The 72,089-nt window shown below is 39.4% G+C and overlaps 2 protein-coding genes across 2 annotated transcripts in view; one reads left to right on the top strand and one right to left on the bottom strand.

Moving 5' to 3' along the window:
• The first annotated feature begins 16,106 nt into the window (after positions 1–16,106).
• On the top strand, positions 16,107–48,381 carry LOC139710578 (ubiquitin carboxyl-terminal hydrolase 48-like). Its single transcript, XM_071622502.1, is given in 25 exon segments — positions 16,107–16,319; positions 17,819–17,939; positions 18,752–18,811; positions 19,555–19,642; positions 20,137–20,236; positions 20,560–20,617; positions 21,570–21,694; positions 23,054–23,162; positions 23,787–23,920; positions 24,411–24,493; positions 26,167–26,349; positions 27,594–27,698; positions 34,351–34,545; positions 35,037–35,206; positions 36,964–37,124; positions 38,210–38,418; positions 39,539–39,634; positions 40,377–40,501; positions 41,267–41,383; positions 41,775–41,950; positions 43,139–43,254; positions 44,851–45,047; positions 47,165–47,299; positions 47,940–48,117; positions 48,353–48,381. Coding segments are annotated over 25 exon segments (3,201 nt in total). The 5' UTR covers positions 16,107–16,188.
• An 11,644-nt stretch (positions 48,382–60,025) lies between these two features.
• The window catches only part of LOC139710577 (succinate dehydrogenase [ubiquinone] iron-sulfur subunit, mitochondrial-like), a 17,594-nt gene continuing 5,530 nt past the window's right edge, over positions 60,026–72,089 (bottom strand). Inside the window, exons 2-9 of the mRNA XM_071622501.1 lie at positions 67,718–67,798; positions 66,786–66,844; positions 65,489–65,632; positions 64,728–64,806; positions 64,356–64,472; positions 63,221–63,322; positions 62,380–62,502; positions 60,026–61,497 (exon numbers count right to left, since the gene is read on the bottom strand). Of these exons, the coding sequence (XP_071478602.1) occupies positions 61,408–61,497; positions 62,380–62,502; positions 63,221–63,322; positions 64,356–64,472; positions 64,728–64,806; positions 65,489–65,632; positions 66,786–66,844; positions 67,718–67,798 (795 nt within the window). The 3' untranslated portion in view covers positions 60,026–61,407. The remainder of the gene's footprint in view (positions 61,498–62,379; positions 62,503–63,220; positions 63,323–64,355; positions 64,473–64,727; positions 64,807–65,488; positions 65,633–66,785; positions 66,845–67,717; positions 67,799–72,089) is intronic.

Raw genomic sequence — 72,089 nt, 5'->3', positions numbered from 1 at the left:
AGAGTGTGCCGCACAGGGGGTGGGGGTGCAAGCTAGAGTGTGCCGCACCCAGGGGGTGGGGGTGGCAGAGCTAGAGTGTTATGTTAGTAATGTTATTCATTACCCCTTTCTCATTAATACTTCCTAATACGTTATTTGTTTTTTTTTTAATCTCATTTCTCATTCATTTCGTAATTTCTTTTTTATGTATCCTATATTCATGTTTCATAACTCATCTATCATTTTCATATTTATATTAGTAGAGGTTACTTTGTAATCCCGTGAGTTTTTTTTTGTGACAGAATTGATTTCTTTTTTTTGGGGGGGGGGCTAACTTGTCAATTTGAGGTGCTGAATTCAAAAGAAACTTTGTTTCCATTTTTCTGACCACGTCTTCAGCCGCCATTTTGAATTTCAAAACGGCCGGCATAGAAAACTGTATTTTATCCATATCTCATAGGTGAGCATTGTAAAGCTTCAAATTGGTGCAAATGCATGGTTGTGATGTCAGACACTCTGATATATCTTTTTCTGATATTGTGGATTGTTTTTCATACAATTTGTAAGCTGTCATCTTGAATTTCAAAATGGTCATCATAGCAAACAGTATTTTTGAACCATATCTCATATAGTGAGCATTGTAGAAGCTTCAAATTTGGTGCAAAAATGCGTGGTTGTTATGTCAGACACTCTGATATATCATTCTCCGATATTGTAGATTGTTTTGTTTACAATCTATAGGCTGCCATCTTGAAATTCAAAATGGCTGCCATAGCATTTTTTACCCATATCTCAAGTTTGCAATTACTCTAGGAGCATCAAATTTTCAGTAATGCACATGCTTGTGGTGTCCTTTCCAGCTTTCCAGTACAGCTGTTTTCCTATTGTGGATCATTACATAGGCCACCATCTTGAAATTCAAGATGGTGGCCATAGAAAAGCATGTAATACTATGGTAAACGCCTAAATGAATATGCCAAAATTGTCCTAGTTAAACCGATTTTCAGGTCACGCAGAACGACAACCAAGCAAGAGTACACAGACCCAGGGGGTGGGGATGTAGAGCAAGAGTACACAGACCCAGGGGGTGGGGATGGAGAGCAAGAGTACACAGACCCGGGGGTGGGGATGCAGAGCAAGAGTACACAGAACCAGGGGGGTGGGGGTGCAGAGCAAGAGTACACAGACCAAGGGGGTGGGGATGCAGAGCAAGAGTACACAGACCCAGGGGGTGGGGATGCAGAGCAAGAGTACACAGACTCAGGGGTGGGGATGCAGAGCAAGAGTACACAGACCCAGGGGTGGGGATGCAGAGCAAGAGTACACAGACCCAGGGGGTGGGGGTGCAGAACAAGAGTACACAGACCCAGGGGGTGGGGTGCAGAGCTAGAGTGTGCCGCACCCAGGGGGTGGGGTGCAGAGCTAGAGTGTGCCGCACCCAGGGGGTGGGGTGCAGAGCTAGAGTGTGCCACACCCAGGGGGTGGGGTGCAGAGCTAGAGTGTGCCGCACCCAGGGGGTGGGGTGCAGAGCTAGAGTGTGCCGCACCCAGGGGGTGGGGTGCAGAGCTAGAGTGTGCCGCACCCAGGGGGTGGGGTGCAGAGCTAGAGTGTGCCGCACCCAGGGGGTGGGGTGCAGAGCTAGAGTGTGCCGCACCCAGGGGGTGGGGTGCAGAGCTAGAGTGTGCCGCACCCAGGGGGTGGGGTGCAGAGCTAGAGTGTGCCGCACCCAGGGGGTGGGGTGCAGAGCTAGAGTGTGCCGCACCCAGGGGGTGGGGTGCAGAGCTAGAGTGTGCCGCACCCAGGGGGTGGGGTGCAGAGCTAGAGTGTGCCGCACCCAGGGGGTGGGGTGCAGAGCTAGAGTGTGCCGCACCCAGGGGGTGGGGTGCAGAGCTAGAGTGTGCCGCACCCAGGGGGTGGGGTGCAGAGCTAGAGTGTGCCGCACCCAGGGGGTGGGGTGCAGAGCTAGAGTGTGCGGCACCCAGGGGGTGGGGTGCAGAGCTAGAGTGTGCCGCACCCAGGGGGTGGGGTGCAGAGCTAGAGTGTGCCGCACCCAGGGGGTGGGGTGCAGAGCTAGAGTGTGCCGCACCCAGGGGGTGGGGTGCAGAGCTAGAGTGTGCCGCACCCAGGGGGTGGGGTGCAGAGCTAGAGTGTGCCGCACCCAGGGGGTGGGGTGCAGAGCTAGAGTGTGTCGCACCCAGGGGGTGGGGTGCCCGTGATCGTCGTCGACCTCGTCATCGTGATCGTCGACCTCAATGTCGTTATTGTGATCTTCGTCGACGTTGTCATCGTCATCGTGATTGTCAACGATGGCGTAATCGTGATCGTCATTATCGTCGTCACTGCCACCATTGCCTTCGTGATCGCCAACGACGTCGACATCTTCGTAAGCACTATCCACCTTAACCTTGTTTTCATCTTCATAATCATCGTCGTTATCGACGTCTTCATCGTCATTATTGTCTTCATGGTCATTGACGTCGTTTTCCTGATTATCGACCTTGTCATCGTCATCACTATTATCGCCTTTGTGATCATTATCGTCATCGACATCGTCTTCGTGGTCGGCATCGACATCATCATCTTCGTAATCATCGCCATCGACGTCGTCTTTGTAATCATCATCTTTGTGGTCGACATCGACATCATCATCTTCTTAATCATCATTGTCTTCGTGGTCGACATCGACATCATCATCTTTGTAATCATCATCGTCATCATCGTTGTCTTCATCATCTTTGTGATCTTCGGCATCATCCTCATCATCGTCGTCATCGTCGTCATTGTGATCATCATAATAGATATCATCCTCATTGGCGTCATCGTGATCATCATTGTCGTTATGTCTTATATATTAATGATGGGAGTATACTCTGCATTACCACTTGCCCTCAAACTAGAGAAATTGACTTAAAAGAGTCAGCTACTTCAGATACCATATTATTTAATATATTTCGATGTGCTTTTATATTCTCAATAATTCACAAAAGTCAACCCCGTAGCAAAAATGTTGCCTTCTTTAACACATTGAAATGCACTGTATATTGTGTGAAAGCTAAAATATTGTTATCTCTTCCATTTTGAAAGAGATGATACTACCGTACGTATGATTCTCATTCAATCAATGTGCTTCTCAATCATGAATTCAACCATTCTGCACATATCTTTTCATCTATCTCTCTTTGTATGAATATATGTACTGCTTTATGTTTCTCACTGACAGTTTAACGAGTTATTCTCTTCTTTCTTTCCAGGAAAACTTTAACACAAGAAAAACAACACTCATAAGGACATGACGTTGAGGATGAACTCAGCCGTCTTGCTATAGTTGTTCTGGAGGAGGTTGGCAGTCCAGTGGGACGCCATCATCAGCCAGCTTGGAGCACATCGTTGGCTGGTCTATCGGTCTATATGGACCTGGACCAGATTCCTGGGACACCAGTCTATCACCTCATACCTCTTCGGGTCTCTGTTTCCCCAAATATTAAAAAAAAATACATTTCATGTAACAATTATTAAACAATCACAAAAGTGTGTATACTTTTTCTCTGCCAACTCTTGCATTCGGGGAGCATTTCTTTTTGCTTTGGACTGTGCAAGACGACCAAATTACATCAAAACTGGACTCATATTGTACATTGTTACAAATACAACGACAAAAAAGGTGTACATATATATTTCCTGAGCTACATCTTGAGTTCCTAGGCCCCATTTCTCTTTGAATTGGTCTTTGGAAAGCTGTCATAATGGATATACAAACTCTTTTCCAGGCCACTTATTTACAAAGAGAGCATGGCACATGGTTGATTGTGCTTTTTGCTCTCTCATATGCTTTGATATGCATGAGTCATTCCACTCCTGATTGCACAAGATACAATACAGCTGATACAAATTCTACAAACCAAAAACAGAGAATGTACGACGTACAATGACAGAATACACACTGCCAATAATAAAGATGATAACAAAGCAATTTTTGTGAGTACCCACATCTCCCTTTCTTTCCGAAGTGTCAAACAGAGATAGAGCGGGCTAGAGTGTGCCACCCCCAGGGGGTGGGGCGCAATGCTGGTGCAGAGCTAGATTGTGCCACCCCCAGCTGGTGGGGTGCAGAGCTGGAGCGTGCAATCCCCAGGGGGTGGGGTGCAGAGCTAGAGCATGACACCCCCAGGGGGTGGGGTGCAGAGCTAGAGTGTGCCACCTCCAGGGAATGGGGTGCAGAGCTAGAGTGTGCCACACCCAGGGGGACCCAGGGGGTGGGGTGCAGAGCTAGAGTGTGCTACACCCAGGGGGACACAGGGGTGGGGTGCAAAGCTAGAGTGTGCCACACCCAGGGGGTGGGTGCAGAGCTAGAGTGTGCCACACCCAGGGGGTGCGGTGCACCGATATCACCTCAATGCAACCTATGACGTTGTTTATTTAAATGAGTGAAACTCCTGACATCATTATGAATATCAAGATTAGTAATGTTATTCATTACCCCTTTCTCATTAATACTTCCTAATAAGTTATTTGTTTTTTTTTTAATCTCATTTCTCATTCATTTTCGTAATTTCTTTTTTATGTATCCTATATTCATGTTTCATAACTCATCTATCATTTTCATATTTATATTAGTAGAGGTTACTTTGTAATCCCGTGAGTTTTTTTTTTTTTGTGACAGAATTGATTTCTTTTTTTTTTTTTTGGGGGGGGGGCTAACTTTGTCAATTTTGAGGTGCTGAATTCAAAAGAAACTTTGTTTCCATTTTTCTGACCACGTCTTCAGCCGCCATTTTGAATTTCAAAACGGCCGGCATAGAAAACTGTATTTTTATCCATATCTCATTAGGTGAGCATTGTAAAAGCTTCAAATTTTGGTGCAAAATGCATGGTTGTGATGTCAGACACTCTGATATATCTTTTTCTGATATTGTGGATTGTTTTCATACAATTTGTAAGCTGTCATCTTGAATTTCAAAATGGTCATCATAGCAAACAGTATTTTGAACCATATCGCATATAGTGAGCATTGTAGAAGCTTCAAATTTGGTGCAAAATGCGTGGTTGTTATGTCAGACACTCTGATATATCATTCTCCGATATTGTAGATTGTTTTGTTACAATCTATAGGCTGCCATCTTGAAATTCAAAATGGCTGCCATAGCATTTTTACCCATATCTCAAGTTGCAATTACTCTAGGAGCATCAAATTTTCAGTAATGCACATGCTTGTGGTGTCCTTTCCAGCTTTCCAGTACAGCTGTTTCCTATTGTGGATCATTACATAGGCCACCATCTTGAAATTCAAGATGGTGGCCATAGAAAAGCATGTAATACTATGGTAAACGCCTAAATGAATATGCCAAAATTGTCCTAGTTAAACCGATTTTCAGGTCACGCAGAACGACAACCAAGCAAGAGTACACAGACCCAGGGGGTGGGGATGTAGAGCAAGAGTACACAGACCCAGGGGGTGGGGATGGAGAGCAAGAGTACACAGACCCGGGGGTGGGGATGCAGAGCAAGAGTACACAGAACCAGGGGGTGGGGGTGCAGAGCAAGAGTACACAGACCAAGGGGGTGGGGATGCAGAGCAAGAGTACACAGACCCAGGGGGTGGGGATGCAGAGCAAGAGTACACAGACTCAGGGGTGGGGATGCAGAGCAAGAGTACACAGACCCAGGGGTGGGGATGCAGAGCAAGAGTACACAGACCCAGGGGGTGGGGGTGCAGAACAAGAGTACACAGACCCAGGGGGTGGGGTGCAGAGCTAGAGTGTGCCGCACCCAGGGGGTGGGGTGCAGAGCTAGAGTGTGCCGCACCCAGGGGGTGGGGTGCAGAGCTAGAGTGTGCCGCACCCAGGGGGTGGGGTGCAGAGCTAGAGTGTGCCGCACCCAGGGGGTGGGGTGCAGAGCTAGAGTGTGCCGCACCCAGGGGTGGGGATGCAGAGCAAGAGTACACAGACCCAGGGGGTGGGGATGCAGAGCAAGAGTACACAGACCCAGGGGTGGGGATGCAGAGCAAGAGTACACAGACCCAGGGGGTGGGGGTTCAGAGCAAGAGTACACAGACCAAGGGGGTGGGGATGCAGAGCAAGAGTACACAGACCCAGGGGGTGGGGGTGCAGAACAAGAGTACACAGACCAAGGGGGTGGGGATGCAGAGCAAGAGTACACAGACCCAGGGGGTGGGGATGCAGAGCAAGAGTACACAGACCGAGGGGGTGGGGATGCAAAGCAAGAGTACACAGGCCCAGGGGGTGGGGATGCAGAGCAAGAGTACACAGACCCAAGGGGTGGGGATGCAGAGCAAGAGTACACAGATCCAGGGGGTGGGGAATTCCCGATGCCCAAGACGATTCTCCGATACACTGTATTACCTTAATGGAACCTATGACGTCATTTATGGAAATGAGTGAAGCTCCTGATGACATCATGAATATCAAAACTAGTGATGTCATTCATTTTTTCTTTCTCTCGTCAATACGTCCTATTATGTTATTTGTTTTTATTTCATTCCTTGTTCATATTCATATTTTTATGTATCCTATATTCATGTTTCATAACTTAACTATCACTTTCATATTCATATTCCATATTCTATTGTCCTAAACAATACCCACAAGTTATGACACCCGAGACATGCTAATACAAAATGTACTACTTCCCTTCCCCATCAGCATCATTAAAAGGGATCGATACCCCTGGGATCATTGCTTTAATTGACTGAAATCAAGAATATTAAGAAACACAATATCTACTACATTATACATGGAAATAAAAGAATATCTATTACGTGTATAACAACTACAATAAAGTATTGATACCACAATGGTATTTTAAAAAAGCCAATAACAATAACAACTGAAACTTAAGCCCCGCTTGATAACAGAAAATGTGATGAAAGGATAAGAAACAGAAGGAATAGATTAGACAAGTTGAGATTAGAAGGAAAAGAAGAGGATGAAGAGGGGAGCGGATATCGAACAGAAGGATTTAACATTTCAAACATAACATTGTTGTGATATTTTATTCCTAAATTGTCTCTTAAAAAGCAATGATAGACTTACTAACTGTCGATGTGTCAAATAAGTTGCATATAAATTTGTTTAGTTTTACCTGTTGTTGTGAACAAACATTGATGGAAGTACTAACATACAAAGGCAACTACTGATATAGCTAATGTGATTTTGATTGTTTCGGTACAGTAATTGTCAGTATTTTGTGGGAAACATATTTTACGACCAACTGCGCTCAAGAGTTTACATTTCAGAACCTGTTAATCGAACGACACCTTCCTTTCACGTGTTTGCAGTGCTGTGATTAGTGGAAACTTAAAATTTTACTTCACTCAACAACCCATGTTCTGAGTATCGGAGTCCAATGTCAAGTCATATTTCACGTTATTAATTCAATAATGCAAACAGAGTTGCAAGTAACTTTGAAAATATACAAAATAACTATAATAAAGTAAATGAGAGTGAAATACGATTGATGAAAAGAACAAAAAAATTGTACAGAAATATAATAAATACAGATCTATTGATACACGATACAGGGAACAAAAAAAAAAGAGAGGAAAATATGGCGGGGGGGGGGGAGAAATATAAGGGAGGGGGACAGTGAGAAGGACCCAAAACTGATGGCATGTGCACAGCTGTACAAAATTTAGAATGAAAGAAATACGAGTCGCATAATAACGTAATTGAGAAAAACAACGGGGGGGGGGGGGGACAAAGACGTACGGAAATATATGCATATGATAAGTGAACAAAGAATGAAGGAAAATGGAGATGAGAGCGAGAGGAGGAGAAATGAAAAGAAAGAGGGGAGAGTGAAAAGACACGTTACAGATAAAGAAGTCACGGCCTGGAAAAGGCTTATGCAGTAACTAAGGAAAGGACAATACTCTAGTCATCTAAACATGTGTCATTATAACTACAAAACTTGGTTTAAATAGATTTTTTTTTTTTACAATTTTTCACAATAAATAATTGATCCACCTTCATTGTGGGTATTTCAAGTGATATCTCATTCAGTATTTCTTTCGATGTTCACTAGGAGGGTGTAATGAAAAGGTAATGAAATTCATCACCACTTTTATTGTCATCGTAATGGGAGAAAATCTGTAATTTCTATAGGAATTTGATTCCTAGAAATTAAAGCAAAAATTCTTAGGAAAGTAGTGAATATCTTGAGGGACCCCCACCACCCCTTCATCAATGTTTCTGTTGGTTGAGATCTGGCAAACAACGGCAGTCTGCAAAATGCAAGACAAACCAATATCTGAATTCTTTCATTCCATTTGCAATTAGAGTTAAGATCAAGAATGATATTTTATTGGCAATGGATGATAAAAAGGTATCATTTTTGGTATTGCTCGATCTAAGTGCTGCATTTGATACTATCGATCATGGGATATTAGTGAAAATATTACATTCATCTTTTGGCATGACTGAGTCTGTCCTTGCATGGATTGAGTCTTATCTTTTTAACAGACAGCAAAAGATTATGATAGAAGATGTAATGTCAAAGAATTTTGATGTTCCATACGGGGTGTCTCAGGGGTCACGCCTTGGGCCCCTTCTTTTTACACTTTATACAAGTAATCTGATCAAGGGTATTCAATGTTGTTTCCCGAATATTTCTTGTCATTGTTATGCTGACGATACACAGTTGTATATTTCCTTCAGTCCTGATAGTGAACAACACATTGATAGTATTTCAAACTTAGAATCCTGTATATGTTATGTCCGTTCTTGGATGTCCAAACATAAGTTAATGCTTAATGATGGAAAGACTGAGTTTCTTGTTGTGGGGACACCAAGACAAGTAGCAAAGCTGGATATTAGTAAGATATCAGTTGGAGATTTGGAAGTTAAGCCATCGAGCTCTGTGAAAAACCTGGGTGTATGGCTTGATTCTCGTTTAAACATGGAGAAGCATATATCAACCACATGCAAGTCTGCTTTTTATATGTTGCATAACTTGCGTCACATTCGTAGATATTTGAGCCAGGAAGACGCTGAAACTTTTGTTCACGTATTCATTAGCAATAGGCTTGATTATTGTAATGGGCTATTGTTTGGTTTACCAGATTCACAGATAACCAAGCTTCAGCGTGTACAGAATGCATGTGCGAGACTTGTGTTCAGTTCGTCAAAATTTTCACATATTACACCTGTTTTGAAGAAGTTACATTGGTTGCCAGTAAGACAGAGAATTGTATTTAAAATTTTGATACTCGTTTATAAAGTATTGTATGGTCAAGCACCTGGTTATCTATCAGAATTGATATCAATGAAATCACACTCATATTCTCATAATTTACGAAGTACACAGGATAAGTTGCTTCTAAAGCAATCTCACTTAAAAACGAAAGTAACTTTAGGGGACTGTGCCTTCAGCTGTGCTGCTCCAAAACTTTGGAATAAATTACCTGAGAAACTGAGGAAGGCATCATCACTTGTTGTCTTCAAATCTTTATTGAAGACTTATCTTTTTTCAGAAGCCTTTGATTAATTTGTTATTCATTTTCGTGTGTCTAATCAGTGACAGGAGCTCTGTTACATCACAGCGCAGTAGAGTATATTTAAATAGTAGCTGCGCTATACAAATTTGTCTAATTATTAATTAATTATTATTAGACTTTTCAATAGTACCCGTTAACTCATTAGTAGCTGAACTACCCGAGGCCGCCCGTGAGGTTGCCCCCTTTAATGGGCTACCAGAGGCCTGCCCGTCCGTTATCTGATAATTTTGTGTTTAACTGTTTCCACTGTTTTCACGTGGAATACTACTGTCATTGAGTAATTTGAGGGAGATTGGGGGTCAGCAGGAGTGTGTCGGAATTTTTTTCTGTGATGAGCGGGTCTTTTGGTGGAGTCTTATGGGCTTTCAAATGGACGAATTGTGATAGATAGGGGACAAATTTGCGGTGATTCATGGTTTGGAATGTCAGGTTGGGGCGGTATTGTAAAACAGTGAAACTGCACTGAAGATCCCATGTTTGCTTGTTTTTAATCACCATCATTATCATCTCAACGACAACATTATCGCCACCTTCATTATCAGCTTCACCATCATAATCATTGTAATTTTTACAGTCATTGCCACAGACGGGTCATTATCATCATCACCTGGGATCACCATCTTGGGATTTTACATACAGTTTTTGGATTTATGATGTAGGCTGATGATGTTTGATATAGATTATGTTATTTATGAGTAGCTGTTATACCTCCGCTTTCTTTTCCATTCTTATTTTTCTTTCTTTTCTCTACCGTTAATCCTCCCTTTATAATTTTTTTCGGGCAAATTGACGTATAATTACAATATATTTGTTATCTTGTATATTTCAGTTGTAAAGTGATTATGTGCAATACACTAGTGGCAGGTAAACAGAAATGTAGATGATGATATAATCACTGATACTGTTTTCGTATGTGTTAATTTGCTTGTTGTGTTGTATTTTAAGGCGAGTTGGTTTGAGTTGTTTCAGTTTATCGCGGGCTGACATGGGGGGGGGGGGGGGTGAGACTGGGAACGTAGCAACAGGGAATGTTTCTTGAGTTTTTAACATCATGCCAATTGAGTCGCTTTTTATGCCACGTTTTTATATGATTGTTCTTTTCAGTTTGACTTTGCATGCATCTTCAGTTATTTATTATTTGTACTATTTCGTGTTCTCTCTCTCCCTCTCTCTCTCTCTCTCTCTCTCTCTATATATATATATATATATATAGATAGATAGATAGATAGATAGATAAATAGACACACATACATATTATACATATATATAGTATTTGTTATGCTTCGTATTTACTATGTTAAAATCCTGCACTGAATTTCCTGTATTTTTTTATTATTATTGAACGATTAAAATGAATTGAAGTGAAGTGAAGTGAATTCATTATATCTTCCAAAAACAGTTGGGATTTGTGATTAGCACAACGGAATACGGAATATGCATGAAAATTTTAGTTGCGAAACATTCAAGTGCTTGAGGTATTTCTTAAAATGAAGCTCCTGCTTGAAAATTCGATAGTGCAAACATTGGAGATTAAAATTTCTTCTACATCTATGCGCCACTCTTCCTTATAAATGTAATTTAATCTGCCGCTAACTAAACTTTTGCTTTTGCTAGAGTGAGATTTGATGCTTGATTGTTCCAACTCTCCATGCAGGGGCGTCACCAGCTTTTTTTCAAGGGGGGTGCGTTTTGACACTAAATGTAACCAAGGAGGTACTACCTCCTTGATGTAACGAGATTTTTTGGACAGACATTTGGAACATAGGAAGCTCTCAATCCCTAGACTTTTACGGTTTTTTTGAGGGAAGCCAAGCAGGGAAAGGGCACCTGCGTATCTAGGATTTCATCTTGGGGGGGGGGGGGGGGGGTGTTAGTATGCGAGGGAGCGAGCAAGGGGGGGGGGGGGGTGGGTGTGGAAGTGCATGTTAAAGCAACATGCCCTTCCACACCTCCCCCCCCCCTTGCTCGCTCCCTCGCATACTAGCACCCCCCCCCTCCCACGGTGAGAACTTTTTTTGCATTTCGATGTTGTAAATGGTGTAATTTGATGAAGGCTTTTTGCGTGTTTTCATCGACTTGAAACAGTCCCACTTGTTTAAGGTAGCAGTATATTTTGATGGAAATTGTTGTTGAACAATGTGCCTATAAACTATATAATTTCATTAAACTTCTTGTATTGATTCTTACACTGATGTCATGAACGCGACCGAGCCCGAGCAAGCGGAGCGAGCGAGGGGGGAGGGTGTGGGAGGGGGCCAACCCCCTCCCACGGTTAGAACTGAAATTGCATTTTGATGTTGTAAATGGTGCAATTTGATGCATGTTTTGCTTGTTTTATCGACTTGAAACAGTCCCACTTGTTTGAGGTAGCACTATATTTTGATGAAGATTATTATTGAACAATTTGCCTCTAAAATAGTATCATCCAAATAAACTTCCTGTTTTAATATTTACACTGAATGTCATGAACGCGGCCAAGCAAGAGCGAGAGGAGTGAGCAAGGGGGAGGATGTGGAAGGGAGTGTCCCCCTCCCACGGTGAGCACTTTTTGCATTTTGATGTTGTAAATAGTGCAATTTGATGCAAATTTTTTGCGTGTTTTATCGACTTGAAACAGTCCCACTTGTTTAAGGTATCAGTACATTTTGAAGTAAATTGTTATTGAACAATTTGCCTACTATATAAATGGTATAATCTAAATAAACTTATAGTAATAATTCTTACACTGATGTCATGAACGCGACCGAGCCCGAGCAAGCGGAACGAGCAAGGGGGGGGGGGGGGGGGGGGAGGTTGTGGGAGGGAGTTGTCCACAATGGATTATGGAATGACGGTGTGAAACGACAAATTACTGGCAGCAATATCAGGAGAATGGCGTAACGACTACATGCGAGCGAGCGGAGCGAGCGAGCTTGAAAATTTTGACATTTTACAGTCCAAAAATGCCGTTTGTAGCCATATTTTTTCGATTTGGAAATTAGGGGGGGGGGGGAGGCGCACCGGGCGCAACTACTGACAATTACAGGCAGCAACATCAGGCGAATGGCATAACAATTAAATGCGAGCGAGCGAAGAGAGCGAGCTCGAAAATTGTGACATTTTACAGTCCTAAAACTGCCATTTGGAGCTATATTTTGCGCAACTGCCGGCAATTACTGGCAGCAACATCAGGAGAATTGCATAACAATTAAATGCGAGCGAGCGGAGCGAGCGAGCTTGAAAATTTTGACATTTTACAGTAAAAAAAAAACTGCCGTCTGTAGCTATACTTTTTCGCTTTGGAATTTAAGGGGGGGGGACACATCGGGCGCAACTGTTGGCAATTACTGGCAGCAATATCAGGAGAGCATAACGATTACATGCGAGCGAGCGGAACGAGCGAGCTCAAAAATTTTACATTTTACAGTCCAAAAACTGCCGTTCTTAGCCATATTTTTTCGCTTTGGAAATTAAGGGGGGGGGGAACACCGGGCGGAACTGCTGGCAATTACTAACAGCAACATCAGGTGAATTGCATAACGATTAAATGCGAGCGAGCGAAGAGAGCGAGCTTGAAAATTTTACATTTTACAGTCCAAAAACTGCCGTTCTTAGCCATATTTTTTCGCTTTGGAAATCAAGGGGGGGGGGGGGTGGGGCGCACCGGGCGCAACTGCTGGCAATTATTGGCAGCAACATCAGGTGAACTGCATAACGATTAAATGCGAGCGAGCGAAGAGAGCGAGCTTGAAACTTTTACATTTTACAGTCCAAAAACTGCCGTTCTTAGCCATATTTTTTCGCTTTGGAAATCAAGGGGGCGCACCGGACGCAACTGCTGGCAATTATTGGCAGCAACATCAGGTGAACTGCATAACGATTAAATGCGAGCGAGCGAAGAGAGCGAGCTTGAAAATTTTACATTTTACAGTCCAAAAACTGCCATTCTTAGCTATAATTTTTCGCTTTGGAAATCAAGGGGGGGGGGGGCGCACCGGGCGCAACTGCTGGCAATTACTGGCAGCAACATCAGGTGAACTGCATAACGATTCAATGCGAGCGAAGAGAGCGAGCTTGAAAATTCTGACATTTTACAGTAAAAAGTTATTGTAGCTATATTTCGCTTTGGAAATTAAGGGGGGGGGGGGCGCACCGGGCGCAACTGCTGACAATTACTGGCAGTAACATCAAAAGAATTGCATAAAGATTAAATGCGAGCGAGCTTGAAAATTTTGAAAAACTGCCGTTTGAAGCTATATCTGGTTTTTTTTTTTTTTTTTTTTTTTTTTTTTTTTTTGCTTTAGAAATTAAGGGGGACGCATCGGGCGCAACTGTTGGCAATTACTGGCAGCAATATAAAGAGAATTTAAATGCGAGCGAGCTTGAAAATTTTGACATTTTACAGTCCCCAAACTGCCGTTTGTAGGTATATTTTTCGCTTTGGAAATTAAGGGGGGGGCGCACCGGGCGCAACTGCCGGCAATTATTGGCAGCAACTTCAGGAGAATGGCATTACGACCAAATGCGAGCGAGCGAGCTTAAAAATTTTGACATTTTACATTCCAAGAACTGCCGTTTGAAGCTATATTTTTTCGCTTTGGAAATTAAGAGGAGGGGGGGGGGGGAGGGGACGCCCGATGCGCCCCTCCCCCTGGATCCGCCACTGGTAGTCAAGGGTGTCGGTTTATGTCCATGACTTGGGGAGGTATGACCAGCGAGGTGGCGTCGAAGTGACCAAGCGGGGGAAGGATGTCTAAAATCTGCACTTTAGAGCATCCCCTGCTCCGTATCGTACGGATGTACAGTACGGTCGATAAAATAGAATACTAGTAGATATGTATAAAATCATTGCTGCCAGAACCAGGGGTGCGAATTGTTTTTGCCCACGAATTTTTTATTTCTTTTTTTAGTCCCTGGTGCAAACTGTAAAAAAAAAAAAAAAAAAAAAAAAAAAAAAAAAAAAAAAAAAAAAAAAAACATAGAAAAGAATACTTATTTAGCGTCCGGCGTTGAGGTCGCTCACTGACTGATTTTTTTTTTTTTTTTTTTTTTTTTTTTTTAAGGATCTGAAAGGGGGTGCGTTCGCACCCAACGCACCCCCCCTGGTGACGCCCATGCCATGAGACCTAGGTTGTCAATAATCTACATTTGTTTTATTATATTTTGGGGTGTTATTGTCTGATATTTGTAATCGAATTAGGTTGTTTTTACATAGGGTAACGTTGTGCCTTTGACTTTGCACTAATTAAGATTTCGGGGTGTCATTTTCCGATATTTGTAATAGATTTAGGTCAGTTTCACATAGGATAACGTTGGGTCTTGGAGTTTGCATTAATTACGCTAGTATTTCGGGGTGTCATTTTTCTGGGTGTCATTTTCCGAAATTTAGAATCGATTTATGCGGTTTTCTCATAGGATAGCGCTGTGTCTTGCAGTTTGCGTTGAGTTTGCATTAATTAGTATTTCGGGGTGTCATTTTCCGATATTTGTAATCGATATTACTTGGTATTCACATAGGATAGACCCTAGGATAGCGTTGTGTCTTGGAGCAGGGAGAGCTATGGGTGAGACCTTCCTGCTTGGAGTTTGCGTTGAGTTTGCATTATTTAGTAGTTTGGCCATCAATGATCCATTACAGTCCGTATTTCTGCGCTTCATTCTGTTCTACATTTTCTGAATTTTGAAAGCAAACTAAAATCTAAACGACATCTGTTTGGTCCAAAAATATACATTTGATGATTTTTTTTTTCGAGTTATTGTTGACTGTTGAGGTGAGATGTTTGATATACTCAGTGAAGTAAAGGTGACGTTAGTCATTCTTCGATAGGATGGATTTACTTCATCGATATCTGTTTTGGGCTAGAGCGGCCTGGGAAGAGCCAGGTCCAGGTGCTGTAATTCACCCTAATTTTCACCGCTAGCGGTTTGTATTACTAGTAGTTTGCATTAATTAGTAATTTGCGTTAGTTTGCATTAATTAGTAGTTAGCATTGAGTTTGCATTGAGGTTGCATTAATTTGCGTCAGTTTGCATCAGTTTGCATCAGTTTGCATTAGTTTGCATTAGTTTGCATTCATAGTTTGCGTCAATTAGTAGGACTGTTTTATTCATTATTGTTCCAACATCCCGGGAAAAAAAAAAAGTGGGTGAAGCAACCTGTCGAGTGCGTCTGATTGTGCGTCCTATCTGGGCCCTGTTGCATAAAACCCTTACCGCTGGACTTACCGCTCCTTTCTAGCGGTAAGTCTGCAAATTAGCGGTAAATTTTATAATCCTTGATGCTGATTGGCTGTGACACCTAATTTTGACGGTAGTTACCATTGAAATTCAATGGTAAGTTTTATGCAACGGGGTGCTGATTTTATTGAACTTGAAGACAGTCTGATTCCGGATTGTTACTGGTGTACGGCCCTCAACGTTCCCCATGAACCATTCCTCTGCTCATCTTATCCATCGAAATTTCTCGCGCGAAGAACCAATGCAATGCAAGTGGGCTATGGTTATGGATGGACGATTGTACACTACGTACTGGGGTACTGCAGAGTGCAGAACAGTATCGTACCTGCAGTGTACACACACAACGCAACTGCACCACTGCTGCTGCACTTGCGAATGCGACTTCGCTTGCGAATGCACACGACACAAGAGTTGAGTGGTGGTCCATCTGTGAATACCGGGACATTTTTGTTCGCTGGAATACTGTTAACACCATCTCAGAAATGCCCAGCAAGCCAACTCTTGATAAAGAAATTTGGAGATGGACGGAGACGACGGCTCCTGAAGATGTAAATGATGGACACGTCAAGACGGTTTATCGTATTAATCTTCCTTCATGTTCCTCGTCATGCAGGTAAACAGTTGCAGTCATGACAGTCATCGACATTATGGTCGAAATAAATCGAATTGAAGCTTGCACAACATAACCAACTGCACTTGCCATGCCCTTTAAATTTAATTTACAAAGGCTGTATCACCATATACCTCCGCCAAGGAGATTACGTTTTCTGCATTTGTTTTTTTCGCTCGTTTGTTGTTTAGATAACCGATTTAGTTTGCACGGTTTGAAAGCGAGATATTCAGAGTGGAAGGTGCGAGTTTCTCAATTTTTCTCTCTCTCAGACTACAATTACAAATGACTAATAATGAGATGTAAACTTAAAGTTTTTAACTTGGTTTATAGATGACAGATTCGCCAATACTGTTACTAGAAATAGTCCCTCTGGTTCCTTTTTTCCCGACATGTTTGTTAATTTACAGATCAGCAGTTGCGATCTTAACAAATTTTATTAGTAGGCCTAACTAACAGTTAGGCCTAACTGTTGTAGAGGGAGACAAATTGAAACTCCGTACACCTAACAGTAACACAACAGTTAGATCTAGTTTATTTGTAAAATTATTGATGAGCAGAAAAAAGTGATTTTGGTGGTGATCCAGATCCAAATGACCAAGGAAGCAAGGATCCAGCCCGAATGACAAGTTGTCATAGAGGTGACAAGCTACTGTACTGAAATCCTTGCATCTGATTGGCTGAGAGCTAATTTGTCATAGAAATGTGGCAGTTGTCACTGATGACAAGTTTTATGAAAAGGGCCCGAACTTGGACTTAGCTACCAACAGTGCACTCCCATTATCACTAACGGTTAACTTGGTTATAGTGAAATTCTTGTGACAACGAAATTAGAATTCAGGTCCCCAAATGATCATCTTTGTATCTGTGTGTACTCTACTGTTATAGCGAAAGAAAAATCACTGGTCCCGACGACTTCGCTATAACACTATAACAGGAGTACCAGTATAGTATTAGTAAGTCTACTCTCATCGACTACTACAGTAGGTCCTACCTATTTCTAGATCGACCACCCTCGCGCAATGGATTTCTTGCACATAAAATCAAAGCAGATGTGGGACGGGGTGCATTACGCTGGAACATTCAAACATCACAAATCAAGAGAAATTAGGGAGATGCAGGTAAATAACCTGAGGAAACAGGAGGAAGAAGAATTAAAGAAAATCCTCTTGGGTAATTAACATAATTATTGTTAACACATATTTGCCCATTCATTGGATTTACATACTTTTCAATGGGAAAACGGGCCGTTGATTAAAATGGTGAGCTTGCGTCGGTGTACAGTAAAAAATGTGAATTGTGTTTGTCTTCTCAAGTGAAATGAAATTAAGGTGAAACTGAGGGATATTTTCTAGATACAAGGTATTTAATCAAGAAATAGATGATGAATAGTAGGTCCAACTATATACTTAAAAGGGATGTTCCATAAGGATGTCACTGTCAGTTTGTTCTGGTAGACATCTACTCAAACTGAACTTTTCTCTCTCTTACTGATTTACCAGGCGAAACTGTCGAGGCAACCCAAACTGCCTCGTGAACCTCGGAGAGAAAGATTGGCTGAAGGAGATCAGTGATGACCACTGGCATCAAATCGATGACCCCGAAGAGGAGAAGAGAAAGGAGGTAAGCACTGATTCTACCTCCCATAAACAAAGATATCAGAATTATTACCTTGATTTTTACATATTACAATTGTATATGCAAAAGCTCCTATTGCTTTGTGAAAATTAGAATACAAATTACAATTTTGTATAATTTCGGCACTTATAATTGATATGCTGCAACACATGTAGGTCAGAAGTCGGTTAGAGGTCTTATTAAGGTGGTAATACCTAGTATTCCAGTGCAACGTCAAGGTTTCTGCATAGTATTATGTGTTTATGGTGCTGAACATGAATGCTTCTCAGCTGTATCATAAAGGGTGTATGAGAAACCTACTATTAGCACATGTACAACCATTATGGCCAATTTCTGGATGCTGAATCATTGAGAAATGTTATGCTCTAGTAGTCATTTTTCATCTTTTCTCTCCTAATAGATGAGCACCTTGTGATATGATGATCGTGATGTTAGTTACTGATTCACTGATTCAGAATGTGTACCATTAAGTTAGCCAAGAGTACCTTTTCTGTTGCTTGCTTATTCTAGTGACATCACTGTAAAAGTGTATGTTGAGTGCAAAATTCAGTGACCTCAATACTTTATACAAGGTGCCAAAGGATAATGCAGGGCAATAGTCATTTCATATATTTGTTTTAGATACACAAATCTGAAAATTACAATGAATCCAATGTGATATTTGATTCACTCTGTTTTCTGTCAATTCTTGACATTTTCTCTCATCCTGTTTGATATGATGAACATATTCATGATGGTGTGAGATGATCCATACAACTACTCCTTTTTGTCTGTGTGTATTTTTGAATGGCATACAGGATGAGTTGGTTGGCCTGAAAAACCTTGGTGCGACATGCTATGTCAACACTTTCCTTCAGGTAAGTCTTTAATGTTGAATATTAAATCAATGTGTCACCATTTACTGTAAAACCATCTTAACCAAATATTTGCAAGAGGAAATTTTCGCAAATTGGAGCTGACTGCCTTCTGAATGTAATTAAATTTTCTCAAATTGCTAATGGCAGTCAGTGCATATAGTATATAAGCAAGAACTTTTGCTTGCATTTTAATTTCCCGAATCTTGGCTCTAGCGAAATCAATATGCATGCAAAAAAAGAGCAAGTTGTCTCATTTGTGCAAGTTTTGATAAAATTTTCACAGGCTTTTTGCTTTATGTCAGTGCAGTGAAGTTATTCTCTTTTGAGAAGGAAAACAAAAATCACATGAGGTCTCTTTTTCTTTTATGATAATTGAACCATTCACATGACCCTTTAAGTGCTGTAAATTAATTATTTGTCGATTGAGAAAAAAAGAAAATGGATCAGTCTTTCACTTCATTGTGATGATTTTGTGCGTTTCTTTTTTTTGCCTCTGCCACAATATTTTTAGAAATGAATAATGTAATCCTTAATTTGGCAACTAGAGTTGAGGCAAAAGGCATTGGTGGATGGGCATTACATGGTAGAAAATGGAGCATTTATATTTGTGTTGCAAACTGAGAGCAGTTGGGTACACATTTTGGAATCAGTGTGGTCCATATGATGTGCTGATTAAATGTTATGATTCAAATGTCATGTTCAGTCAAGGAGTGTCTGTGTAATGTGTTGCTGCTTTCCTACAGGTTTGGTTTCACAATCAGAGATTCAGGGAAGCGCTGTACCAGTGGAGACCCTTGGATAGAGAATGGGCCAGGGATGAGTCAGCTGATGGTGAGATACTTTGATAGATACTAGTCCCAGTCTAGAGTCTTCTTGCCTGCTTGGGAAATATTTCATCAAAACATTCCACAGCTAGTGTACAAAATCATTCTGGTCATTTTGTCTGGCCTCATCGGGAGAAGGAGAACAAAAAGTTACAAACGCAGGAGAATAGTGCTGATATGCACTGTGTGTAAACAGTGAAGAGTCTGATTATTATCTTGATGTACAGTTAGTGTAAGGCTAAAGTCTGACTGTCTGCCTGATGGGAGACTCATGTAAATTATTCGCAGAGCACATTAAAATCAAACCTAGAATTGATAGTGTAAACTTAAAAAATCTTGAGATGATTGAAAAATGAAAATCTATTTTTCTGATGTTTTGTAGCAGTATGTGCTATTTGTCTTCCTACAGCATGTAGTGGTAAGCATTCTCAGTAGAGGGTGAGTGAAGGAGCTGATGACCGCTGTATTGTCTATGTGTTTGACCGTTTTGTGCATGTCCAGAGAGGACGGTAGCTGCCCTGCCAGAGGCTGAGCTCCAGCCGTCCACAATCTGTGGTCACCTTCAGCTGCTCTTTGCCCTCCTCCAGTTCAGTAGGAGAAGGTAAGATGCGCATCAGAAAGCGAGTGATGCATTCGTCATCAGGGGATGTCCCTTTCATTGTACAAAATATATCTACAATCCCTTTTGAAAATGTGCCGACACCTTGCGCAGATGTGTTCATGTGTCAATTTTCTCCAGCTCCTAGTGTCACGAAGGTCAACAAGATTATAATTTTTTTTTTCTCTGTAAATTCACAGCTTGATAATTTTTCATTGTAAAATCAATAATTGAATGTTTGGTGTGAATTCTTTCATGCTATTCACTACTATTTAAACATTACTCTATTTTGAAAATGCATTTGTGTCTTGATTGATTTATATTAGGTACATAGATCCAGCAAATTTCATCAACTGCTTGGGACTGGATGCAGCTCTGCAACAGGCAAGTTTTGGCAGCAGTTGAAAAAAATGCAACAAAATATTGTATGGGATAGACAAAATACTGTATAAGCTGTTATTTTTGCATACAGATATTTTCGCAAACGATGAGGTCACAGACATTTTCACAAAATGTTTTTGCGAATTGACACTGGGGCTTTCGCAATTGTACTATCCGCCTAGCGCATGGTGACATTTTTGTGTGTCGTTTAATTCACAGTCCAGCAGTGATTCACAAAAATTAAACCCTTGCGAATATAACAGCTTACAAAGTACCAGTCACAGTGCCATGATAGGAGTCATATTTTGACTCTCAGAAAGTCATCGCAAGTGGATAGATGCTAAATTTTCAGATCTAATTTTATGATGGTAGTGATCCTGAATTGACCATTTATATATGTATGATGAAACACATAGCTAGAGTCCTGGTGATGAAAATGAAAAGAGAACATGTGGTTGTAATTGCATTTCTACTGATTTATGGTACATGGACCTACTGATGTAATCCTGCAAGGAAGAAAGAAGAAGAACAGTTTAACTTAAGTAGTTTTGATTTCCTATCAGTTTCTAAGAGATTACATTATACTGGGGCACGTTTTTACATTTGCCAAGTTAGAGAAACTCATCTCCCACAACTAAAACCGGAGCTAAAGTAGTCACATTTCCTTGGCATTTAACTGTCTGAGCTCAGCATGTGGCAAATGCAGAGATGATAGTTATGGTGCCATTTTACTATGGCAAAAACTTGGTGAAATTTTTTTTTTTAGAAGAAATAACTTTTTCTTGTAATCATTTGAGATGGAGAGGAGAGGACTACAAAAATCCTTAATTCAAAAGCTATGTAAGATCTGTTTTTTTATATGAGTTATGTTTTTTTGTAAAGATATTTCGTCTGATTGAGATTTGGCATGCTGTAATGATCCATGCCTTTTGTGCCCTTTGACCCCTAATCTCAGGATGCCCAAGAATTTAGCAAACTCTTCATTTCCCTGCTGGAGAGCACACTACGGGAGCAGCCCAACCCACTCGTTGGCAATGTCATTGAGCAGCAGTTCAGTGGGCAGTACTCATACGTGACAAGGTAGGATCCTCCACTCTGTACTTGGCTTGGACTTGATCGAAAACAGTATAGCCATGCAAACAGAGCCGTAAGAATTTTACCAAATTCCTAATCACGGATTGTATAATGTGTTGTCATGTATATCAAGAGTAGGCAGTGATGTCATGTCCCACATACTGTATATGCCATATATTTCACAGGATTTAATTTTTGTAAATTTTTTAGTCTGGTGCTATTTGCGAATATAACCACACTCAAAAATATTAATTCTGATGCTGACATTATAGTGATGCACACATGAACATTTCTCCTTCCTTTACTGTCTTCCAGGAGTGAGGAAGTTCCGATTTGTGAAAAATTTGACCCAGTTACTTAAATTTGCCTATACACTAACTCTCCCGTTTAAGTAGTATCATTACATCATTCATTTTGTCAGTTACTTAGCACCAACACCCAAGCAACTCTCCCCTGTGCAAAGTGATTAATTTGCTACCTTTGTAGAATGATTTGATATGAGGGATACACTTTCTTTGTGTGACATCATGGTGTAAAAGATAATGTAGTGAAATGTCTTTCGTGCAAGCAAATTGGATTTTGTATGGTCACGACATCATCACAGTATCGTATTTTTATGTGTGACTCTCGCAGGTATCACTGGTCAGGGAAAATGTGTGAAAGTGTGAAATTCCATCACAGTTTTTCTTCGATTTGCCTAAAACTCTCACTGCTCTGCTTTTGTTTAGATCACTTTAGACTGTTTACTGAAGTTGTCTTGAGCATGAATGGAATTTGTAAATCTGTGGTACAAAATATCCAGACTATTAGAGCATGGGAGAATGACAGGGCAGATATTTGTCACCTTTGTTAACATTCAGAGAAATTTTGAATTAAACTGTGAGATTTCACAACTGTCCCATAGGACAGTATGAACAAGTCTGGTAATCAATTTCCTCAATGCAAAAATTATGTGAAGACACAGGGCTGAAGATAATCCACTGTTTTATACTCATTAGTGCGATTAGGCATGATTTGAGAAGATGTGAAGCCATTTGTGTGTGTTCTGTCCATGTTTGCTGAAAGTACTGCTGATGTTGATGGCCCACTATATGAGTGTGAAATCCCTGTTTTTCATCTATGACCAAGAATACTCTCACATGATTTCTTTTCCTGTTTGTTCCTATCCTGGTTTTGTAAATGTGTTAGTCTGCTGCCAGACACTGTCTGTTTCATATAACTCTGGGATCAACTGCATGGTAGCCGTTGGCTCATATTTTAGAGCATTTCAGCTGGACACAAAGTTATCACTGTCAACAAGGAAGGTCATTCTTACATTATGAAATCACAGGGCATTTGTACCATTTGTGTGTTTTGAACTCCCAGGTGTAACAGCTGCGGCAACAGCTCCGAGAGACCGTCACAGTTCTATGAACTTGACCTCAACATCAAAGGTCATAAGCATTTAGAAGACAGTCTAACAGAGTTTCTGAAGGTAAGAAATCAAATAAACAAAACACTGATTACAAGACTATATCTGCCTCTGTTTAAAGGTCTTTCGTCACTGGAAATTGATTGTAGCAATACAGGTTTTAGGACCTGTAGTATTCAAGAGTCCTATCCTGTTTTTTTAAAGAGATAGGCGATCTATCATTTCATGACGGTATGAAATGGATGAAGAGCATTGTGACCTCAGCACTGAATGCCTGAGAATTAAATATAGCATGTGAACTTGTCCAACTACTGTTAGCAATGATATGACTTGGTGTGTGGATTAGCTTGACTCAGAAGTCTGCTATCAATATGATGACTTAAATTCAGTACTCTTTGCATTGTTGAAAATGTAGTGGCAGGTAGTTTATTCTCAAGTAATCAGTAGATTTTTATTTTTTCATGTAATGGAGATTGTGTCACGCTTTGTATCACAAGGAATTTATCACCCTCACGGTATGCACTGTGTATGCACTGTGTATGCAATGACACTGCAAAGTCACAGGAGAAAGCAATATTGGAACAAGAGAGAGTCATTCTTTATTAATGTGCTGTTTCTCTAGGCATCAAGTAATGTCACAATTTTTGTTTGTTTGTTTTTTCTCTCTTCAAAACATATCCTTTGCAGGAAGAAAAACTTGAGGGCGCTAATCAGTACTTGTGCGAGAGGTGTAACTGCAAACGAAACGCCACACGCTGCATCAAGCTAAAGACGCTACCACCTGTGCTGAATATCCAACTCCTTAGATTTGTGTTTGACAGGTTAGCGTCTGTGAAACTTGTTTTCATATATTCTCATCCAATGTTTCATGTGACAAAATCGTGAAGGTCATGTTTATTATAAAAGACGGCTTATCAGAGTTAACTCAAGCAATATAGAGACACAGAGGAATTTTTTGATGTATCTTGCCTCATTGTATGTATAACATGCCTTATATACCGGTACGTACCATAGTAAAGTGTTGCAATTGATGTGATGATATGATCCTAAACCTGTTCCATGAAACTTGTTGTACAGGTTTGAAAAAGGTACACCTAGTGATGTCACATTGCTGAATGTACTCTTCAGTAATAAGGCACCTAAACAGAATAAAGTATTAAATGACAAAAATGGCAACATTTGTAGCTGTATTACATGCAAGGTCTTGAGAGGAAACACCCAAAATTCAAGGTGAAGAATGATTGTAGCGATACTATTCCTGTTTTCTGATGTGATCCTTGGTATTGCATGTTCTTTGATTGGTCATGGCAGGCACAGTGGGACCAAGAAGAAACTCAACAACTTCCTCCAATTCCCTGAGGAGCTGGACATGTCCAAACATCTGCCCAGAAGAGGTATCAGTCAAGACCACTTTCTTTCTGGAGATCTATATCTTTAAACTTATCTCTCATGAGAGTTATGTGACAAGAGAATTGGACTAGGTTATGAGAATTTTTATGGACAATTTTACAGTGGCCGAAGTAGGGTACAGAGTACTCATTGAAATCCATGCCATGTTCCCTAATATTTCAATTTTTAAAATCATACATCCTGCAACATCATATTGCATCTACTTCATTTTCCTCTGTAACTGATCAGTGTGTCTTTCGTCAGAGAAATACATTTTTATGCCTCCGCCACGAAGTGGTGCCGGAGGCATTATGTTTTCGGGTTGTCCGTCCGTCCGTCCGTCCGTCCGTCCTTCCGTCCGTCCGTCCTTCCGTCCGTCCGTCCTTCCGTCCGTCCGTCCGTCCGTAATGAATTTTGTGGACAGGATAACTACCAAAACCTTTTGAGGTATCCTAATGAAACTTGGCATGTATGTGTATTAGGGGGTGAAGTTGTGCCTATCAACTTTTGGGTGCACATGCTCAAGGTCAAAGGTCAAAAGGTCAAGGTCAAATGCTTAAGATTTCACTATTTCCCCCATATCTATGCAATGCCTGAAGATATTTTCTTGAAACTTAGTGTAAACATGTATTACCCAATCAAGATTCTCTGGTGAAAGTTTGGGGTCATGAGGTCAAAAGGTCAAAGGTCAAAAGGTCAAGTACACTGTTAAAATTTCACTTTTTTCTCTGTATCTTGGAAATTGTTCAAGGTATCTTCATGGAACATAGTATATATGCATGTACTGACTGGCAGTGGTTATCTAGGGAATTTAGGGTTCATGGGGTCAAAGGTCAGGGGTCAAAGGTCAAGGGAAATACTTCAAAATTTTACTATTTTCCTTATATTTATGCAATGCCAGCAGGATTATTTTTTTTAAACTTGATGTTTGCATGTATAACCCAATAGAGATTCTCTGGGATTTTTTTTTTTTTTGCCAAGAAGGTTAAAGGTCAAAAGGTCAAAGATCAAGTGAAAGTGCTGAACTTACTTCTTTCTCCATATCTCGGAAGTGGCTCAAGTTATCTTGAAACTTAGTACACATTTATGTATATTCTGCCTGACAGTGATTCTCTTATAAATCAAAGACCAGATGAAAATGATAACAATTTACTGTTCAATACAGAAATTGCACTTTTTCTCCATACCTTGAAAATTACTCAGTGCATAAACTTATGAAAGGGTCAAAGTCAAGTTAAAGTTCTTAAATCCCCAAATACATGCTCTCCTTTTCATCCAATTAAACATAGGTCAAGGAAAGTAAACATTCAATACATTTGTGACAAACATGTCATTTTAATATTTTGCCAATTTTGTGAAAATGTAATCACACATTGTCCACATGTACTATAGACCTATTAGGAGAATCATGCATTATGGCGGAGGCATACCAGTCGCCATAGCGACATTTCTAGTTCATATTTGCCTTGTTTAGGAGCTGGCATTTCTATGTGTTTGATTATCATATGTCTTGCCAATATAGCACTCCTTCTCTTGAACAACATTTTTATTTTACCTCTTTTTAAAGTGAAGATTGAAAGTCAGGCTAGTATTTGATGAAAAGTTAAGTCTCTGATGGATGTATCCTTTAGCAGAAAACCAAATATAAAGCCACCGACACATTGCTTAACATTCTCAGAGAAGCAGACAGTCTATGACCTGCAGGCCGTGTTAATACACCGAGGCCCCACTGCGTACTCTGGACACTACATCGCCCACATCCGTAGCCATGGCGACAGTGGGGCGTGGTTCAAGTTTAATGATGAGGAGATCCAGAAGATGGAGGGAAAGAATCTGAAGCTTGGCTCAGAGGATGAGCTTGGTGAGTTGTCAGGAATGAAAGAAGTAGTTCTTGTATTTCCATGCTTACCAGGCAGGATTTGGTGTATTGCTTTGGAGTAGTCAGTATGGAGTAGTCTACGATTTTAAAAACTCACTACAAAGAGACAAAACAATTTTCAAGAATCTCTGTAAATTGGCATTCACTGCCCAGAGCTCCAGGAAATGTAACTTCAAATATATCACTGCATATTGTGGAAATGTTAAAGGTAGGGGATGCCTTTTACAGACCTCCCAAAATGCAGCAAAACATTAAATATGAACCTCAGGGGACTTGTTTAGGCCACTGCTTAGAAATTTGGAAGTCAACAGTTATCTGAAATTTGAATAATGCACAAAACTCAACTACTCAGTAGTTCTGTGTGTCAGCCACACTTAAGCCTTTTTGTTGCATTCTTCTGTATTTGTGATCTAGAAACACAAATCTAAAAGTACAAGAGCTGATGTAATAACATATAGAGTGTGTGGTAAGAATGTATATAGAAATGTTTGTAAGTGTTGATGAACTTTCTTCACAAAATATACATGATGGACACACATGTAGTACATGGGTCTGCAAAGGTAGCCTAGTAATGTACTGGAATTTACGGTGAGCCCCGAAAACAATTCAATTCAAAATCTAACCGTCAAAAAAATGTTCTAAATGTTACCTTCCACTTTCAATACTTTATGGGAGTTTCTAAAATGATATTCTCTTCAACATACCACTGTATTTATACAACTCTTCATTTAAGGCGTGCAAATGGGATTCCCTACCTTTAAGACAAACGAACACATCAAGCAAGGAACAAACACACAAGCAGTCAATAAACAGAATAAGTTACAAAACTTTAACAAATTCGTACGAGTACACACTTTGACCAAACTTTGTAGATGTTGTACAAATGGTATCTGAGATAATGTTGTAATCATGGATGGAGTTACCAAATCTCACCAACTTACCTGGGGACTCCATAAAGTTACTTGTCTTCAGTCTGTCCTGTTCTACAGAAAGTGCATAAAGCATTTAATATCTGACATGTCATATTTGATATTGTTTATTGTTCATACCAAGACACTATTTTCTTAAGCACTTCTGGTTCTTAACAACCTGAAAAAAATCCAGCAGTCGGGGTGCAAGTATCTAGACAACAGACACAGTAAACTCCTGTATTACCAATGATCTCACCCTGTCAGCTAGTGACCACTGATTCACATCTTCCTAATGATACATGATCTGTTTGACAGCTGCAGGTCAGAAGGAGGGGAGACGTCCCAAGGTACCCAAAGGAAGCCATGCGTCAAAGAATGCTTATATGCTGGTCTACACACTCAGACCAGGACCACAGCAAGGTAAGGAAATCTAGCTAGCTCCATGATATTGCCTTTTTTTTCATCTTTCCCTATTCAAATCCAAAGACACATCACAAAAGGCCACACCGTATCCGGGCACTTACCACCCTGGGCAACTACCCTCCGGATAACTACCACCCGGATAATTACCCCCCAGGTCTATTCCCCCCTAGGGCAACTACCCCCCGGACAACTACCCTCCTAGGGCAATCACCCTCCAGGGCCATTACCCCCTTGGACAACTACCATCCGGTCATCTACCCTCCTAGGGCAACTACCCCCAAGGGCAATTACCCCTAGGACATCTACCCCCTGGATAACTACCCCCTGGGTAATTACCCCCTGGATGACTACCCCCCGGATAACTACCCCCCAGATAACTACCACCCGGATAACTACCCCCTGGATAACTACCCCCCGGAGAACTACCCCCCGGATAACTACCCCCCGGATAACTACCCCCAGGATAACTACCACCCGGATTACCATCCCGAGATACCCCCCCCCCCCCCCCCCTTACCATACCCCGAAACCCCCCCCCCCCCCGCCCCCTCCTGATAATTACCAACTGGACAACCCTTCCTCCCCCCCCCCCCCCCCCCCGAAAGTTTCCATACACCCGTTGTAATTTTTCCATAAGTTCATACACCATATCAGAAGACTAAGCTCATGTCGGCCCTACATTAATGCACCTTTCTCTTACACTGTCATCATTTACTCTATTGGCTTGTCATTTTCTACCATTATAACACATTAGACGATAAACATAAGAAAAGGAGAGTTGATTTCACTGTAATTCATATTCCCTTAACATTAGCGAGGGACCCTTCGATATAAATCTATAGTTTCTGATAGGATCCAGGCACGGTTTTATTAAAGTTATCAGTCCTGACAAGCTGTCAGTTCCACACAATTACCAATCGTTGTAGGTCGATCAAAGCAGGTCCATGGTAACAAGTCAGTGACTCGAGCTTATTAATCAAGCAGAACCCATGGTTTTATTGAAATTATTAGAGACTGACAAGATGTCATAACTGGCAACTTTTATCAAACGGTGCCCTAATCTGTCATTTGAGTAAAATTACAGCTTATTTTACATACAAGTAGAATTGTGCTAGTTTCCAAATTAAATGTTCTCGACACTTTAAGGAGAAATCCAGTTCAAATGTAAGCTAGTCTGATTAGAAAGAGTAAAATATCATGAGTTTAACAGTATTTTCTATTTTATTTTTATTTTTTTTACAAAACATCTCTAGTTGTTAACGAAGTCTTTTGTCCTGCACCCTCTTTTTGAATAGATCTAGAGAGTTGTAGTTGACAGAATCCTTTTTACATATAGGGCTGCTCTGTTTTATCCCGGCCATTTTAAGACTACATGTATTTTCCTCTTCACAAAAACTTGAATCCTTCTTGGAATAACATGCTCTTTAATATTTTGTAAGGGGTTTCTAATTATCTCACCCAAAAGATGTTAAAAATCTGAAGTTAGGTCTCGACCAAAACCAGACGATATGAAAAAATGTTGTTTTTTTATTAATTCAAATAGCAAACGTTGTTCGAAAATGACAATGAGAGATGTAATTTTCTGGGGGGAGGAGTTATTGCAAGAGGGGTGATTGTTTGGAGCCTAATTCTAATAAAGAGTAATTGTCAAGGGAGGTAATGCTCTGCGGTGATCATAACAAGGATGTGACAATCTCTTCCCGCACCCTTGATATACTAGTTGTTAATGCCCAATGATGCAGTAGGGCAATTCTAAAATGAGCTTTAACAGTATAATAGTAAAACACTTACAAAATTGATGAAACAATGTAAAGAAAGCAAATTAAGACAGAGACGAAGAACACAAATAAAGATACAGTGTACTCCCGTTACAACGAACACGGTTATAACGAAATTTCGTTATAACGAAGCAAAACTTCTGGTCCCAAAATTATTGCCATTAAAGTCTATGGTACAAAATTCGCTTACAACGAAGACGGTTAGAACAAAATTTTCGTTATCACGAAGTCTTTTCTGAGCGCCACTGACAAAGAAAAACGAAAGAAATGTGCTCCGTTACAACGAAATGCGGATCGCATTCGAAAATGCGTAGCGGAACAAGCATTTTTATAGCGTCTCTGCATGCATGAGCGAACGCTTCACATCATTGTATGTTCACTCCATGTATCACGCACAGTTTCCGAGGGGAACTTGCGTTATTGTAATACAATAATCTGAATTCAGATAAGGTTTGCTTCATTGTTCCGAAGTCCTTTAATACAAAACACACAGATTCTGATACAACTAAATGTCCGTAATAGTTTGGAAATGAAATATTAAGCACATTTTGGCGTTATTCCAAAGGTTCATTAATCCGATAATAAAATATGGTTCTTATTCTTATTCTTATACAGTTCGTTAGTCCGAAAATGATAGGAATTAAAAACGTTCGTTAATCGGAACATTACAAAAAGAATCGTTAATCCATGGTGGAAAAAGGTGAGTAGACTCACAAAACTTAAGAATTGCAATCCTTATAATCGTCTTAAGATAAAGAAATCTTCGAAATAACTAACCTTTCTCGTCTTTTTTTTTTCATTAACAAACTTTCTTTGGAATAACGAACCTTATTTCATTTTCGGATGAAAAAGCCTTCGGAACAACGGACTTTCTGAATAGTGAACCTTTCTAATTTTTTTTTTTTGATTTACAATTAAAATTCAAAATGACGAACCTCATTTCATTTTCAGATCAACGAACCTTCGGAAAATGAACAATATATTATTTCAATCTAAATTATGAACTTTCGGAATAATGATTTTTCGGAAATGCGAACCTTCAGATAAACAAACCATCGGAATCCCGGGAATGGCGAAACTTCGCAATAAGGAGCCTTCGGAGTGACGTACTTAAGTAAGAAAAGAACATTTAGAATAGCGAACTGTAACCAAATCCTACACCGTCATTGTCTACACGTGTGACACCACAAACAACTTTATGCTCTTTTTAAAATGTAATATTTAAACGAAATTAAAAAGGTACTCTCCCATTTCACATAGCTTTCCAGCGTATGATGACGATTCAACAAACAATTTTTTTTTTATGCGTGGTTTCCTTCTTTTCGTTATACATTGCATATCATATTTGTTCGGTTATAACGAAATTTCGTTAAAACGAAGAAAAAAAAAACCTGCCGGTCCTGAGCATTTCGTCATAACGGGAGTGCACTGCACATGAACACACACGAGATAAATCCCTTGTAATGAGAGAAAGAGGAAAGGTGAGTAATGAATGACAGGAATAGACTACCTTCACGGTACATGGACAGAGAAAAGCGAGAGGGAAGAGGAAGATGATGGGTCAAACCAGGGCACATGAGGCATGAGATATAAGCTCCTCAAAATAAAGAAGTGTTACATGGAGTTGTGGTAAACGATAGACGATTGTGGTTAAAAAAAAATATTGCAAAAAGTGAAGTGTAACATTTCTTCAAAATGTCTTTAGTTCAATGGTAAAGGCATTCAGACTTAAAACTTCTTTTATACTACTATCAAGAGAAATCCGAAATTTCGGAACAGTAAGAGAAAATACAGATTTAGCGAAAATAGTTTTGGTTAAAGGCTTTGACATTTACTGGATTACCGGGTAGGATATGCAGGGACAGTTTCGTTTTTGATGAACATAGAGTCAAAATACAGAAGGGAGAAATTAAGCTTGTACATAAATCGTCCTAAATGCAAACGATACAAATCGTAAATCCTTACGTTGTTGTTTTCGTAAGATGACGTATCAGTATGGCATCTCCGTGATTCCTGGCAAATGATACAAAGAACTTCGTTTCCTGTAGTAATGATATTCTTTTTATTAAAAGTAAGAGTTGGGGGGGGGGGGGGCAATGACCCGGGAGGTAGTTATCCGGGGGGTAATTGACGTGGTGCACTGTCCTGGGGGTAATTTTCCTTTTGATAGTTATATAGGGGAGGGGGAGTTGTAGGCCTACTTATCCGGGTAATCATCCATGGGAAGTTATCGGAGGGGGTAGTTATCGGGTGGAAGTTATCAGGGGTCTAGTCATCGGAGGAGGAGGTAGTTAACCTGGGGATAATTATCCTGGTGGTAATTATTGGGGGGGGGGGGGGTAGTTATCCGGAGGGTAATTATCCGGGGGGTAATTATCCGGGGGGTAATTATCCGGGGGGTAATTATCCGGGGGGTAATTACCCGGGGGTAATTATCCGGGGGGTAGTTATCCAGGGGGTAGTTATCCGGGTGGGGGGGGGGGGGTAGTTACCCAGGGGGTAGTTCTCCGGGGGGTAGTTATCCAGAGGGTAGTTCTCCGGGGGGTAGTTACCCAGGGGGTAGTTCTCCGGGAGGTAGTTATCCAGGGGGTAGTTATCCGAGGGGGTAGTTATCCAGGGGTAGTTATCCGAGGGGTAGTTATCCAGGGGGTAGTTTTCCTAAGGGGGAATTGCCCTGGGGGGTGATTGCCCTAGGAGGGTAGTTGTCCGGGGGGGTAGTTGTCCTAGGGGGTAATTACCCTGGAGGGTAATTGCCCTTGGAGGGTAGTTGTCCGGGGGGTAGTTGCCCCAGGGAGGAATTTTCCTGGGGGGTAATAATCCGGGTGGTAGTTATCCGGGGGGTGGTTTTCCAGGGGGTAGTGTTCCTAGAACCAGGCCACACATTGTCCATCCCATGACTATTGACTTATACTTGTCTCAACATCACTAAATGTTGCAGATGGTGTTTTAAAAGATAGCCTCGCAATTATCCATGATGATATGTTATTCAGATAGTGCCTCATGGATCCATTTTTATGCCTCCGCCACGAAGTGGTGCCGGAGGCATTATGTTTTTGGGTTGTCCGTCCTTCAGTCCGTCTGTCCGTCTGTAATGAATTTTGTGGACAGCGTAACTAAAAAACCTTTTGAGGTAACCTAATGGAACTTGGCATGTATGTGTATTAGGGGATGAAGTTGTGTCTATCAACTTTTGGGCGCACATGCTCAAGATCTAAGGTCAAAAGGTCAAGGTCAAATGCTCAAAATTTCACTATTTCCCCCACGTCTATGCAATGCCTACAGATATTATTTTGAAACTTAGTGTATACATGTATTACCCAATTAAGATTCTCTGATGAAAATGTGGGTCATGAGGTCAAAGGTCAAAAGGTCAAAAAAAATGTGAAATTTTCACTTTTTTCTCCATATTTTGGAAATGGTTCAAGGTATCTTCATGGAACATAGTATATATATGCATGTACTGACTGGCAGTGATTATCTAGGGAAATGTGGGGTCAAAGGTCAAGGGCAACACTTCAAAATTTCACTATTTCCCTCATATTAATGTAATGCCTGCAGGATTATTATTACTTTGTGTGTGTGTGTGTGTGTGTGTGTGTGTGTGTATGCATGTATAACCCAATAGAGATTCCCTTGGAAGGTTTTTTTTTTTTTGCCAAAAAGGTCAAAGGTCAAAAATCAAGTGAAAGTGCTGAACTTTACTTCTTCCTCCATATCTTGGAAGTGGCTAAAGTTATCTTGAAACTTAGTACATATTTATGCATGTTCTGCCTGACAGTTATTCTCTTATGAATTTTAGGTCAAGGGTCAAAGGCCAGATGAAAATGGTAACAATTTACTATTCAATACAGAAATTGCACTTTTCCTTCGTACCTTGAAAGTTACTCAATGCATAAACTTATGAAAGGGTCAAAGTCAAGTAAAAGTCCTAAAATTCCCCAAATACATGCTCTCCCATTCATCCAATTAAACCTAGGTCAAGGAAGGTGGAACATTCAACACATTTGTGACAAACATGTCATTTTGATATTTTGCCAATTTTGTGAAAATGTAATCACACATTGTCCGCATGTACTATAGACCAATTAGGAGATTCATGCATTATGGCGGAGGCATACCAGTCGCCATAGCGACATTTCTAGTTATTTATGTTATTTCTTTTCTTTTGAAGGGGACACTGTATATTCATTCAGCATGATGAGTCCTAAAGGCAGACTTCCCAACCATTCTGAATTTGGAGGAAAGAATCTGAATGTTGACCGTTGCCAGCTCTTGTTTCAGTGGGAGTTTCCTATTTTTCTTGATAATTTTACTACAAATTTTACTATAATATTTCACTTCTATGGGAACTGCTCTTTCTTTCCTACTTTTGACCCAAAGCATCCTTATTTTTTCAGTCAGAAAGGTTGGGAGGTGTGCTCTAGGTGATGGAATACTCATGCAATCTTTGCTTCTGAAACACGGTGATCTGATAGGGTCTGACATAATCACTTGCATGGTTTTTAGACCTCAGGAGAGCTTGAAGTCACTTTGAATCATGTAATACTGTATACGCCATATATTTCACGAGTCTAAATTTTCGCGAATCGGGAATTCCCGACGATTACGCGAGTGGTTAAGTTCGCGATCGTGGAGTCCTGTACTGAACGGAGAAGTGTACATGCGTATGTCACATTCACATCAGGATCAAAGTCAATATTTTGGTGTGTCTTTAATTTCGCGAATAGCACCCGACTTGCAAAATTCGCAAAAATAAAAACCTTGCGAAATATTCGGCGTATATTCGGAGTAGGTTGGGAAGTATAGAGAGAACAGACAAAATTCATATTGCTTGTCGCATCTTTCTCATGGCATTGATCTCTCCCACGTAGAGAATGGTGTGGACCAGCCCAAGTTGGATCTGGGGAGCCTGCCGAGGTACCTGCGGGAGCTCATCAACCGCGACAACGTCCGCTTCGAGGGCTGGCTGGAGGAGATGACAGCCATGCGGACTGAGAGTGTGAAGTGTGGGAGATCCACACAGCAGGAGATCAGGAACATTTACCAGCAGATGCCTCCTACAGACGGTGAGCCTAGGACTCCCTCACAGTGGTGGCAGCTTCTCTGGTTGCAATATATCAAAACTGACATCTTATTCTCTTGTTCTTCAGAAGTAATTTCATATTATAGCAGATTTCCAAGATATGAGAAATATTTCCTGATGAGGAAGTTTCACCAAGTTTGCACTTTGCTGAACTAGAGGGGGAAAAAGACCTCAAATATTTTATATGAGATGTTGAAAGCAGTGCCCCCCCCCCAAAAAAAAAAAAAAAAAAAAAAAAAAATGATTCATCCAGTTATATATGGTTGGATTTCACTAAAACTGACAGTTGCATGAAAAAAAGAAATAAATAAATGGCATGAATATCTACTCTTTGTCAGTATGTTGAAATTACATTTACTGCTCTATCCTGCAGTTATGATAAAACACGCTTTGACGGCTTTTCCTCAGCAGAGAATATTTGTTTACATTAAAGTCAATATTTTCCTTCCCCTTCTTTGCCTTGTCTGTGGTCAGGGGATGGCTTTGAGTGGATAGCAACAGAGTGGCTGAAGAAATGGCTGAGTGAGGAGAGTCATTCCTCCACAGCCAAGCAGCACCCCATCGACAACACCAGGTTCTGCTGCAGGCACGGCCGGCTGGACCCTGATCAGGTCAAACACCTGAAGAGGATCAGTTCTCAGGCCGTGAGTCTCAGAGTGGTCTGGACACTGTGAGGGACTCTCTATAAATTCATGCAGTGACTGTTAGTGGACTGCATAAGGATGGCCACATGTTGATAGTCCTCTTTTATACAGTCAAACCTGTCTATAGTGGCCACCCGAGGGAGATGAAAAAAGTGGCCATTATAGACAGGTGGCCGCTATAGACAGGTTATCCAACTTTGTGTGCATTGCCTACGGCTACATGTACATGTATCATCATTGTATACATCTATAAGTTCCGGGTACTTACATGTACATGTATGTGTGTACGTATGCACATGTGTGTTTCATGCATTGAACAATGCCGGTGTTCTTGAAATAATTATTATTGCACAGTAGCATGTGCACAGTCGTGAAGAAAACTTGATACTGAATGAGCGATGAATGCAGCAATGAATGCAGCAATCACTGAACGTTGCCCATGAATGACTGGCATGGCTACTAAAAGCAGAAAAATGCACTGAATTATCAGCTCTGTGGCTGCTGTAGACGGGTTAAAATCTACCGCGGGGAAACAAAATTTGTGGCCGCTGGCTGCGTTAGACAGGTGGCCGCTACATGCAGGGTCTTTAATTGGGCTTTTCTCTCGGGGGGGGGGGGGGGGGGGGGGGGGGGGGGATTTTTCAGTGGCCGCCATAGACAGGTGGCCGCTATATACAGGTGGCCGCTAAGGCAGGTGTGACTGTATATCAGGTTATCTCTCTTCTTCTCTGCATGAAGTGGGGATGACATAACATCGCTGGGGCAACAAGACCTTGTATCTACAAAATTTCAAATGTTCAGGAGACTCAAGAGCAAAAAAATTATGGCAGCCAAAGCACTATATTAAATGGGAGAGCCTTTGACATGCTGTGGTGGTTACATTTTGGGATAAGACAGCCGGCATTTGAACAGGACATCACCTAACTGATTGTCTGAACATTAATCTAAAAAAGTAATTTTCACCAAAATTTGAGATACAAGGTCTTGTCATCCCAGCGACAATAAACTGTCAAGATACATTCTAACTACCAGCTAGCAAATGAAAGAGGTCCTATAATGCACAAATGATTTTACCATGACGTGGTCCAAGTGTGTGTCATAGTGGTGTCAAAGCCCTAATGCAGTGATATATGATGTGTTTTGAGTGGAATTTTTTATTATTTCTCTTCATAATATGATGTTGGAATGAAGAAAGAAAAGGAGACCATCCATTTGGAAGCACTTTATCCCCAGTGAAAACATACCATCGCTACGGCCAGTGAAAATACAACAATAATTATTCAGCGCTGGCAAAAGGTCTCAAATCATTCTCAAAAGTGTGTAGTTTTCAGGGATTATTTTCAAAGTCTTCCTGCGCTTTTCATTTTCATTTGTGCTTGCAGAATATTTGAATTTAGGTGCAAAGAGCATTGTTACAATTCCCATGCAATCTTTGCATCTCTAGTTCAATGAAGTCTGACTTAATTTCTTAATTTCATAAAAATCTTACTAGCAAGTCAGCATTCAAACTTCTCTCAACCATGATATCATGATCTTATAGAATACTAAACTGTGAAGTCATAGCCAGTCATCGCCATGGAAACTTATTCTAAACAACCTCATCTGGCCTGAGTGATTATGCGCACACATGGCTCCAACCCAAGCTGTAACAAAAAGACTGTGACATCATCACTGTGGTAATCTATACCATGGTTCTATGTAAGCAATATGATTATGAATTCAAATAGACCTGTTTCCTAATTGACTACATATTTCAGGCAAACCTTCTCTTCATGAAGTATGGTGGGGGACCGAGGCTAACCCAGACCAGCTTGTGTCTGACCTGTATCAAGCAGCGGTGTCGTGTCATGCGCATCCAGGCCCAGCTTGCCACCGACCACAAGTTTGTCACTGATGTCACCAAGGTCAAATGTCAAAGGTTAGCTGCCGGGTTTGCATCCTTTTACCAGTTTCATCAGTCAATGTGGTCAAAAGTCAGATTTTAGTTGCCTGCATTCATCCTTTCATGAGTTATCAAGTGTCAAAAGCTGTTTGCCTTAATGTATTGTTTCATCTGTTAGTCTGCAATTCATGAAGAGTAGGTAATTTATGTAGATAAACTTCCTCTGTGATTTTTGTTTAGGGAACGTCCCAATTTTTTCAGAGATATTGCACCATGAAACAATCTTCCTGACTCTCTCCATAGTTGTGTGCATGCCAGAATATCAAATAAATTTATTGATTTGATTTCTTCTTTTTTTCTTTTTCTCATATGAGCAGTAGAACAGCTTCTCCATTTGAACACCTCAGGGGGGTGTTTCATAAAGCTGTTCGTAAAGTTACGAACAACTTACGAGCGACTGGTGATCAGTTCTGGGCCCTGTTGCATAAAACCCTTAGCGCTGGACTTACCGCTCCTTTCTAGCGGTAAGTCTTCAAATTAACGGTAAATTTTACAATCCTTTGATGCTGATCATTGGCTGTGACGCCTAATTTTGACGGTAGTTACCATTGAAATTCAATGGTAAGTTTTATGCGACGGGGCCCCTGATGTGCTATACTTATCAGAATTTCCATTATTCAGCACAAGAACTGATTACCAGTCACTCGTAAGTCGTTCGTAACTTTACGAACAGCTTTATGAAACACCCCCCTAGTCTCCTTTTCCTACGAGTAAGAAGAATTTTTCTTCTTTTTTTTTTTGAAAACCAAATAGATGCAGTCAATAAGTCTTTGTAATGTTCTCCGATTTTTGCAACTTTATAAGATAAAATCAGGATCAATGATCAGGGCCCCATTTCATAAAAAGTTGATATGATAGCAACTCTTGCTGGAATGGCAATTGTCATAGTAATGACAAGAATCCAGCTTCCTGATTGGCTATTGCTATTGGAAGTTGCCATTCCAGCAAGAGTTGTTATCCTAACATCTTTTCTGTAATGGGGCCCTGGTCTTCTCCAAAGCTTTCTGTCAGTTTTCTGACCCTGCATTCCTTTCTTTCCTGGATCTTGTACCACATCACAGTGAGGATGGTTTCTGGGTCGGCAAGGACTCTCTGAGGCAGTGGAAGAGGATGGTTCTAGAGAGGGAAGAGTCTCAGTTTGATGGAGGAGGAGGAGGAGGAGGAGGAGGAGGAGAAGAGAGAAAGAATGAAGGAAAGGATGAGATGGACACTGGCAATCATCACTGTGCCATACAGAATGGGGAGACAGACGCAAAAGGTACTAATTAATGTGCTGGTTTATTATCTCTTGCTATGTTGATTTCTTCATCATGCTGTAGTACTGATCCAGGTCAAAAATCTGTAAATTACTGTTTGGACGACAAACCTCGTATCTCAAAAATGTCAGACGTTCAGGAGAGCCATAAAACATGGCAGCCAAAGCGCTATAACAAATGGGATCACTTTTCCTTTGGCATGCAGTGGTGACTTTATTTTGGGGGTAAGACGGCTAGGATGTGGACAGGACATAACTGATTATCTGACAGTTGATCCCAAAAAGTGATTTTTCACCAATATTTGAGATACAAGGTCTTATCAGACAGCAACAAACCCCTCCTTTAAAAAACATACAGTAAAGGAAAAATTTTAAAAACCAGTGCTGATTGATGATAATTCAATAACTGAGAGGGCTAGGATTGAAAAGAAAATGATGTACAGAAACAGAAGGCAGGGCATTAAAAACAAAAGGAACAACCTATTCTCTTTTACTGAATGAAAATAACGAAGCAAGAAATCCTTTTGATGAAACTAAGTTTTCCACTTGGGATGTTGTAACTGTTACTAAATATTTCCGCAAAGATAATCAAGACATCTATGTGTTGTCCTCTCCAGCGCAGGGTGCATATAGTGTATCATATATGTAAATTTAAATGTAACACCAAAACCTGGGGGGCGTTTCATGAAGGAACTTGTCGGATAAAATGTCCGACAAGTCAATTATATCTGACAAGTTCAGAGAAATCAGCCAATCAGACTAAAGAATTTCTCAAAACTTGTCGGATATAATTGACTTGTCAGATATTCTATCCGACAAGTTCCTTCATGAAATGCCTCCCTGGTTGTTTCATTATATCATATGCATAAAAGCTTGACTATCACATTTCATCCCAAAGTGACATATCAACCCTCCGCCATGTACATTCTTTTTGAAACCATTAAGGATCAGCTGATTTTAATATAAGACACATTTCCCATAGATGCCTGGCATAGTATACCCAAGACTGGTCTTCAATGAGTTAAGCTTGTGTTTGTTCCATTAGAGTTATAATGCAACCATTCCTATCCTTTTAAAGCTTTTAAATCCCATTACACTCTTGTTTCCCTCACAAATTCACTCTGTGTCCAATTAGATGGTGTAAACCTGAATGAGTCAAACCATGGAGAAAGAGATGAAGAAGAAGATGACAAACCTCTCATCTTTAACGGAGACTTACTGTGCAGACATGGTATGTCAGTCACAACATGATTGTGACATAGAAAACATGCAAACCCCTTATCTTCAATGACATCTTACTGTGCAGTCATGGTATGTCAATCACAACATGATTGTGACATAGAAAACATGCAAACCCCTTATCTTCAATGACATCTTACTGTGCAGTCATGGTATGTCAATCACATCATGATTGTGACATAGAAAACATGCAAACCCCTTATCTCAATGACATCTTACTGTGCAGTCATGGTATGTCAATCACATCATGATTGTGACATAGAAAACATGCAAACCCCTTATCTTCAATGACATCTTACTGTGCAGTCATGGTATGTCAGTCACAACTTGATTGCTATATAAAAAACATGCAAACCTCTCATCTTCAATGGAGACTTACTGTGCAGTACAGTAGTCATGGTATGTCAATCACAACATGACAGCTAGACAGAAAACATACAAACCTCTTATCTTCAATGGAGACTTACTGTGCAATTATTTGATTGTGTTTCAAAGTGAATGATTCATTTTATGTAATAGTTTACAGAACTTTGCTCCTGGAGAAATAAGAAATAAAGAAATATGATATATGCAAACAAACAAGTGCATCTGAGGGATTAGGACCTCGCCACAAACCACCACATATCAGTGGAAGTCAAATGCCCTGGTCTTGCAATGAACTGGTTTTGTGTATGCTGACAGATAAGTAATGAAGCAATTAAAAAAAATTAAATCCTTTGTTCATCACACTTTAGGAAACCTGAGTACTGATGTGACTTTTAGACGGCTGGTCCCAAAGGCTGTCTGGACTGTCCTTCACAAGTACTTTCCTGACTGCGCCGAGTTCCAGGCTGATGTTCAGCCATGCATGCAGTGTCAGGTGAAGATGCTCTCCAGTCTTCCTTTGCAAATTGTGTGTCATTTTCTAACAGGATTATTTCCTATTTATGTTATGTGTGTCAGTCTTTGGTCTGCTTTTTCCTGCTGTCTTTCCTGGTTCATGTGGAACAGTAATTTATTTCCTATAGACATCATCTGAGCCCTTCATTGTACAGCTTACTTTTGTGTCACTTCTGTGTCCAGACTTGACTATATCAAATATTTGATTGTTAGTGTATTTTATATCAGGTGAAAATGTCTGATTATGTATCATTGCTGGTGAGCAGTATATGGACAGAAATGTGAAACTAGTGCAAGATGTGCTCGCCTTACTGTCATTTCATACTATTATTGTAATTTTACAACCATAAAATATGTCATGTTTAGTGATCATTATCTTATAACTTAAAAAGGATTAACTCATTGCTGTACTAATGAAGACTTTTCCTAAATTTTTTTTTTTTTCATGGTTATGTTGCTTTGATACTCAAGGTTGGGTGGCATGCAGCTGATTATATGAATGCAAAATGAACTAAATTGTGAAATTTTGGTCATTTTCATTGTTTTATGATCAACATCCCTGACGTCATCTCTCGTCTTCATCTCCCTTATCATAATGCTTGCTGTTATCATGTATTTTATCTTCAATAATTGTCCATGCCAACATTATTATTTGTTTTGTCATCGTTATAATCGTCATCGTCATTGTCATTGTCGTCATCATCATCATCATCATCACCATAATCATCATCATCATCATCATCAGATGGCAGATGCAGAGGATGCTGAGCAGGCACGGAGGAAGTGCGAGTTGGCTACGGAGCAGAAAAGGTCCCTCCCACAACTCTTTCATGGCCGAGCTCGTCCCACGTGGAAGAAAGGAGTAAGTCTGACATCTTTGCTTCTGTCTTCCACTGAGCAGCTGTTGTTGTCTTGGGGTTTTTTTGGTGGGGGGAGGGTATAGGGCAAAAAGGTGATATCAACAGGGCATGAGGACAAAATACAATAGCAATTGTGTGAGAATACCAAACTTGCTTTCACGAGCATTTCCTGATCTTTGTCACTCAGCATTTAAATGAATGACTAAAAAGTACTCGTCATTGCCCCTATGAATGTTTAACAATAAGAGAACACCCAAGAATTAGTCAATGATCTCACTGCATGGAGTGATTCAAGTGTACTTCACTTTCTTCACAGCGCTGCTAAAATGTGTGGGGGTTACCCATGTGCATCATCCATACTGTAAAGCTACTCTCTGAATGTGTTTGATACAGGAATCAACCGAGGCGTACGTTGTACCACACGCTTTCGTAGAAGCCTGGAGGAGCTTCCTCCGTCATCCGGTCAAATCTGAAATACTCACTAGCATCAACAATAGCGCTTTCCTCTGTTCACATGGCGGTCTGACATTTGACCCCAGCATGATCACACCAGTGGACGAAACGTCAGGGTAAGAGACATATAGTATCATTTTTCATATGAATCATCTTAGCAGTGAAATGCTAATGCATACTTTGTTCACCAACCATTTTTGTTATTTCTAGAATTGGATAGATTACACACAGGCCATACTGAGAATGCCTTTCTTCTGTGAAAATTTGTTGTTTTTCTGGTATCAAACTTTACAAGAACAGAGGGCCCTAATACTCTATACATCCCATCCTTAACAGAACCTGGTGCACATGAAATCAACTTGTCAGGAATGCAAGCTTTTTTCTTTTTTTTTTTATAGTAAATTATCATTTGCGATTACATACACAAGAAGTCCCATATAATCCTGTGTTAAATGTGCAGACTCACTGCTTTATCTGAATGAACTTACTGTGTTTGTACAGCACGGTCAATATGTTGTAATCACCAACAGCTAAAAGTTTTGCCTTCAACAACAAAGATTTATCCTAATGGAAAATCATCTTAGGGATAAATAATGTGTAAAAGGATGATGATATTGGCTGGCATTATTAGTTGATACACCGGCCAGAATTATTTTGCCCTCATTAGAACCATATGGCACTCATCTTTGATTTGTACAGTGCGGTCCTAGCTAGAGCAATATATTCCAATGTTCCTCTTCAAAAGCAGCCAATATCATTTCAATAATACCCATCCCTTCCCATTACTCACATGGTGGAAAGGAAATTACTACTCTTTATGATTGCAAAAGCTGAGCATTTGTTCAGTGTACATTGTCCCCAAACACTGCGTGCAAAACCAGTTGGCAATAATTTTCACCAGAACTTAATGATATGAAACATGCAAAACTAAATAGGCTTATTCACTCTGTTGTTCTTATGTGAGATTGTGTGCACATGACCTATTAAAAATGTTAACTGTAATAATGAGTTTCAAATCACTTCCCCCTTTCCACTTACATGCTTATAGTCAGATGAAAATCTCATTCAAGCACAATAGGCTTTGGTGATGTGACATGTTTGCTGTTGTCATGAGAAGTTCTTTATGACCATACAGTTGAAGAGATTTTGATCATAAATGTACATACTTTGATCTTAGCATTTTGTATGTGAGATTTGATACCAGGTATATGTACCAATTATTGAGTTCCTGGGAGAAATGAATGTACGACATAATGGAGTGCATATATAGACCAACAGGTGCTTTTTGTCTCTACACATACTAGTGTTGCCTTGGTATGGCCTGTAGAGTGGGCGGTCCTTAGTACAACCTTCGTCGTTGACCAGCCAATCAGGATATGGAAAGTAGTTGCCGATGGACCATGCTTTATCTCAGAACCAGGTATTCATTGTAAATCATATTTCTGTTCGGTCATTATTACTTTGCTTTCATTGCTTTTAGGGATGAAGTCAGAAGCATTTCCGTGAAATAATTGATTGCTTGAAATAATTGATTGCATTGACTGCCTGTTCATAAGCAATTACTTCATGAATGGAAGTATAATCAGGCCTTGTTTTCCCAAGCTTGCAATGGCTTCTGAAGTCAGGTGTAGGATAGATGAGTGGAAGCATGTTCAGCAGGAAATTTCTCATACAAATTGAAGCTATTTTGACATATGTCATTTAACTGTCGGACATGTGACTCCAATAAGTAAACTAATCTGGTGTATCTTGGTTTTGATCTTTAAATTTTTCCCAATAGTCACATGTAGGGCATCAACTGATCGCAACCTCACACATACATAAAAAATAACTCTGCCCCTTTCAGTTTTCAGCAGAGTTTGCATAATTGATTAATGGTTTTTATTGAGACTTGATAGACATCATTCTTCATCAAGGAGTGTTCATGTTGCATTACAGTGCCCCGCAAAGTTTTGCTGGAAGACTGGTAGAGATGCAGTGGAAAGTATGGTTCACATAACGTATATACTGAACTTACTGAAAAGCTGCACATCCATCTTGGTAGTGTAACAGGTAAAATGTAATGCAGCAAGGGTAAGGGGGCTATTCGCCCTTATTAACCCAGAAATAACTGTAGCTCTGTTTGTTAAATTGTTGAGTGATGTTGCATAATATACTGCTGAAGGAGGGAGATTATTCCAATCTTGGATGACCCTTTTGCTGAACGAGTTCTTCCTGACGTTGACTCATATGTTGCTTCTGAATTTTTAGTTGATGTCCTCTTGTAATCTGTTGTGTAGCAAGTTGGAAAATTTCCGTTGGGTTGATTCTGTTTGTATATGTCTATAGTCAAACCTGTCTATAGCGGCCACCCAAGGGAGACAAAAAGGTGGCCGTTATGTAGACAGGTGGCCGCTGTAGACAGGTTATCCAACTTTGTGGTTATTGCCTACATATACATGTATCATCGTTGTATACATCTATAAGTCCTTACACGTACATGCATGTGTGTACGCATATAGGTGTGTTTCAAGTGTTGAACAATGCCAGTGTTTATGAAATTGTTGCACAGTAGCATGTGTACAGTCGTGAAGAAAGCTTAACACTAGTGCATTATTATGACTGAATGAGTGATGAATGCAGCGATAGCAATCACTGAATGTTGCCCATGAATGACTGACAAGGCTACAAAGCAGAAAAAACATGTTGAATTATCGGCTCTGTGGCCGCTATACACAGGTTAAAATCTACAGCGGGAAACAAAATTTGTGGCTGCCATACACAGGGTCATTAACAGGGCTTTTCTCTCGGGGGATTTTTCAGTGGCCACTATAGACATGTGGCCGCATTAGACAGGTGGCTGCATTAGACAGGTGGCCGCTAAGGCAGGTTTGACTGTATATAGCAAAGGTCACTCTGTTCATCTCACTAGTTTCATCTATGCAGTACATGGACCCTATTGTGTTTGTTATTGTAGCAAGAAGGGGCTTAGTAACCACAGATGTTAATGCTTGGTGTCTCGATGTGTTTGTCACAGAGGTCTGCCCAACGTGCTCCAGAGAGAGGCAAGAGGCAGAGCACGAGGCGCGGTTCCTGTACTCCGGAGTCAAGGTCTACATCCGCAAACTGGCCCCAGACTTTGGGGACAGCCCCAAGGCCACGCTCAATCTGTTAACGGAGGCAGCCATCGGTGCCACCAGTGACCAGGAGAACAAAGATCCAGATTTCAATGAGGCGAGTTCTCAGTTTCAATCTCTACAGCTCTACCTGTAGGCATTACAATTTGGGGGTTGCCTGTTTGTCTTTGTCTTGTTCTCGTGTGTCTTTATGTATACATTTTTGTCATCACAAAATCTTAAAGTTGTGGCTGATACTTACAGCAAATTTGGTAAGAGAGCTAAATATGACAAAAGGATTTAGGTGATGAGATGTAGGAAAGCTTTCAGGGTTAGTCAAAGATCGAGTGACTAAAGTGAGACATGAGCCTGTCACATTCTTCAGTTTTTGTCGAGCCCACCGGAGATGAGGGAAGACTAAGGGATCGCCTGCGACGTCTGTCCGTCCGTCGTCCGTCTGTCCGTCCGTCCGTCCGTCCGTCCGTCCGTCGTCTGTCGTTTGTCCGTAACGCTACAAAAACTTCAATAACTCTTTACTCTGGGCTTCAATTGCAATCAAACTTCGAGGGAAGAGGGGTCATACAAAGTTTCACATTTACCATATGTGACAGTGCACCTCAAAACGAACATAAAGTCGCACACACTGATTTTGCGTGAGGACTGAAAATAAGTGAAATGGGTCAACCTAGCCGAACTTGACTTTTTCATATTTTCTGAAAGAGCGGGTCTTCTTTTACATTATGCTAAAATTTGGTATCATAAAGCGGGCAGGAAAGTGTGTTTTTTTAGCAGTTTATCTCGAACATTTTGGTAGAATAGTGTGATTTTGTGTGTCTTTAGAATCCCTTTTTCATTTCTGAAAAACCTTGTCCACACTCTTCACTTTCAACTCTAATGACTTTTGAAAAGATAATGCTACTGCTTTGAAATTTGGCATTAATTATGGACAGAATGTGTTAATGAGGCATGCTTAATTTCAGGTTAATTTGATAATCCCTTCATTGTTGTTACTCTGGTGGTTTACTTCCTCTTTTTGTCCCATTCATCGCACAGCCAGCACAGTTTGGTCAAGATTAACCGCTTGAATAGACATTGTACTTCAGAGCCTCTTTTCTCAGTTCACACTTTTCCCGAGTTTGTGCTTTCTTTCCAATATTTAGATAGGTTAGGAGCGTCCATTTGGTTTGAGTTATACATCATTTTAAAGCTTAAAGTCTGTTCTTTCAGAATATGGTCTTAACTAAAAATTCATGTATGGCGACTTTTTGTTTGTTTTGAGGTGCAGGGTCACATATATGAAGGTCACCTAAAGGTCAAAGCTCACAGGCAGGGGTCAATGAACTTTAGGGCCCAATGTTAAGTTTTTATGGCGCGTTTCTATTATGGGTCATAACTTTTGATCCATAGTTCCGTGTGTGACTAAACTTGGATGGTAGATGTCCCTTGGGGAGTGGATGATCACCACAAGGTCAAAGGTCACAAGCAGGGGTCAACGAACTTTTAGAGCCCAATGTTAAGTTTTTATGGCGCGTTTCTATTATGGGTCATAACTTTTGATCCATACATGTAGGTCCGTTTGTGACCAAACTTGGATGGAAGATTTCCCTTGGGGAGTGGATGGTCACCACAAGGTCAAATGTCACAGGCAGGGGTCAACAAACTTTAAGGGCCCAATGTTCAGTTTTTATGGCACATATCTTTTTTGCTAGAAATTTTTACCCTTTTATATCTCTTTTTATCTGTTATATCTCTTTTTTTGTCTGTTATATCCCATTCGCGTACAATTTCTTGTACGCGAATGGGCGAGACACATTATGGCACTTGCCTTGTTATTCCTCATCATGGAGAAAATCACCAGTGAACTCTTTTGTGCACCAGGATATAAATCCCCAGTGAGACCACAATGCATGAGTGCTTTTAGAAAACACTCTGTTTTTCAAAGCCATGTATCCCTTTATTGAAGCGTTTACGCTAGAAATGCAGTACAGCAAAGTTGTGGAAAAAATTACAAGCTTTGCTGTGATGTAAATATATTGAGGAATGGAATTGCATATGACGCTTTCAGTGTAATATGGCATATTGCTATTTATCAATTGGTTTTTACGTGGTTTTATGTAAGAGAAAAATATGGTCATAAGAAGTTGGCAAGCCATCGACTGAGTCAGGTGTACAAATCGAGGCACTGACTGGTATTCATGAATCTTGTCTTCACCACCTTGTGATCTTCTTGAGCAGGTGTCTGCCAAGAGACAGAAGATGGAGCTGGATGGTTCAGCCTCATCCAGGAGGAGTACCCGACACCGGAGGGTGAGGGGCGAGAAGGAGATCATCGTCTCCTCCACTAACACCCTCAAGGAACTCAAGATTAAGGTGAGAAGGGATTCCCTCAACCATGGGTCTCTTATCAAACATACCCCTCTCTTGTCGGCCACAAACCACCAGACATAGGCAAGCAGGGGTAAGCCTAATAGCATGGTCATTAATTTTCATCTTAGTTTCATTATGATGCCTGTACCTTAACCCCACTGGATCGCTGTAGGCATAATGAATACATGTTCATCTTACAATTAGGGATGATTTGAAATAGGGTAAAAGTTAGAACCTATATTGAGAAGGTGAATTAATTTTGATTGAATATGTCAATTTCCAGTGATAAGAGATGAAACAAGAATGTGTTATCGTATGAATAACAATACCATTATAGTATCATTGGTGAAGAGATAATCATGTAACATCAAACAATGGACCATATGACCGGTAATTCATCCTGGCTTTCATTTTTGCACTTGTTTTGTGTCATGTAAAATGCATGAAAATTTCTACTTATACATTACTGTATTTAGTTGGTCTCTTTATTTTAGGACATTTGCAATGAGGTAGCGGTCATACTGAGGTACATGTAAAGTTGCCGCTCCTGGGGACCTTGTTTATAAGAAGGTTTCCCTACACTTCCTCAAGCTGTCTGTGCCGACACCCTCAATAGATGCTACCTGTGTATTTTTCCACCAAGGTGATGCATGCCTTCAGCGTAGCACCCTTTGACCAGACCCTACTGTACCGGGGGAAGGCCCTGCTAGAAAATGAGGCCACCTTGGGCCACCTTGGCATCACCCCTGAGTCTCTCATCACCCTCGTCGTGGACAGTCCCATCTGTGAGGACCCCCTTGCCATGGATGAAATTGTCCGAGGTGAGACTAATGATTATTGGCCTGTTGTCAATGGCAACATATCACATTCTCAATATGCATCGAAGTTCAAAGTTTAGCTACATGTGGCATTATTATCCCACTTTGGAAGCAAACACAACAATGATAGATACATTTGTTTTTAATGTGTATTTCTTCTTCACCTACCCTTCCAGGTTCAGTTCATATATGTGTAAGTATTTGTATGTTGTTGTTTTTTTTAATCTTTTTCCCAAAGTCAAGAGATTAAGTGAGGTCCATTATTAGAAATACTCCCCCCCCCCAAAAAAAAAAAAAAAAAAAAAAAATGATAAGAATGACATGAAATGAATCTGAATTAGTGAGTGGGGTGAAGCTATGTCTGTTGAGATAGCATTGTGAAAATTTGGCAAGATTTAACAATTGAAATCAGATATATGAGTGTATATGCTACACACTGAAAGTATCATGTAATATTATACATTAGTGCTAATGCAGTGTATTCCCTTTTGATTACAGCATCATCAGTTCCAGAGGCAGGGTTCAAAGGTCAGTGCACTTTTATGCATTTGTTTGTTTGTTTTTTTCTTGTGAGTGTTCATAACGTAAGTCTGTAATACAGGTTATGAAAGTATATTGTGTAGAATAGGATATTAATGTTACTGAGATTCATGAGCATGTGGAATGCACAGCAAATCAGGGGGATGAGTATAGTCGTATGGCTCTACCAGGTTTTGTTGTTTGTTTGTGTGTTTGTTTGTTTGTAATGAGGTGGGCGCAGGGGTTTGTTTCAGGAACAACTACTCTAAAAGTGGATATTTTCTTGTGAGTAACTTTTTTGTGCTGTGCCAGTGTGCTCTGATTTTTTACGTGATTTTGATTCCGTGGAATCAAGACATGAACTACTGGAACACACAGTAAGCAAAAGTATTCACATATATTTATTTTCGCTCTGATTTCTGGTTGTGCAAAATGCCCAAAAAATGTCAACACACATGAAAATTTCCACTTTTACAGTATGTAGTTTGTCTAAATCATTATGCACCAACCAGACATCCATCTTGCAGTTTGAGATTTACATGCTGACTTAATTTTACAATGTTGTCATGGCTGGAATGTTGGAAATCCAGAAAAATTTATGGAAAGGAATAACATTTCTTTTGACCTGATTTGATCCAGTATTGTGAATCTTGTGAGGCCATAACCTAATGACCACTTTGCATTGCCATATGTGGCTGTAACAGATATTTCTATTTTGCTGGTATTATACAAAATGTCTCTACTTCCTTGTGTTTGTATGTATCAAAGGGACATTCCAGACGATTTTCATAATTTCACATCATGTAGTACATAAATCGACAACCCCATGTACAGATTTGTGGAATTTATTGTGGTTCTTGAGCAGAGAAACAATACTTTGAAAAACCTTAAACAAATTACACTGAACAAGGATGATGACATAGGAGGTTCACACATTTCAGAAATGTAGCAGTGTAATTCCATTACAATACCGCTTGCTTGCGAGTTCACCTGTGTATAATCGATGCATGCCTTCTTCTTTTGTTCTGCTTCCTTGAGCCCCAACTCATGCATTCTTATAGTGACTCTGCCATGTCATCATCCTTGTTCATTTCGATTTGTTATAGATTTTGAAAATATTCTTATTCTTCATCCCAATTATCATAAATTCTGAAACTCTGTCCTCAGTATAACTAATTTATAGAATTGTTTAAATGTAAAAATCTGAAAATCATTCGGAGGTCTCCTTTAAGTAAAATGAAAGTTCTATTCTGTTCAATTGATTTTATGCTGTTCAGGATAATCTCTTTAAACAGGGTGTAAACTTTCATTGTATTTAAAGGATAGCTCTCATTGCTTGTATATCTCTCATTGCTTGTATATCTCTGAGCTACCCACGTTATATACTCTCATTGTGTACAAATGTTGATATAATCTTTTATCTTTGTATATCTTCCGCTGTTGAGGTAATGCATCTAATTTGATTTCTTCTTATCGATCATTAACAGGCACTGGTCTTCTGAGCAGCTGACCTTTGACCCACAAGGCTATACCAGAGTTGGGGAACAGGTGATCAGGGATGTACATGAAACCAGGATACAGTGATTTGAACATATTGAAAGAGAGATAGAGAGAGATTGATCTATTTTGGACTCTATGTTCATACATCTAAGCATGCAAAGAGTGTGCATTTTATGTATCAGCTGAGGATATATTCCATTGTATGTCGCTGTGGAAGACTGTCTTGTTTGTTATTCTTGCCACTCCCCTGCTGAGAAGAGATTGAAACCTATGTCGTGTCGCTAGCATTCCCCCAGACAGGAGGATGAGCTGTGAGACCCATCCCTGTCAGATTCCAGATGGTGTTGAAGGGCATCAAAACCCGATAGCTCTTCCCACTCCATCACGTCCTGGAAGTCGGGTCCATAGCAAAGCAACTCAATCCAACCTACCAAAATGAAACACTACATAGACACAAACTTGTAACATCAGCAGCCAGAGCAAAACTACTAGTCGCAGCAGCAATTGTGAAATTACCTAATCATGCAGAGAGTGGGGAGAAATGCCAAACAGTAAAGAAGTAATATTTTATTGTCTGCATGTTTCAGCCATATTAGGGTAGCAACATGGGAAGCACATTTAACGAGACTGGATTCAAAACTTGATCCAGATAATCAGGTCATCATGATATTGTGAAAAAAATAATAAGAATAAAATGCTGAGCAAAGTTTGCATGATTTCATCTCGTCATCTTAATAGTGGGTAACTGTGATGTAGTTATTATTCGACATTGTAGCAGCTACAAGTGACAAAGTCTGTCAGTCATCATAACATGTTTTGCAAATCACAAATGGTTTCAATATACTGAATGATGACTTGTGAACTCTGCAAGCAAGTTGGTATATGTACAAGCATATTCTTGTTGCAAATTTTCCCATCTATCAGTGCTATCATCTTAACAGTAATTGTTTTCTTGAACAGAGCTGAAAGTTTCTGATATAGAGTGCTTGCTTGCCTGTGTGAAGCAGAAACTATAAAACAAGAGATGCATATTTAAAGCAGTTGTATGGACTGATTTGTAGTCATTTCATGTCACAGTGGTCGTGGTCACCATAGCAACAACTAAAATGCTTACCATTACAGCAAACATATCTTGCTTCTACCATGCCAACTGCTATGACAGTACATCTCAATGGAAGGACTTCATAATTGAAGCCAAGGTTTCAGCACAAGGCCATGTCTATCCCCACTTTGCTGAACATAGACAAGAGTTGCCTGTCGATGATATTCAGACTCTCCAGAAGTAGCACTGTGAATTTCTAGAAATGTCTTTATTTCAATGAACTGGTGTCAAAATGACTGCTGGTCATGACTAGGCAAGTGAACAAATTATCCTACATGAGTTTGCCATTCGACTGACATTTTTGTCATTCCACAATATTTAACAGAGTATGCCAAAAATGTATGCACCAAACTGCCTAAACTCTCCTACATGCTTTACTTTTGCCTGTAATTTTGTTTCCTGGTGTGTGTATTTCTTTTCCCCAATTGTGTTTGATTCATGTTGCTCAACCTTGTTTTCTCATACAATTTCTTGCCTTTCCTGATTTTGTAGCTGACCAGTTACAAGGAATTTTTTGATCATTTGTCAGTTTTCCCAGTGTATTTTTGTCATTTATATAAATTGTAATACTTATGCATTCAAGCATAGCACAAAAATGCCAAACTACACGAAAAGAAAGTATTATATGCTAACCTGTGACCAGAAGTAATGAAGAATTTGCTTGGTTGGGAAATTTTTGTTTGACATTTACATGAAGCCATGACCTAATTCGAGTTTGAATTACTTCGGAAACGTTGATACTTTATCTCAGCAACGTCGATACTTTATCTCAGCTCCACCTTCTTCTGTTGATGGTCCAGAATATATTCATATCATTGTTGAAATTACTCCTATTATATGTTCCTAACAGAACACTCCATAATTCTAAGGTCTTAGATAGATTGCAATGTAAAAATAATTAAGATTGTGTGTGGGCATGCTGCCCGTGCAGTCACTGGATAAATTATCTTAATTCATTGTCAAAGAGAACCTCTTTGGTGTTGTGCAAGGTCTATGGAGATTTCAGAACCTTGGTAGGGAAGGGTTAAACCCTGTCTGTGTCAGGGACTTTGGACAGTGTGTACGATGCTATTTGGGTTTATTGTGCCAATCGTCACTCAAAGTTCACTAAGGGTTAAGACTCCATTTGATGTCATCATGCAGGTCTTGGACCACACTCGACAGTATATGCTGTCTTTCCATGCTAGAATACTCGTGACTGCTTTGTCTGCCTACTGATTAGAAAAAAAAAGTTCCTCCTTTTCAGTGAGGTCATCTGTGTGTGTGCCATATTTCTTTCAAAGTCATGTCACTATAAAGAGGTGTTTTCACCATTTCTTTCTTTCTTTCTTTCTTTCTTTCTTTCTTTCTTTCTTTCTTTCTTTCTTTCTTTCTTTCTTTCTTTCTTTCTTTCTTTCTTTCTTTCTTTCTTTCTTTCAGTTCAGTTCAGTCAGTTCAGTTTTTATTTCTGCATTTCAAAATCAATACAAATCAACAAATCAACAAATCAACAAGATACTTACATAGTCATTTACACAGCTAATATTCGTAACGTTTGGATCTTACATACATTTTCTTTTTTTTTTCAAGAACGAATATCATATATGAAAGGAAGCAATAGGAAATGATAAAAATGAAATGCAGGGGACCATCATCATAAGCTAAGCTTATTTCTTTCTTTCTTTCTTTCTTTCTTTCTTTCTTTCTTTCTTTCTTTCTTTCTTTCTTTCTTTCTTTCTTTCTTTCATCCCTGAATATTTTGATCAGCCCGTTTGTATGTCACCTATTAAACTACCTATGATTTCATGGTTATTGGTCAGTGAAAAACCAGTTGTTCAAAACGAGTAAATAATTGTATTTAGAATAGAGAGACACTGCATGCTGTAAAGAAGTTAAAGAAGCATGGTGATTCTGTCAGTCTTATGCAGTGAAGTTGATCATATATGTAATCATGCAAAGGGTTTTTGCACTAAATGCAACAAAGTTTATTTGAGTACCAATCACTCTGGTGTTGGACAAAAGTTTTCCTAACTCACTTTATGCCTAAAAAAACATTCCACCGTCCAAACCTCAATGCTGAAATATATCCATCATGTATTAAAAGTTATGGCCTTAATGGCAGTAAACCTTTCATTAAAGTTTCACTAAAGTTTTTGCTCATTGTATCTCCTTTTCAAAATCCTGTCTGCTCAGTTACTTTTTATGTGAAGAAAAGTAAATGAAGAGCCAAGTTTAATCACTACATCAAAGGAAACAATGAGAAGAAATGATTGATGTGAGTGAAACATTTTAAGACTTCAGGATTGAATTGTAAATTGTCTGCATTGTGAAGCTGTACTGTGTCTTTCATTTTTGCAGCACGCACAATTTGTGTTTGAAGACATATAATGTGTGATTCATGATATATAATTTATTACTGCACACACAACTCATCTTGAAACACACTAGAACCTACCGGTACTTGCTATCTTTCCTGACTTTGATTCTGTTTGAACTCCAGTCACTATGTCTGAAGTAAAGTTGCAATGGGAAGCCTTGCAAATGTAATAGTTCTCCGCACTGCCAGCAAGTTTTATTCTCCTTCAGTAGTGTGAAGTCCAGATTGATTCAGTGTGTAGTCGTGGTTATCAATTAAGATGTAGACCGAGAAATCACAGCATGCATTGTGTTGACATTTGGGTTTGTGTAAGATGGTGTTAATGTCAGTGTCACCATTATTCAACCTGACCCAAGCTGGGGAGGGGGGATGGTGGGCAGTCCGAGCTTGGCAGAGGTCTAGACTTGGCCATTTATGGATGGCAGGGTGATAAGTCAAGTGGCTGGAATGCTTGTCAAAAGGTGGGATGAAGCCCAGAACTGGACACTGGTGATGACCATGGGTCAAGGTATCAATGCCAAAGCACCCCAGTGTGCTCCCTCTTTGTCAAACATTGACATGTTTACTATTGGTTGTGTCACATCACAGAAACCAAGCTAGACTGTAGATCAATTCCCCTCTCTATCCTCTAAACAAGATGTCTCCTTTGTACAATTGCATTCTGCAAGAGGAATATGCCATGTTTAGAATAGTGTAAAATGCAGAACTGAACTAAAAAGTCTAAATGGTGCCAAATTATGAAATGCCTTGCACACAGCCAGAACGACAAGCTGCATGCACATTGTAAGCATTTAGTTCATTCAATACTTGATTGACATTAGTATTAGGACAGTCAGAAGCACTGTATTCTGTGGTCAGCAATGTCATGTCCAGTCGGTTTGCTCTTGGTTGCTGTATTGGCCAGTTATGTGAATTGCTATAACCAGCTTTAATAGGCTATATCCTGTAATCCATTATCATACTTCTCTGTAGTCAACGTATGTGACTCATCATAGAACCCACATAAGAAGTCTCACTCATCAATTTTCCAGCAAGCCTGAAGTTGCAATCTGGTTCTTCTTCTTCTTCTGATTAAGTCTGCCTCCTTCAATAGACTGAAGATTCTTGCAGACTGGTGCTATTTACATTATAATACAATTTATTTACAGATATTTACAAGCACATAGAAAATTTGACGAAAATACTAGCCACTGTGATCAACCGTTAGACGGTTTCGAAATGATCCCACAGATGGCGCTGAAACAATTTCTGACGACAGGGAATTCCAGTTCCTTACAGTTCTTGGGAAGAACGAATGGCGATGCGATTCAGTTCTCGAATATGGTTCAGCTCGGTTGACTTATGGTTTGGGATTTTATTTGACGGAACCCTTATCTAATCTGAAGTTTAAGTAGGAAACAGAATGAAGTAGGGCCTAAAAGATTTTTTTTTTTTTTTTTTCAAATTCTGAATAACCTTTGTTTAGATGATTTGAATTTTCAGTTTATTTCAGTTTGTTGTATTTGTCCACTTGTACAACTGAGAAAATGTAATGGATCAACAACAATTTAACAATAATATGACAAAATCAGTGATAACTTAAAATTACCTACAGCATATAGAGATATACAGACCACATGAAACAAACAATGAATTATACGTGAAAGCATTAACATATTTTGAAGTGCAAGTGGAGTTGCTGATATGATAATCCCTTCAAAGTAATTACTATGGAATTTGAAGTTTCATTGATTGTCTCCCCCCCCCCCCCCACACACACACACACACACTCCCAACACACAGGGTGACTCAGTGACTGTCAATAGACCCACTACCTTGATCACCCCCTTTCTCAAATGGAGTATTCCGATTTCCATTAATTTCTTTTGTTTATTCTAGTTGGCTAGGAGCATTCCAGTTTAATGATATTTGATGATTGATTTGTTTTGTTTTCTTTTGTTTTGTTTTTGCTTTGGGGAGGGGTAGAAGAAAGGGCTCATGATGCAGAATGCTATGTCAGGAATTGATTCAAATCATGCACAGGGTGATTTTATGGAAAAAAAAAGAAAATATTGAACAGTGGTTGTGTTATGTGGTTGTGCTGGATATATGTGTTGTGGTGTATTATTTGTTTGTGTTTTGTTTCTACAAAGGAACATTTAGAATTTGAAGACCAGCAACCTGTATCTTTCTCTGTGAGAAAGGCATCTGTGGAGCCTGTGGTCTTATTAACACCTTTTCATGTTTTTCTCGGCAGCTACTGAAACATGCTTCTCTACACAAAGTAGTAACATGTGTCTTTCTTTAATCTTGGTATTGTTAGTGAAGTAGATATGAAGAACTTATCGGGTTTTGTTTCTGCATTGTTGATATCCTAACCTTTTAATTCAACCATATGTAGCCACTGTCATGCTGGCAAAACTTCTCAAAGTTTTAAGTTCTCAAAGTTTTGCCAGCATGACTGCAGACTTCCAGAAAACTTCTTGCAAAACTTCTCAATAAACTTCCCACTCAAACTAGGGAAATTTTGCGAACCCTGCAAATCTTCTCAAAATTTGTGCAGTCTGAATGCTCCCAACTCAAACTTATCAAAGTTTGTCACATGACTAGTCCTGCAGTCCTTCTCTGAAGCATCAGTTCATTGGGATGTACGTGCTTGCATAGTTTATGGAATAATCATTAGCTGTCAGATAGCATGCACTGTCTTATGTTACACGCGCACACCAGTGACCCAAACTTTGAGAACTAATCGAGAACTGAAACTTTGAGAAGTCTGGCTGCTGGTGTGAATGGTTTACTTCATGAAGAATTCTCAAAGTCGAACTTCAGGAAGTTTTGCCAGTGTGACTGCAGCTCATATTGTGTGCTCAAGGTATAGAATGTTGACACCATAGTGACTTCAAAGATTGTTGTTGCTTCTTCCTTTTCGTAGGCTGTGTGTTCATGGCTTGAAAAAGCACCATCGTGAGATATGTGTGTAAGCATAGGTATGAAATCAGATCTTTCTGTACAGCATGTGATGCTAGTAATGTTACTGAAGAGAATAAAAGACAAAAATGGCTCTTGTGTCATGTAGAGAGCTTGTTTCTTGTTGCAAGGTGAGTGAAAATAAAAGTTTATCAAAGCTCTTTGTAAGAAATCATGGCGTTCTGTATTCTTTCATTTCCTGTGAGAGTTTGTGTGGTAAAAATATGGCTACAACTGTATTGATCAGCAGTTGATGTGGTGATATAATGTAATCAGCAGTGAATCCTATCACATTTAGTTAATGGAGACGATGCTTCTGGTTTGGAAAAGCGATGGGAGCATGGTCCTTCATGGGCCAGGAGCCCCCAGATACTGTGATATATTGATATTTGTTAAAAGGAATTTTATAGGTTTGGTTGAGATGGGGGATTCAGATTTTAACTTTTTGTCTCTCTTTTTTTTGTGTGAGATAATAGAAACCACTCATGAACTCTGGGTGTACATGTATTACAGAGCATAAGAGGAATTTAAAGTTTATGTAATGAAAATCATTTTTGAAATTGCTGAGATATCTAAAAACAATGTAAAACGAAGTGGTGCTAATAAAAGGTGGATCTGACCTTTTTGGATGTATTGGCCGTTTAAACATTTTTCATTGAATAAACCTTGAATTCCTCTTAGAATTGAATGCTCTTTCATATATCATGAGAGGTCTCATTATCTTACAAAAAAAGTTGGAAACCTGAAGCCCCCATCTCAGCTAATACTATATATGCCATCCCTTTAATATATAACTTCCTAGCAACAACTTGGCAACAACTTTAAACTTTGTGTGCATGCTTCTTTATGAAGTGTCACACACTTGACCATCAAAATGTTTATGTCAATGACATGTAAAGCAATATATATATCAAGGATGTATACATTGATATTATGCATAGGCTGCTCTTGTTGGATCAATGATATTATATGGCAAGGACATTGTTGGACTTGCCTACTCTACACCATCACACAGACTTTTCAAAAAAGTCATTTAAAACTTTACAGTACCCGGTAATCCTTGCATATTTCAATCCTTGTAAATGCTGTCATCTTTCAACCATTTCTATGCTGTCATTTTTTTTTTTTGGGGTCACTTTTCATCTTGCCTTGTTTCCCCTTCTGTCATGTCTTTTTTCCTGTAATGTATTCCTATATTTTCTTCCTTGAATATGCAGACTGAGAAAATTTTTTTTTTTGGGGGGTAATATGTGCTTTTATGAATATGGTTTATTATCATTGCACTGTTGGCAGAGTGCAGGGGATTTAGTGCAAAGATAATGCTTGTAGTGCTTGCTTGTGGCTTGCCATCCATCCAACAGCATTACTCACCTTTTTCTACTTTGAAAGACAAGATCACCATAATAAATGTAATACTAGTAATTGAGAGAATGCTGCAATATCAGTAGAACACATTGAGAGTTTCAAGAAAATCTGAGAATCTGTTCAAAAGTTATGAATATTAGAAGTTTCTGTGCCGCAAATGCTGGATGAGAAGACTACTGCAGGTTGTAATGTAACTTGTAGAATGATATAAAGAAAATATCACCTCTTATGAAATATGAAAGGGCATGTAATTCTATGAGGAATTCAACTTTTATTTGATGAAAATTGGTTTTGAAATGGCTGAGATATCCAAAAAAGAGCGATTCTAATAAAGTGTGGGACCCACACTTTATTACGCTCGCTTTGTTTACTTTGTTTTTGGATGTTTCATTCATTCCAAACCCGATTTTCATCAAATAAACTTTGAATTCCTCTTAAAATGGTATGCTCTGTACTATATCATAAGTGTTTTCTTGGTATCTTGCAAAAAGTTAGACGCCCAATTCTCATCTCCACCAATACTGTACTATCCCTTTAAGAGAATTCAACATATGTTCACTGTCTTGCATAGTAAATGAGCACTTGACTTTCACAAGGTGGGGGAAAGTGTAATACCCCTTAACAGTTGAGGAATGTGTGCCTTTTTTCTTGTTGTTTAAAAATGAAATTTTGCGGGATTCATTCAACATTTTCCTCATTTCGTTTCACATTTGTGATATCAAAACCTGCATTAATCTTCTCATCCAGCAGTTACTGCACAGAAACTTTACATACAAATTCATTACTTTTGAATGGATCATCCCATTTTCCTCAAACTTTCACTGGTGTGTTCTACTGATATTGCTGCATTCACTCAATCCACACGTACAGTCAACCTTGCCTTTATAGTCGAATTTGGACTGAAGGAATAGCTTAGACTTAGAGAAAATTCTACTTATGAGGGATTTAAATCAATAGAAAATAAAGAAAAGAGGCATGAAAAGACCTTTGAATTAGGCAATTATTTGACTTATGTAAGGTCGACTGTATAATTAAGAATAAATTGTCCTGTGAACAGTAGTTACAAGCACAATCACCACAAACACTTCAACATCATCACAGACTTTGCATTGGGTGCTCATTGAATTCTCAGCCACCTTGTCTTCTTTTATCTATCCTAAAGATAATACACAACTGCTTGTTGATTGTTTTTAAAGAGTAATATTTATTTCATAGGTCTATTATCACTCCATCTCTCACATGTTACTTGGTCTAGCACGACAATCAGTTTGTGCAATTGACTCTAAGATAAAAGAGGTTGGTGATTTAAAAAAAAAAGAAGCGAAAACATACACAATGATATGACAGAAGAACCAATTTTTTATACAAGTTTCCTGATAAGCTACTGACCTCCTTTAGTCTTTAAATATAAACTTTGAGGTAGGTCTGAATTAATAGTCCACTACCAGTAGTATAATTTCTTAATTCTATCAAATTGTATGAATACGTACTGTGCAGTTACTCAAACACACAACGAGCTGGCCATGCACATTGATTACCTTATAATGCACAGAGAATAATTGATAATGCAGTAGAGAAAAAAAATCTCACCTCAGTTTTACAAATCTCAGGTTGAAATTATAACACATAGGATACAAGCATTACACGGGAAGGCAAAATACCATACTTTCACAGCAGTATCTCTAAAATGCATATCATCCATTCATCTCTTGATGGATGCTTGAAGGCAAGCTTAACCAAACTGTGTACACGATGCTCAAAAATGTTTACACAAATTCAACTTGGTATGTAATGAAAAACTACATAAACGAACCATACTAAAATGGTGTTTGTCTTTGACAAAAGATGCCAGAGGATCAGACAAAACAAAGATGAATTTTGAGGTACGTTTTCCCTTCTATCTGCCACATCTACAGGCAGATAAGGCTTAAATTTGATGCTTGCTATTGGACACAACCTGCCATATTCAGGCAGAGTTTACACGGAAACATAAAGTTCAGTTTAGAAAGTCCATTAACTTTCACAGTAAATGTGTGAAAATAAAATAAAACTTGTCAAAGATAATGATAAAATTTGCTAAAATATTTTATTTCTTTAAAATATATGTGTCTGTCTTCCAACAGTTCTCTTGTTTACATCATCTTCAGTAAGTTGTTCTCTATGCATTCACTTTTGTCAGTTCATACAATGCCAAAAGCACACACACTGCACTTTTTGTGTAAAAAAATCAATGTGGGTGAAATGTCCAATTATTTACCTCTAATACATAAAGACATGCAAATAATGTGCCATAAGTATTCTAGAGAAAAGGGTTATCATCTTACACATATTGCAATCACAAATATCTGAAGCTACGTACAACTGTTGGGTCTCTCGTCAAACAAACAGTGGTTTAATTTTGGTAGCTTTTTCCTCGGTGTAAAAGCTGTGATGACCAGGCTTGAATCCGACTCCTCGCTAAAAGACAGCAGTATACTCTTCAATCTCTACCTGATCTGTAACACGAAGCTATCAAAAGTCCATTAGTTCTGACCCACACTAAGGATGATTTCACAGCAAGGGAACTGTTCTGGCAGAGGGGCTAGAAGAACCGTGCCACACGAAAGCACCCATACAGACTCTTCCCAGAATCATCTCATTCTCACATACTGCGCATATCTGTAACCATCACTGTCACTACCCCATAGCAACATCTAACACTTCAGCACTGCATCTTTAGTGTGCATCTCAAATGAAAATACATAGTATTTAATTCAGTGAATTCCCAGTCAAATCTTCCAAGTCTATTTCGTAAAGGTCTGGAAATCTACAATAATAGTCTATTTCCCTATAGCAGAGACATCTCACTAAATACATCACTCCAAGTTACAAATATGACAGTCAATGTTTGTTTTTTTGAAATCAGTAGAGCTCTTCTTGAGTTACATTCTCATCTGTCAATTTTGGCTTGGCTCACAGAGTATAATTCAAAGATGATCAAAACAGGAGCTGATAAAGATGGTAACACTAACTCCTTGGTCTTTCTACAGATATTGTCTGATTTATCTGATGCTACGTCTTTTGAAGCATACGGCTAGGTGACCTTTACAATCGGTATGTACTGTAGAATGCTACATCAGATGAATCCTCAACACATCCTTCATAAACAAATATTTACAAACATATCTTTCCAAGACAATTAAAAATAAAGTAATAAAAAACATAGGGCAATGGTTAAAACTTCACCAGATTTCAGGATTTGCATTATTGGCCTTCCTAGCAAGACAGCCACAATCATAACACTTTTACAGTGAAATCCTGGGTTAAATACATTTCACACAATGTACACAATGATGTGGACAATTAATCTGTTTGGTTTTGGCCCAAACATGGTACAGGGGTTGTTAGAGACATCCAATGCCTGTCTGGCATAGATAGTCATGGAGTCTACACAAGAAAAATATTCCACCTACGACTCAGTCCCAGCCATACAGAATCCTGCAGGACAAGTTTTTGTTGTCGCATTTTATGATGCTGCTGCCGCCTTGAGGTCTGCCGAGCTGAAGCCAGATAGAAGCTTTTTAATTTCACCAATGGCTCGTCCGGGATTGAGGCCCTGGAAGCAACAAGAATTCAAAGTACCGGTGAGTGACATTATTAAAGTCAAAGAGATAAAACATATCGCCAAAGGTAAACAACAACACAACAAAGTTGTGACTATAACCTGGAAAGCAAAACAAATCCACACTCACTACACCTTTCAAAGTAATGATACTAGGCCAATATTGTTCATCTCATTTACAGTTAGCAAGTTGTTATAAGGATTTCACTGTGATTCCATTAGTATGCTTCTCGTTTTTTATAAATCAAATATGGGCCCCACAGACTTTTACAATGCACCCCCGTTATAACGAACACAGTTATAACGAAATTCCGGTTACAACGAAGTAAAAATTTAGGCTTCAACGTTATCAGCTCTACGTTATTTATTGTTTATTTGTTCAGTTATAATAATATTTCAATGCAACGAAAGAAAATTGCTGGTCCCAAGCACTTCGTTATAACGGGAATCCACTGTACTTGTAAAATGCATATTTACAAAATCACACTGCCCATTTTAAAGGGTAGTTGAACAAAGACATATATTTGGAGTTCATGAATTAATAAACATCAGCAGAACACATGAGTGAAGTCTGAGTAAAGTCAGACAGTCCATTCATAAGCTATGAATTTGTAAAATTGTGATTAAACACATGTGCCACCATTACTGGATATGAAGGTTACAACAATTTGTAACATTACTAAAGTGGACATATGATACAAAAATACAAGGCAAATTCCACAAAAACTAGTTTATTCTGGCATCATGAAAGCACTAGACTTACATCATTCACAAGGCAGAGGTAAGAGTATCACCCTGAACATAACTCGGTTGAGGGACCGTGTACTTCTCACATGAAAATCAAATGGAGTAGATTTCTCCACTTTCCACACTTACCTTAGGACATGTCTTGGTACAGTTCATAATGGTGTGGCAGCGGTAGACAGAGAACTTATCCTGAAGCTTGGCCAACCTCTCCACCTGTAGTTCGTCTCTGCTGTCAATCATCCATCGGTAAGCCTGGAGACATGATATCAGGTTTGCATCAGTCAGGAGGAAAGTCTAGTTCTAGGAGATATTATACAAATGATGCACAGGACAGAGTGAGTGGGTGAGAACTGGATGCACGAGTTTAACTTTGGAACTATTAAAACTCACAAGCGCAGCGAGTAGGTTTTAAACTGTTTCCAAAGTTAAACGAGTACATTCAATTCTCACTGATCCATGAGACCTGTGGATCATTTGTTTTATAAAATAAGCTTGTAAATTTATGAAATTCCACCTTTTCCCCCATCATGCGTAGCTACGGCTACATTACTAAAGGTGGCTTGAGCCATGCATTTGGATCTTACCAGATGCATGGCTCAGCGTGGATCAGTAAAAATCTATGTACGATAACTGACCAATCAGATTGCAGAGATCTTAAAGCACATTTTAAGAGTATCTTTGACTCATGACTGTTTTACCATACATGTCACTGATTAGTCATGTCCTTTTTCAGTAAACCTCTTCAATCGTATATATCTTTCTCTTAGAAATACAAACTACCTATGCACAGGAATAGACACAAAATGACAAACTAGTCGCATCCAATATATCAATTCAATCACAGGTCTATCTCATTAACACTAAAAGGTAACAAACAACAGGTAATTGAATCACAATTTCAGGGTCAGGGGTCAAAGGTCAAGGATGCATGCCCCTGGCCATATCAATCATTCACAGACTGGCTCCCTACCTGCATGAGAACTGCTGGCCCAAGGTACTTGTCTCCGTTCCACCAGTAGCTGGGACATGAGGTACTACAGCAGGCACACAGAATGCACTCATATAGACCATCCTGCATGGACAGATTCAATACAAAATCAAATCAAATCACTTTTTGCTTCAACTGAATTTTCACATTCAAGTGACCACAAGGCACATTCAACAGTCTAAGATGACACACACCATATCAAATCGTAGCATCTCTTTATAAAACCAGCTGTGAATTTCAATGTGTATGAGCACATTACTCTTGATGAAAATTTCCCCAATATGGTACATGGTACTGTAAAAAAAGGAATGTTCGCATGCATTTTAATTTTGCGAATTTCGCGAGCGCCAAGATTCGCGAAATTAAAATGCACGCGAAAGTTCTTGTCTACACTATATGCATTGAATGCCAGAGGCAATCTGCGAAAATTTCATGCCACAAAAGAGGCCGTGGGCTCCAATTCGCGAAAATTTCATGCCGCGAATATATCATGTTTTACAATAACAAACAACCTATCACCTTCGACACACAATGCAGCACACAATATCTAGCAGAGCTTTATTGGATGAAATCTGGTCTTTTCCTCTTTAGCACCCTTTCTATTCAGAATAGTATTGAAGAAATGCAGGGCAGGCTCAGTCAGCTTGTGATCAAAACAAAATCATTGAACCTTTCTTCTTGAATGTGAGATTGCGTAGAAAAAGTAACTGCAAGTTAAGGAATATTTTCAACGTGAACTTGATGTGTACAGGGAAGGTGTAAGAACACCACAAATACCAATTACAAAATGAGAGTAACTGATTTTGCACATTCAAATGAAGATTATGATACCCACTGGTTTCAAGAGGACATCCCTGTGAGGTCCTTGTAGAGAGAATGAGGTTAGGTTGGACAGACAGAGCCTGCTTCATCACCAAAAAATTATTAAATTCATGGAAGTTTAAACTCCTTTTATAATGTAACATACACTCTACTCTTCTTCTTTTTTCGTACCACAAAGGAATAATGTCGGGCGATGATTCATTGTGAGATGTATAGCAGCACAGGGGATACAAAATACCAAAAGGTGACTAGGTAAAAGAGGGAAGATGAGAAAGAAAGCAAGATGATGACTTACCAGCTTTGCTCTGTCCTCCACAGACTGCAGGAACTGCTGCTCACCATACTTAATGTCCTCCTTCCTCTGCAGGTAGGGCTCAATGGACTTATATTGGGCATAGAAATTGTTCATGTCCTGGGGGATGGAGGCAAATGGACACAGAATTGAACGTTAACAGCCGAATATAATATATAATATATAATATCAGTATTAGATTAAATCTGTGGTTTACTTGAAACTAGGATGGCATAGTGGTGTCCCTATGGCTCTGGTAGCAAATTCATAACAGTGTATTAAACTAAGTTGATGGAAAGCATGACAGTGATGACAAGGCACTATAGATCAGAAAGCATCTAGTCATTAAAGTTGGGTTGCTTGATTCTTACTCACCGGTACAAGATCCTTGATGACATACATGTGTGGAAGTGGGTAGATTTTGCTGGCCTTACTGGAACCACGGTCAATTCGGCTGTGAACAGGAAACACGCAGAGGTAAAGGAATAGAGAGGCATATTTTGCAAAAAAACAGTGCTTTGTAAATTTCTGTGACCTGTCTGAAACTTAAAGAATTTCCAGAATTCTTGGATAATTTTTCAGGAACAATTTTATTTCTTTTGGACATATCATAGCATTGATGCCCACAAAGGAAAAAGAATTGATTCTCTGGCAATTTTCATCAAAGAAAGGAAAATTTGGGGAAATTAAGAAGGAAAATATGCAGGATCAACAACATGTCGATGCATGCAGTTGCAACATGCAACCATGGACTTTCAATTTTCCATTCAACTGAGAATTCTGCTGACATTTATATACCTTCTGTCTCTATTCAAAACTAATACCTTCCGTGTCTTCTATAACTCTACCTAACACTGACTCAATCATGAATCAATTACTGATATGGAATCATTGAACTAGCAGCTAGAAAGAGCACTTATCTTGATTATCAATTAGTAAAATACTTAATGCAAACACACAAGAAAGACAATTATTTAATTTTGGTGCCACTTTGGTGTCTGTGTGGCAGTAGTTACATATTTGTAATAGAGCTCCTGTCCTGTGAGATATACACAGTAGAATATGAAAAGAATAATTAAAATAATCCCATCTGTCACTGTCCTGTCTACAACAATTGTAATGAGCAAGCTACACACCTGATACATGCAAGGGTGTTGGTGCCGTTGATGTTCATTGCACAGGAACCACAGATGCCCTCGCGACATGACCTTCTAAAGGTCAGGGTGGGGTCAATCTCATTCTTGATCTTGATGAGAGCATCAAGGACCATGGGCCCGCAACTAAAGCATGAATCGAGGAAAGAAAATGTAACAGAACAAATAACTCTTTAATCTATATGTATACCGGGGTACCCCAAATCCCATACAAGAAATGTGCACATAATACATAGGAGACACAGCACCATATATATTTCATTCTGCTGTAGATGCATCAATGAAGACATGTGGAGTTTGGCTCCTCATAAATTCTGGGCTTGGTTGCAGTCTTACTTAATATTTGACTAGCACTGCAGATGCATTTAAATACAATGTACATACTGTATAAGGTAGATAACATGAAGGTCTCGTCCTGTCTGCCCAGAATTGTAAGAATTTCACATGTCTTTTTGGTCTCGTTGTACAAAGTTTTGAAAGCTATATTTTCAAAGACCCACTCATAGCCTTAAGTTTATAATTTGATTTTTAAGAAGTATTTTATAACATCACGTCAGCAATTAGATGAAGTTGCACTTTGACCTGTTAAAATTACAACTAGGAGATAAGGAAAAATTTGTGGGCAGCTTTTAACGTCGACTCTGCCAGGTTATAAAACAAGTCCCCTCTTTATGATAAATGAGCGCAGTGTTGCACTGTTGACATAAATGAAATTTATACAAACAAAGCTATACAATATGAAAATTTACAAAGATATTCAACAAGATTAGAGGATTTACTCTAATTTATGGCTCTACATAAAACCGCTCCTCAGGAGAAGTCCTCACATCTTGTCAAGTTAAACATAAATCACAGTTGCTGCATAAATGCTTCTTTAAATGCAAAACAATGTTCAAGGTTCACCCAACAGGTACACAAGGCCATATATGCAGACAAGAAGTAAGACGTTTGTTATGGCACTCCAAATTCCACTAACTTAAAAAGATCTCTTATCACATAGTCTTCTGCACACTAAATATCATGGCTAATGATATTCACATACACAGATCTAAACATCTTTCCTATCTTCTAAAAGAAATTTCCACTGCAATTGCCTACAGAGACAGTTGTTAGCTTCCCTTCTTTTTTTTTTTTTTTCATCTGCAACTCTTGACTGACGTGATTGTATTTTCCTCCTGATTTTTCATATCTGGGAATCAGAAAATACTTGTACAATGCATGCTTCATTCTTCATAAATATAGAGATACAGGTACAGATAATAACATGTACAGTACTTACGTGTTGAGGTCAACCTCATATGTTTGCATGTGTGGCTTGTCTCCATCCTTATCTGGGTCCTGCACAGACAGAAACATAAAGCACAGAACTTTCAGCATGATAAAATCTCTGACAGATTATTTGTGCATGTGTGTACACTAGTGATATAAATCTAATTTGTCTACAGTGGACTCCCGTTATAACGAAGTCCTCAGGACAGGCAGTTTTCTTTCGTTTTATCAAAATTTTGTCATAACCGAACCAATAAACAATAAACCAAAAAACAAATAAACAAAAAGAAAAAAAAAGGGAAGTGGATAATGTTGCTGTCTGAATTTCTACTCCGTTGTAACCAGAATTTCGTTACAACCATGTTTGCTATAATGGGAGTGCACTGTATACATGATAAAGAATTCTACAAACATCTGTGTTCTAAGTTTTTATTTCGTAGGAGATTTACAAAATTTCAGAGAAATGGAGACTTGTGTTCATAAAGGGATTTATATGAATATTAATGGCATACTCTAGAAGGATTATAAGCTGCATATTGATCTCTTTCTGATTATACACAAGATGTACAAAGTGTATGTTACAAAACTTGACCTGCCAGTTGAAGGGTACCAAAATACCTGATCACTGTGCATTTTGCACTACAAAGACTAATGTTATGGTCATGGTGGGCATGTAAGCATGCTGCCCAAACAGTTTTCATTTTCATTTTTTTTCTTTGAATAAAACTATTCAAACTCTTCTTATCAGGTAAACTATACACATGTAGGTAGATGGATATGGTTGTTAGAAGCACAACCTTTCTGAATCACTGATTACAACAATGCTCTGCAAATGTGAGTATGCACACATCCCCTACCACATAATTTTGCTAAGGATGAAGTTCAAGCCTTCTTCTATTATACACATAGTATGACTGCTTGTTATGTACAAAAATCACTCACCCATCTGTAGATAGAGAATTTCTTTAGCTTTTGAGCCTGTTGATCTTGAGGGGCGGCTGCAGTCTGTGCAAGTCGCACTACCTGAAATGAAAGAAGAGTGTAGGGACACATCATTTCACATTGAATCAGGCAATGCCACTGGACTGCTATTGGTCTACTTCCCTCATTTGGAGAAAAGCTCCACACTTTTATTAAACTTGTGGCCTTTGAGATTACTTTCATTACAGCAATATCCAATATACGTAACAGCTCTTCAACCTATGAATCTGTTATCCAATCACATGCGAGGTAGATTTCTACGAGTCTTATTAAAACAAGTACCTCGCATGTGATTGGCTAATGGATTCAAAATGGGGACTTACTGCTAGCGAACAGCAATGTTGTGATATGGATGTAAATTTTGGCGATCTAACCTGTAGCTAATTCGATTGCAAAATGTGAGAAAGTTACCCCAAATATTGCTGCATAATGTGTCATGTCATGTCAAACTTGTTTGAATGTACAAATGCTCTATGAAATTGGGTTTATTGTAACATTTGGTCTGTGCGTGACCACTGGCAGAGCATCACTACAGAGCCAGTAGCATAACCTCCGGTCTGTGTGTGTATAGGATCATAGGAGGGGATCCGTGTGAGGTACCAGGTAAAAATGACAGAGGTAAAAATGTCAGTGGTAAAAATGTCAGAAGTAAAAATGTTGGAGGCAAAAATATCGGAGGTAAAAATGTCAGAGGTACAAAATTGCTTCTGACATTTTCACCTCTGACATTTCTACTTCTGACATTTTAATCTCTGACATTTTCATCTCTGTAGTCTGACATTTGTACCTCTGACATTTTTAGTACCCTTGCCTTACCTCCGACATTTTCACTTCTAACATTTTTACCTAACAATAAAATTTTTATTTCTGACATTTTTACCTTTGACATTTTTACCTAGTTGACAATTATACGCCAAACCATCCGTGAAGCCAAATGCAGTCTCTGCGGAACATACATCCCCGACGACCAAATACAGACCAATCTTTCGGTCAACTCAGCACCTCACTTCCTCTGCTACACACATCACATGCCCACTTTCATCTGCAAGACTAGCCAGGACTTGAACGAAAGATCAGTCTGTAAATTTATCTGGTCGTCAACGGGGATGTAACATGTTCTGCGGAGACTGCGTCTGATGGCTTCACAGACCCAGGTAGATCCCCTCCAGAGCAGAGCAGAGTCATAACATCAAAAAAATAAGGGCATAATCGTGATATAGTCCCCACCTCTCCGTTGGGGACTATTAGAATCCCACCTAGTACCTACCTAGTTGAGAGTGTAGCACGTATTGCGTAGTGTGTACAGCTGTACCAGTCTTGCGGATTTTGACGCAACTGACGTCATGATTGGTCAATAGCCGTGAGACAACACACACTAAAGTGATACACACACTCTTCATACAGTACTGCGTATCTCCGTGTATCTCCCTCTATTATATGGTCGTGATATAGTCCCCATTCTATGGGAAACTGCGTGCGAATTACACGTGATGGGGACAATTTCACGACCATAGAGTAGCCACTCCCCCTCTGTTATGCTCGTGATATAGTCCCCACACAACGACGAACTGTGCGTGTTTTGAATGGAGGTGGGGACTATTCCAACAGTATATATACTCGTGATATGGTCCCCCCTCCACGGCGAACCGGCTGCGTTATGTATGTCAGTGGGGACAATTTCCACAATGCCTTTAAATGCGGATCGCTACTCAAATCTCTCTCCTTCCTTTTGCCGCCAAAACATGCCAATACCGACATGAGCAACAATAATGTTTTAGTTCATGCATAAATCTCGCGTGGATTAGTGACGACAACGTACAATTCCAAAATCTCTAGAAAGATTTTGAGAGAACGGGATCGGAAACCTGTGCCCGTTTCTAGACACTTTACGTTTTAAACTTGATTTGAAAGATCAAACGCAAATTCCCCAAATTGCAAGTACCATTGCGATTTATATTCATTGTGCGTTGCGGCGAAGATATGCGTGTGAATTCGTATGAATCTGTCGAGATAATTTTTCAGTGACGACTGAGTTGAAATAATATGTGTGATTTTCCTTCCTTAAGTCGCCATATTTGTTTTGCTTATAAATTTCTATTGCCATACTCGGAAAATGAATTGTTCTCGCGCTCCGATTCGCAACATTTAACCGCGCTGTACGGTGCAGGCCCGTCTGAAATTTAAAAAAAAAAGTCAAGTTTGTTAACCTGAAAACGACAATTTTCGGATTACTAGTTCGTAAAAAAACAAACATCTTTCCATTGTCGGACTAATAACTTTGGACTGAGATTTAAACCTTCGGCATAGCGAACTGTAACAATAACTTGCTACCTTTTCTTCATTGACATTTCATGAAACAGCATGTGTTTCGGTAGTTTGAAATGTGTAAATGTTGCGATCTCTTTCCCGTGCTAGTGCAGATTAACTTCGGTCACGGCGAAAGTTCCTGTAGCCATTACGAAAAAAAAAAATAATGCAAGTCTTTTCAACAATGTATAACGCACTTCCGTATAGACTTTTATTAGTTTTGTACAAAGACTGCAAGTCCGAGATTCTGCAACACTTTTGCGTTTTAAATACAGCGTTGCGTGTGGTTTGATGGACTTGCATAATATGGACAGTTGCGTTTGAATGCAACTGAGTTTAACTGAGTTTCCTACAATTTTATAGTTTCGTATATGATTTCAAACGCAAGCCTGGCGTTGCGTGTGATTTGATGGACTTGCATTTGATTTTCAGAATGGATCTTGATTTTTAATTTTGCGTACGAAATAAAAAAAAAACAATTGATACAAGTTTTTTTTCAACAATAACGCAGTTGCTTCCGTTGATGTTTAGAGATGCGTTTAAACGCAGTTTCTTATAGTTTGTACAAAATCGCAAGTCTTCTCTGGCGGCTGTGCTCTTCCGTTGAAATACTAGTACAGCGTTTCGTGTGATTTGATGGACCTGCATTTATTTTGATTTAAAAAAAACCAATGCAAGTCTTTTCAACAATAACGCACTTCCGTATATATATGTTTAGAGATGGTTTTAAACGCAGTTTCTTACGTAGTAGTAATTAGTAAATAAAAAAAATGCAAGTCTTTTCACCAATAACGGACTTCCGTATATGTTCAGGGATGGTTTTAAACGCAGTTTCTATAGTTTCGTATGAAAACGTACATCTCTGCAACGCTCTTGCGTTTGAATACAGCGATTTTTTTTTCATTTTTTATTTCTAGAGTTGTCTTTAAAGGCAAATGAGTTGTGATTTCATACACCTGCATTTGATTTGGGATTTGTATTTAATTACATAGTTGCATTTTAATTAATTTTCTAGTGAAATCATGAAAACGCAAAAAAAAAAATTCGCATGACAAATATATAATCATGTGAAATAATACGTGAAGTATGCAAGTGGGGGAAACCGTTATCAATAAGCAAATCGTTTGCTTTGGACAAAGGCCTCTCAACATTATGCCTTAATTGTTACATTTTTTTTTCTTTTTAACTAGAGGTACGGTACTTTTGTTCTGCTGAAAATATATCATAGGCTACTTGTTTTCATCACATTGTTCAGTGTAGTAAATGGATTCTGGCGGTAATTGAGTCAGGGTTTTTTTTTCTCCCTCTCTCTCTCTCTCTCTTTTCTTTCTCTCTCTCTCTCTCTCTCTCTCTCATTCTTCCACTCAAAGAGGAATCCGGTACAATGATCTAAACGTGTAAAGAAGAAAAAAAATGAAGTCACAATATTATGTAAACAAAAATCGGTAGAACATAGAAAAGGAAAATGACAAGCAAAATGATTGACGAGAGGCAATTCGAACTTCCAGAAAGTCACACTAAAACAACAACAACAAAGCAATCATTTGTCCGATAAATCCAAGCAAGATAAACCTTGTGAAATTCGTGATTATGACCTCGTGTACAGTGCGAGGCTCGGCCGCGGCCGAGCCCGCATTCATTTCAATGTAAACGCGCAATTTTAAGGCCAAATGATTGAAAGTCACACAAAAACAACAACAACAACAACAACAACAAAGCAATCATTTGTCCGATAAATCCAAGCAAGATAAACCTTGTGGAAATTGTCCCCACTGCCATATATAATGCAACGGGTTCCCTGTGGAGGGGGGACTATATCACGAGTGTAATACTGTTCGAATAATCCCCATCTCCATTCGAAACACGCACAGTTTATCGTTGTGTGGGGACTATATCACGAGCATAACAGAGGGAGGAGCTACTTTATGGTCGTGAAATCGTCCCCATCACCGTGTAATTCGCACACAGTTTCCCATAGAGTGGGGACTATATCACGACCATAATAGACGGAGATACACGGAGATCA

The sequence above is a fragment of the Diadema antillarum genome, unplaced genomic scaffold (assembly GCF_040938485.1).
Source record: "Diadema antillarum isolate AM-2024a unplaced genomic scaffold, OU_Dant_1.0 seq00001543_RagTag, whole genome shotgun sequence".
Classification (NCBI taxonomy): Eukaryota; Metazoa; Echinodermata; class Echinoidea; order Diadematoida; family Diadematidae; genus Diadema; species Diadema antillarum.
Note: the sequence above shows the minus strand (reverse complement) of the source record. Positions and strands in the feature narration are given on the sequence as shown.